General features: G+C 37.6%; 1 protein-coding gene across 1 annotated transcript; it reads right to left on the bottom strand.

Moving 5' to 3' along the window:
• Positions 1–24,801: 24,801 nt before the first annotated feature.
• Agtr2 (angiotensin II receptor type 2) lies at positions 24,802–29,242 on the bottom strand. The gene is made up of 3 exons (XM_028855993.2): positions 28,926–29,242; positions 28,711–28,770; positions 24,802–27,526 (listed from the first exon to the last, which is right to left on the bottom strand). Exon 3 carries the CDS (start codon positions 27,487–27,489, stop codon positions 26,398–26,400), a length of 1,092 nt encoding a protein of 363 aa, XP_028711826.1. The 5' UTR covers positions 27,490–27,526; positions 28,711–28,770; positions 28,926–29,242; the 3' UTR covers positions 24,802–26,397.
• Positions 29,243–72,089: the final 42,847 nt, after the last annotated feature.

Raw genomic sequence — 72,089 nt, 5'->3', positions numbered from 1 at the left:
TCCTCAGACTGGAAGCCTCTGAGTCCTCATCCAGAATGAATCTCAGCTGAACTGTGTTCAAAAGCCTAAAAGCTCAACCAGCCTACTTCCTGGTTTTCACGCCTTATATACCTTTCTGCTTTCTGCCCTCACTTCCTGGGATCAAAGGCTCACTTCTTGGGATTAAAGGTATGAGTCACCATGCCTGGCTGTTTCCAGTGTAGCTTTAAACTCACAGAGATCCAGATGGATCTCTGCCTCCCAAGTGATAGGATTAAAGGCGTGTGTGCCACCATTTTCTGGCCTCTATATCTAGTGGCTGTTCTGTTCTCTGCCCCCAGATAAGTTTATTAGGGTGCACAATATTTTGGGTAACACAATACCACCACAAAAGAAAGTTGAGAAGATGAGCACCAAGAAAAAAATCAGTTTAAAAACAGGCAAAAGAACTAAAAAGACACAACTTAAAGTCTACAAATGGCAAACAAAACAAACAAACAAACAAACATTGATTTCTCTATTATTGGGGAAATGTAAATAAAAATCACAATTACCAGAAGTAAAAATTATGGCAAGGATACAGAAATTGTGTGTGCTTGTGCATGTGCAAGAGAAAGTGTGTCTGGGTGTACATGTTTACAAGCATGAAAGTTCAATAGAATTCAGATGTACATGTAGTGCATCAGCTTATATGTCCGAGTACATACAGAAATCAGAGAAAAAAAACTCAGTTGGCATTTCACCAGCACCATCCAGCCTGGTTGGCCAACAGTCCCCAGGGGTCTGCTTGTAACTTCCCCCCAACTCTATGATTACATTCACACACTACTACATTAGGCTTTTTTCACATGGGTTCTGGGACTTGAACGGGTCTTCATGCTGACAAGACAACTAGTTTAGCAACTGAAAAACATTAACTTTTGTGTACTTCTCCTGATAAGATAAATTAGTACCACTATTATGAAAAATGATATAGAGATTTCTCAGAAATTTTAAGAAAGAATTGCTATATGATCCAGTAATTACACTACTGGGTATTTACCCAAAGGAGATGGAATCTTTATACCCAAGTTCAATGCAACACTCTTCACAACAGTGATTTGAACCAGATTTCCTTCAGCTAAATAATAACTAAAGAAAATGTGATGTATTTCTACAATGAAATGCTATTCAGTCATTTAAAAGATGAAAATCTGTCATTTTCAGCAACGTGGATGAAAATATTGTAAGTAAACAAAGCCAGAGACAAGAAGACAAATGTTACATATTCATTCATGAAAACCAATGATTCAATAATGTAGAAATAGTGGCTAGTAGAGATGGGAAAGGGTGAGAAGAAAAAAATAAAGAAATTAGGAAGAACTGGAACAGATGCTGTGGAGAGGAGATACAGAGGAAGAGAGTTGAGGATAGATAGGTTTATAATATTTTCAAATTAAAATTATTTTCCTTTTATTATAATAAACTCTTACTCCACATCCTCTCTAACATAAGCCATCTTCAGTGTTTTTGATCTTAGCCATTCTAACAGATGTAAGATGATATCTCGAAGTCATTTTGATTTGCATTTCCCTGTTGGCTAAGGACATTGAGCTATTCCTCAAATGTCTTTTGGCCATTTGAAATTCTTCTGTTGAGAATTTTCTGTTTATATATGTACCCCAATTTTTAATTGGATTATTTGGTGTTTTGATGTCTAGTTTCTTGAGTTCTTTATATAGTTTGGAAATCAGCCCTCTGTCAGATGTGGGGTTGGTGAAGATCTTTTCCCATTCTGTAGCCTGCTATTTTGTCTTAATGACCATGTCCTTCTCCTCACAGAAGCTTCTCAGTTTCAGGAGGTCCCATTTATTGAATGTTGCTCTTAGTGTCTGTGCTACTGGTGTTATATTTAGGAAGTGATCTCCTGTGCCAATGCATTCAAGGCTACTTCACACTTTCTCTTCTGTCAAGTTCCGTGTAACACACCTCCACTGCTGGTGGGAGTGCAATCTTGTACAACCACTCTGGAAATCAGTATGGCGGTTTATCAGAAAGTTGGGAATCAACTTACCTCGAGACCCAGCAATATCACTTTATACCCAAAAGATACTCAGTCATACCAGAGGGACACTTACTCAACTACATTCATAGCAGCATTATTTGTAATAGCCATAACCTGGAAACAACCTAAATGCCTTTCAACTGAAGAATGGATAAAGAAAATGTGGTACATTTACACAATGGAGTATTATGCAGCGGCAGAAAAAATGACATTATGAAATTTGTATACAAGTGGATGGAACTAGAAAAACAGCATCCTGAGTGAGATAACCCAGACCCAGAAAGACAAATATGGTATTTACTCACTCATAGTGAGTATTAGATGTAAAGCAAAGGATAACCAGTATGCAATCCATAGCCCCAGAGAATCTAGGTAAAGAGGAGGACACTAAGAGTGACATGAATGGAGAGCCCCAGGAAGGGGAAATAGTTAATCTCCTGAGTAAACTGGGTGAAGGGTTAGAAGGGAGGGGGTGGGGGAGGGGAACATGAAAAATCAAGATGGGCCAGTTGGGGGAAGGAAGGAAAAGGAAAGCAATGAAAGAGATATCTTGATAGAGGGAGCCACTATGGTGTTAAGGGAAACCTGGTGCTAGAGAAATTCCAAGAACCCACAAGGATGACCCCAGCTAAGACTTCTAGGAACAGTGGAGAGGGTACCTGAACTGACCTTCCCTGTAATCAGATTAGTGACTATCCTAATTGTCATCATAGAGCCTACATCCAGTAACTGATGGAAGCAGATGCAGAGATCCACAGCCAAGCGCTGGGCTGAGCTCCTGAAGTCTAGTTGAAGACAGGAAGGAGAGATTATATGAGGGGAAAAACCACAGAGACAGCTGACCTGAGCTAGTGGGACCTCAGAGACCCTGGACTGACAGCTGGGGAACCTGTGTGGGACCAAACTAGGCCTGCTGAATGTTAGTGACAGTTGTGTGGCTTCATCTGTTTGTGGGGCTCCTGGCAGTGGGACCAGGACTTATCCCAGCTGCATAAACTGACTTTTTGGAGCCCATTACCTATGGTGGAATACCTTGGTCAGCCTTGATGCAGGGGGCAGGGACTAGGCCCTTCCTCAGCTTGGTATGCCAGACTTAGTTGACTATTCAAGGGAGACCTTACTCCCTCCCTCTGAGGAGGGGATGGGGAGGTGGGATGGGGAGGAAGTGGGGAGATAGGGGAAGAGGAGAGAAGGGGAATTGGGGTTGGTATGTAAAATGAAAAAAATAATTAAAATATAAAAAATAAAAGATTCTTTTCTCAAATAATATATCCTAATTACAGCTTTCCTCCCTATACTGCTCCCAGTTTCTCTCCATCTCCTCTCTTATCAAGATCCACTCCCTTTTTGTCTTTCGTTGGAAAGAACAGACTTCTAAGGGATAATATTAAATATAATAAGATAAAAACCATCACATCAAAGTTGGATAAGACAAACAAATAGAAGGAAAAGAGCCCAAGAGAAGGCACAAGAATCAGAGAACATAGGCTGGGCATGGTGGCACATAACATTATTCCCAGAATTTAGGATGCAGGAGTAGGCAGATCTCTGAGTTCTAGGCCAGTCTGGTCTATAGAGTGAGTTCCAGGACACCCATAGCTACACAGAAGAAGAAAAAAAAGAATCAGAGACCCACTCATTCACACAGTCATGAATCCCATAATAACAATGAACTAGAGACCATACATGGGGGACCAGATGAAGACTTGTGAAGACACTGTGCAAGCTGCTTCAGTCTCGGTGCGTTCATATGAGCTTTGCTCTTGTTGATTTAGAGGGCCTTGTTCTCCTGAAGTCCTCTATGCCTTCTGGTTCTTAAATTCTTTTCACCTCCTCTTTCATGGGGTTCCCTGAGCTCTGAGGGGAGGGATTTGATTTAGGGAGATATTTGATTTAGGGCTGAGTATTCTAAGGTGTCTTACTCTCTGTATAATGTCTGACTTTGTTCCCTTCTGCTATAGGAGGAAGTTTCTCTCACGATGGCTGAACAAGACACTTATCTATAAGTATAGCAGAACATCATTAGCAGTCATTTTATCACTACATAGTTTTTAGACCAGTCGATTTTGCTTTTACCCTAAGTCCCTGAGCTATCTAGTCTCTGATTCTTGGTCCCCTAAGCAGTGTTGGGTATAGGTTTCATCTTGTAGAGTGGGCCCTTAGGTAAGATCAGTTATTGGTTGATTACTCTCACAAGCTTTGTGCTACCATTGCCCTAGTATAACTTGCAGGAAGGACACCATTGTAGATCAAAGGGTTTGTGGCTTGGTTGGTGATACAGTTCTATTTTGCTAATATGCAGAGTACCTTCCTCTACCAAAGATAGAGGAACATAGGAATGGAGGCTGTGTATAGGCACAAGCTTGACATCTCTGTGTTCAGTGAGTTGTGTAGGTTTTGCCTTCAGCAAGATGGCCTTACTGTCAGTTTATGGAGAGCAAACTATTGCCTTGGCAACAGCATGTGTTATTTGGGAATTCCTATGGGACTCCTTTGACCAACAACTCAATTAGATGTAACCTTATCTGGATACTAGAAGGTGCTTTAGGTGACAATAGCTGGCCAGTTGGGACTTAGCTGCACCCACTATTTGACAATTTCATTTAGGTTACCTTCATAGACATATATATAATGAAATTTCTGCTTTATTGTTTCCATGCTATCTCTCAAATTCCCTTTCATTTTACCAGTTTGCCTTATATTTTCTCCCTAAACAACCTCTCCCTTCACAGTCCCCACTTGATCCTCCCATTCTAGAACCCCCCCCATCTATCCATAATTATTGATTCTTGTAGCAGGAATCTTAAAAGTTCTTATTAATAAAATCAAACCCGAGGCGAGTTATTGGTGTCCATGCTGGTAGATCAGAGAGACAGAACAAGCCACAACTATCTCACCTTGCCAATTCCTCAGCTGGTCTTGTTTCCTCAGACTGGAAGCTTCTGTGTCCTCATCCCAATGGCTCTCAGCTGAACTGCTGCTTAAAAGCCTGAATGCTTAACCAGCCAAATACTTTACCAGCCAAAATGCTTCTAGTTTCTCATCCTCACGCCTTATATATCTTTCTGCTTTCTACCACCACTCTCTGGGATTAAAGGCATGAGTCACCATGCCTGGCTGTTTACAATGTGGCCTTGAACTCAAAGAGATCCAGAGGGATTTCTATCTCTGGAATGCTAGGATTAAAGGTGTGAGTGCCACCATTTTCTTGCCTTTGTACCTAGTGGCTGTCTGTTCTCTGACCACAGAAATATTTATTAGGGTACACAATATTTTGGGGAACACAATACCACCACAGATTCTATTGCTCTTTCCTAAAAAATCTGCCTGTACTCTCTAGTCCCTCATTCTATATCCACACACTGTGGTTATCATTGACATTACAGCTAATACCCACATATAAGTGAACACATAGCATATTTGTCTTTCTGAGTCTGGGATACCTCACTCAAAATGTTTTGTTTTTTTCTGATCATCCATTTACCTGCAAATCTCATGATGTCATTTTTAACTGCTGATTAATAATACTCCATTGTGTGAGTACCACATTTTCTTTATCAATTCTTCTGTGGAGGGACATCTAGACTGTTTACAATTTCTGTTAATTATGAATAGAGCAGCAATGAAAATGGTGGAGCAAGTGTCTTTGTGGCAGAACAGAGCATCCTTTGGGTATATGCCCAAGAGTTGTATAGCTGTATCTTGGGGTGGATTAATTCTCATTTTCCTGATGAACTGCCACACTGATTTCCCTAGTGGCTATTCAAGTTTGTACTATCATTAGCATGAGCTGTCACTTTCTTTATTGATTTTAGCCTTTCTGAAAAGTGTAAGATGAAGCCTCAAAGTAGTTTGAATTCAAATCCCCAAATAACTAATGATTGCTGAACATTTCTTCGTTTCACAGTCATTTGAGTTTCTTCTACTGAGAATTCTGTTTAGATCTGTACCCATTTTAATTGGATTATTTGTTTTCTTGAAATCCAGTTTTTTGAGTTATCTATTTTGGATATTAGCCTTCTATCAGATGTATAGTAGGAAAAAATCTTTTCTCATTTCATAGGCTGCTGCTTTGTCCTTTTGATGGTGTCCTTTACTGTGCAGAAGCTTTCAGTTCCATGAGGTTCCATTTATTAATAGTCAATCTTAGAGCCTTCACTATTAGTGTTCTGTTCAAGAAGCTTTCTCCTGTGCCAGTGTGTTCAAGGCTATTCCCCACTTTCTATTCTATCAAGTTCAGTGTATCTGATTTTATGTTGAGATCTTTGATCAACTTGAGTTTTGTACAGGGTGATAGATATGGGTCTATTTGCATTCGTCTGCATGCCAAATCCAGTTAGAACAGCACCATTTGTTGAAGATGTTTTCTTTTTAGCATTGTATATTTCTGGGTTCTTTGTCAAAAATCAGGTGTCCATAGGTGTGTGAATTTAAGTCTGTATCTTTGATTTGACTCCCTTGATCAAACTGTCTATTTTTGTGCCAATACCTTGTGGTCATTATTACTATAGCTTTATAGTACAACTTGAAATCAGATAACGTTAGAAGTTTTTTTTATTGCTCAGGATTGTTTCCATATGAAGCTGAGGATTATCCTTTCAAAATCTGTGAAGAATTGTGCTGGAATTTTGATGGGGATTACACTGAATCTGTAGATTGTTTTGATTTAATAGCTATTTTTATTGTTAATCCTATGAATTTATGAACATGGGAGATCTTTCCGTCTTCTGTTATCTTCTTCAATTTTTTCTTCAGTGTCTTACGGCTTTTATCATACAAGTCTCTTACTTGTTTACTTAGAGTTACCCCAAGATATTCTCTATTATTTCAGGCTATTGTAAAAGGTGTTGTTTCCCTGATTTCTTTCTCAGTCCATTTGTCATTTGTTGATTGGTAGGCTAGTGATTTTGTAAGTTAATATTCTATTCAGCTACTTTTTAAAAATGTTTGTCAGCTGTAGGAGTTTTTAAGTTCACTTATGTATACTATCATATTGGTGGAATTTTTAAGGTCACTTATATATACTATCATATTGTCTGTAACGAAAGATAGTTTGACTTCTTCCTTTCTATTTTGTAGTTACTTGATATCCTTCAGTTATCTTATTGCTCTAACTAGGACTTCAAGTACAATACAAAACAGGTATGGAGAGAGTGGACAACCTTATCTAGTTCCTGATTTTAGTGAAATTGCTTTGAGTTTCTCTCTATTTAAGTTGATGTTGTCTATAGGCCTGCTGTAAACTGCCTTTATCATTTTTAGATATATTTCTTGTATCTCTAATCTCCCCAGGACTTTTATCATGAAAGGGTGTTGGATTTTTTCAAAAGCTTTTTCAGCATCCAATAAGATGATCATGTGGTTTTTGTCTTTTAGTTTTTTATATGGTTGATTACATTTATCTGTTTATGTATGTTGAACCATCCCTCCATCTCTGGGATGAAGCCTACTTGATCATGGTGGATGACCTTGATGTATTCTTGGATTCTGTTTGCAAGTATTTTATTGAGTATTTTTGCATCTGTGTTCATAAGGGAAGTTGGTTTGTAATTCTCTTTCTCTGTTGGATCTCTAGGTGGTTTGGGTATCAGGGTAACTGGCCTTGTAAAACAAATTGAGCAATGTTCCTTCCATTTCTATTTTGTGTAATAATTTGAGTAGTATGGCATTAACTCTTCTTTGAAAGTTAGAATTCTGCACTAAAATCATGCTGCCCTGGGCTTTAAAACGAGAATTTTTAAATGAAGAGGCAAGTAGAAGATGACCAATAAGAGTTGTGTATGTGCCCTTGAGCTCAATGACATTTCTATTTATAATGAACTTTTACCTAAAATATTAACACATCAAATAAATAAATTGAATTTGTTGTTAATATATTCAAATGATGTGTTAATAGTCTCCTCATAAGCCTGGCAGTGGTGGTGCATGCCTTTAATCCCAGCACTCGGGAGGCAGAGGCAGGCGGATCTCTGTGAGTTCGAGGCCAGCCTGGTCTCCAAAGTGAGTTCCAGGCAAGGTACAAAGCTACACAGAGAAACCCTGTCTGGAAAAAAAGAAAAAAAAATAGTCTACTCATCAAATACAGAACATACATGTATATGAAAATATCACAGTGAATCCACTTAATTTGTACATTTAATAGGATATCTTAATATTACCACAAAAGAGATCATGAGAGAGGGCTAGAGTTCTTCACAAATAAGAGCTGTATTCACACCCTTGAGTTCCATAAGATTACTATTCATAACAAATTCACAAATTTTCCCTCCCCCCATTTTTAACCTAATTTTGTTTTCTATTTTTCTCCAACTGAACAAACTTTTTCCAATGACTTCACCCTTCTACCCGTAAACTTGCAAAATGGCTTCACCCTACCTTCATCCTTATAAATGTCTGTACCATGAGCAAGTCTTCCTGCACCCTTCAAGTTCCAAGGTTCTGAGCATGCAGATTTTGAGAGTACTCTTCCATGGCATTTTCTTTGACTGCCATAGATCCAGAAACTAAAAGATGAAATGAAGAAGGGATCAATGTGTGTGCTCCAGACTCTGAGAAACAAATAGTTGTATCAAAGGAATAGACCTTGCCAGAAAGAAAGTATGATCTCCAAGGAAGTACAATGACTGCTGTATGGTAGAATCAAGCTGTTGACAAAGTGAGGGATTAGGTAAAAAAGCTTCTTGACAAATGTACACAGTATAACCTCAGAGATAACACAGCATTCAGAGAATCCAAGTTGGCAGGCAGCACAAGGAAAAGTGTGGTAGCTAATAAGTCTTCAGTAATAGGAATGTAGCTCAAGATTAGAACAGGTAAGAATAATACAGGGTGGTTATTCCCTCTGATGCTTTAACCTATCAGTACAGAGTAGGTTTAGGGACAATTTAAAGACCTAGTGAGCATAGTAATAAGAAGGAAGGGAAAAAAACTAGAATCAAGTATCCTTTTCATTAAACCCCTGTATCTCGTGTTTCAGTGCCGCTCACTTGTCCTAAATCAGAAGAAATGTGTGAGACTTCAGTTGACAGAGGGTGGAAAGCAAAGATTTCAAATATGAAATTACCCATGGATCTCATACTTGATGCAGAGGGGGTTTTAAAGCACTGAATCATTGATTAATCTCTCTCTTCGACTACTTCTCTCCTTGGAAAAGGTCAGACATTTTAGTTGTAGGCCTATTCTTGAACAACTCAAGTGAGACCAGAAAATGACTTCTCAGAGGCACTAAACACTTCCCATTTGATAATGTCTTTGGTCTCCAGTCATGGAAACTAATGCCTCCATAGAAAAGCAAGAAAAAGGCATGTGTGCACAGGGATTCAAGCAGGTCACTGAACACATTGCTGGCCAAACTGCTAACTGCATAATAAAATAGTTCAGAGTAACATCACTGATAAATTGCATTTTTATGTTTTTATCTTCCCCAACTAAAGAGACTATGGGTATACTAAAACCAATATATAGCCTCAAACTAAAAGCAAAGGCAGATGTTAGCTTTCAAAGACCCAAATTAATGTTTATATTTACCTCCTCTCAAAGTTCTATTGCTTCAGCCAAGCAAGGAAAGCTTGTCCTAGTATTAGTGGAGCTTTACAGTTTAAGATTAGAGGACAAATGTGTGTTTAAAATGCATGAGTCACTGAGTTTTGGGACCAAGGGAAATCATTCTGCTTTTAGGAGAATAGAATGCTTCCCTTGATCTTTGTGGGAAAGACCAAAATTTACAGTAAAATGTTGATATTTTTATTACACCTAATCCAAAAATCACTAAAATATGAGAGAGAGAGAGAGAGAGAGAGAGAGAGAGAGAGAGAGAGAGAGAGAGAGAGAGAGAGAATGCATACATCATTGACATCCTCCATTTGGAGACATTTGTCACAGAGACAATGAAAGCACAAAAGTAGGCTTAAAAAGCTGAATGGTAAATGTTTGCTACATGATTGCTGCAGAAATTTGAAAACTCTTTCTTTTGATCCTAGGGTCAATGATTTCAAAAATTCATGCTTACTAGCTCTTCCATTGAAAAGGCTCATTAAGCACATAAAGGCTGCTTTCTTGATTTCAGTAATGTAATTCTTTCACACTTGTTCTGAAAACACCAGTAATGGGTAAATTGATGCTGAATTCTTCTAGACAGATGACACATAGCAATGTAAATTCATTCCAATCCACACTCATGAACATTGTTAGGAGATCCTATTACCTGCTCCAATTTCTATTTCCCTGAGGCATTATTCCAAACCTTACCTGCTCTCCTCAGAACACCTAATCATGGCCAACTACATTGCAGGGCCCAGTATAAAATCTGAATGCAGGGACCACTCATTTTTAAAGGGAGAAGTATTGTCTCTCTTCCCAGTCTCTGACTCAACTTATCACAATGCTCTTTTCAATTTTTCATCTGTATTTATTCTAGTTGGCAAATAAAAATGGTATATTTTCATGGCATATAACATTATATTTTTCTATATCTATACACTGCAAAATGGCTAAGTCAAGATCATTAATACAGTCAAGGGTTCATATGTTTATTATATGGTTAGAACAGTTAGCAATAATCAAGTATATTTCAATAAGTAGAGTGACCATGTGGTATTATAGATCTCTTGAATTTATTCCTCATGTTTAAATATCTTATTTGACAAACATCTCACTAAACCTCAGCACATCTGGCTCCTGTAAGCCATCATTCTACTTTCTATTTCTTTTTAAAATTCCACATACAAAAGAGATCAGGCTACATTTCTCTTTCCATGCCTGCCTTATTTCACTATGCGTAATGTCCTCCAGCATAATCCACATTGTTGCAAATTAAAGGATTATTCATTTTAATCCTAGATAATAATACACTGTATAAATATACACATTTTACTCATCCATGAAACCATTGATAGGCACTGATTTTTGCCATTTTAATTGAGTTACTCCTTTCCTTGCTTCTCTATTGAATTTCTTAAATGTTGTCAATTTTAATACTGCATTATGTATATGCTTTGCAAACATTTCTCCCACTGAGTACTTATCTCTCTGAGACTCTGAAGATGCTCTCCTTTGTTTGAAGTTTGATACCATCTCCATTGTCAGAGGAAAATACGCAGGCATCATTTCTCCCCATCAACCATGTGAGCTCTATGGACATAACAAGTGAAAAACAAAAACGCAGCTCTCATTTTAAAATGAATAAGAGAGAGCCTATTCTGGAACCAAATTTGAGTAACCACATTCCAGGAACATACATTTAAGTTACCAAAAATTCTGTCGAACAACGTGGAAGCAGTTTCATGAAGTTTTTGTAGTTTGACAGAACAAAGAAAGTCATAAATCATGACAAGTTTAAAATACATGGGTGAGTATCTCAGAGAGGAGGGTACAGCAAAAAATGGGAAGCTCTTCTATAGGCCTCAGGTATTAGCTGATGACATTCTTAGCTTTGGAGTTGGTAGGAGCTTGTGGTCTACTAAGTTAGTAGATGTTAGTTCTGATACAGAGATGGGCAATGGATGGCTATTCAGGAGGCTAAGGTTAGCTCAGATGAGGTAATTAGCCTCAACAACTGCAACATTCCAACCTTTCCACATCACTGCAGTTCTAATCAACCAGTCTCTGCAGGAATTCTCAATGACAAGTACAAGGATCAGTCAGACTTCAGGGCAGGGTCATTCTTATCAGCCTTTAACTAATTTTATATAGTGTAAAAAAAGTGCAATTCAATATTTTGCTTATATGTATACATGCATATCCTCTGCACTGTTGGTTGAAGAGTGTTCTGCTTCCCTGTGACATGTATTTGGGATCCTTGTTGAAGATAAGTTGTTATGTGTGGATTTATTTTTAGGTGTTTATTCTATTACATTGTTCTCTTTTACGCCAGCATCATACTGCTTTGAGTACTATAAATTTGTAATAGGTTTTGGGATAAAGAAATGTGTTCCCTTTACCTTGGTTCTTGTCTTCTCAGATTCCTTTGGCTATTTAGGGCTATTTGAGATTATATATTATGGTCATTTGAAAGAGAATGGCCCTTGTATCTCATGTGTTTTAATACTTCATCTCCAATTGGTGGAACTGTTTGGGAAAGATTAATTGGAGGAAGTGTGTGGCGGGGCGGGGGGGGGGTTCAAAAGATTTGTGTCATACCCAGTATTTTCTTTCTGGCTTCTAGTCATGGATCAAGATGTGAGCTTTCAGCTGTTCCTATTGCCATGCCTTTGCTCCACCATAATGAACTTTAAACCTCTGAAACCATAAGTATAATTAAATACTTTCTTTTATAAGTGGCCTTGGTCATGGTCTTTATAGAGAGAGAAATAACCAATAGAAAAGTAACCGAGAGACATTAATTTTAGGATTTTTTTCTACTTCTGAAAAATCAGCAATAAGAGTTTATGGGGAGAGCATTGAATTTAATGATTGTGTTGGGCAATATGAATAGAAACTTTAACAATATTAAGAAATCCAATTTATGACAAGATGTATTTCCATTTTGTGTATAAATATTCATCTTTATTAAATTCCTTCAGCTAGTTGTTAGTGTGCTAATGTTCTTGCTTATTTGGTTCATTTTATTCCTAGGGATTGTCTGTCTTTGTAATGATCTTATAAAAGTTGTTTTCTACATTTCCTGTTTAGATTTATTCTTATTAGCCTCAAGTAACACTACTCATTTTCAATGTTGATTTTAGATCCTCTAAGTTTGAGGGATCTGTTTATTAGTAATAATGTTTTTATGAAGTCTTTAGAGAACCAGATAATTTATTCCTTACTTTCCAATTTGTACAGCTTTTATTTCTATTTCTTTGTTGTGTAATTATGCTGATTATTATTATTTACATCAATATATTGAATGTACACAAAAAAGTATCAGTGTGTGGTACATGATCTTTGAAGAAAATTTTTCATTTTTCAGCTATATAAGTTTTAATATGAGTTTCTATGTTTATGTATTTCTTCTGGTGAAGCAGTGTTAAGTTTTGTCAAATGTTTTTTCTGCCACCCTTGAGATGTTCATATATTTTCCCTCTATTTTGGTAGTTACTCTGCTACATTGATTTATATCCATGGGCTACAAATCATTGCAATGCTGGATAAAGTCTAATCACATGCTATATTCCTTTTAATGTGCTAGTTACTAGCAGTTAATACAATAAGATTGCTAGTCTTAGGCTGAGGACTTTTGGATCAATACTCACCAGGTATATGAATTACTTCTATAGTATCTTTGTCTGGCTTTGATATCAGGGTTATGGTGGCTTTGTATAATCAGATTGCAAATATTCTCTCCATTTCCATTGTGGTGGTTTGAATGAGAATGGCCCCCATAGACTCATATATTTGAATACTTGGTCCTCATGTACGGAACTGTTTGGGAAAGAGGTGTGGCCTTATTGGAGGAGGTGTGTCACTGGGAGTGGGTTTTGAGGTTTCAGAAGCTCACATCAGACTAGTTCTCTCTTCCTGCTGCCTGAAGATCCAGATGTAAAGCTCTTAGCCTCATGCCTGCCTGACACCGTACTTCCTGCTAAGATGGTCATGGACTAATCTTCTGAAACTGTAAACAAGTCCCCAAATAAATGTTTTCTTTGATAAGAGTGGACTTAGTCATGGTATTTCCTTACAGCAATACAACAGTATCTAAGAACACTATAGTTTATAAGAATTTTGTAGGAGGGGCTAGAGAGATGTCTCAGTAATTAAGAGCACATACTCTCTTGCAGAGGATCTGAGATTGAATCCCAGCCCCACAACCACATGTAACTCCAGCTCTAGAGGGATTCAACACCTTCTTCTGGACTCTTTCACAATCATGCCCTTAGGCCAACCTAAACTAGGTCATCCTTTCCTGAAACTCACTTCCAAGTTATTCTATAACATATCAAGTTGATAATCAAAATTAACCATCAGAATTTGGTTATTCTATAATAGCCTTGTACCAGTGGGTATAACTTGCTTGACCAACATGTAGTGTAACCCACAGAGTCTACAGTTGAGACCATGCTTTCCCAGCATAGAACCTTCAAGCACTACAAGGGCTAGTCATCAAGAAGACCAGAGCATATGATAGCTTCAGCAGTAGTCTTACCATGTAATTCTCGTGAGCAACTAACACCTTAGACAATTGCTTGTATTGTTTTGGGAGCATTATAGAATTCCCTGACCAACAACACTAAGAGAGAGAGTAAACTTGTAGAACTGGGATTTTCATGTAATAACCTATAGCGTCTGGAAGCAGCTTTAATTTCGATTTTTTTTTCCTATCTGAGGCCTTCTCTTTCATTTGATACTCAAACATTACCTACACTAACATTTCTCTGAAATCACTATGAATTCTTAAACATTTTCATTCTTATGCTTTGTTAAAGTATATAAATGTGACATTGACATCTAGGGAAATTTCTGAATAATTTTCTTCTAAGAACAGGGATTTGCAAGGAAATCTACTCTAAAATTAAATGATTGGCCAATTATTTATAAACTATTTTCCCTAATTCCTTTTGATCTCAGATTTGTTTGGAGTTCTGGAGATAAATATCTCTTGTAGGTACATCTGCCCACTTCTTGGGAATCACTTGATGTACCTTGCCAATGTAATTACATCATTCATCACTTTGGACCTACATTATACCGTCCATCTACTCTTCACTATTCTTTTCTACCAATGTCATGACTCCTTGATTTCCAGATTACATTGATTTTATGTTCTTGTTCCGTTCTTTGGTTTTAGTGGAATGTTAGAAACGTCTAGTAATAGGTATATTCAAGAAATCATCTAGAACTAAAAATTTTTGTTGTCTGCCCCATTGAATTGCTCTTATAGTGTAATTTTTCTTTTTTTTTAGTCATGACATACTGAAAGAAGTTACATCTTAAACTAATTTCTTTTTTAATTTTTTTGGTTACTTAATTTTTTTAATTTTTATTGAGACACGGCTTTTGATTACTTGGGGTGGCCTTGAACTTTCTATGTAACTAAAGCAGGCCTTGAACTTTCAATACTACACCCAACCTCCCCAGTGCTATGTATTATAGGCATGCACCACTATACCCAAATCTATCCTAATTTTTTAGTATCATGTATGATATATTTATATATGATGTAATTTTCAGTTCTGTACATGGCAGCCAATGTTTTAGTTGAATAGAATTGAATTAAAAATCATATTGTATACCATGTAATGATATTAATTTTCTTAAAACTCATTTCCCATAACTATGTGAGTGAGGTTTGTCCATCTGTCTCTGTACTATGTGTGTGTGTTATGCCATATGAAAATATCCCATGCTGAATCCCTGGCAGCATAATTTTTAAAACATTGGCTTATTGTGGATTTATATCTAAATAGAAATATTTACAAAATCTTTACAAAATACCAAAATATAACTTAATCAGCAAAAATGTGAAAATGAAGTTTATTTTTCATTGTAGAAATCAGCAACAGCTGGGTGAAGAATATCTGTTAAAAAGCATTGTCTAGGGCTGGTGAGGTGGCTTAGTATGTAAAGGTACTTGCCACCAAGCCTGTACAATCTCAGGACCCACATGGCAGAAGGAAATAACCAATTTTTGAGGACTGGAAAAGCACATACATTTAGAATATAGAATAAACTAAAGCCTGGATTATAGGTATTTGATTTAAAAGCTTTCAATTTGTATGTTTTTAGCAACATGTTGCTTCCTAATTTTTTTTTCTAAATGAACATTCATATATCCTTTCCAGTAGACATTATAGCAACTCAAAAAAGAAGTCCTTTTTGCTTGGCAATTTTATATTGCAATAAAGAATGGATGGCAGTTCATTTTGTTCCACATTCTTGCCAGTACCTAATGTTGTTGTTGTTTTGGATTTTTCTGTTCTAGTCTGTGTGAAGCAGTCCTTCACTTAATTGAGCACTTTTATGTGCTCTCTGTCTTTTCGGGTGATGGGTGCAGAACTTTAGCCCATTTTTTTTTTTTTTTGTAATTTTCACATTAGAAGTGGCTTTAAGTGTTTGAGAAGTGTTTATTTATATTATTTGTTCAGTTGTTAGTGAGATTACTTAGAGTTTTTGTTATAATATTAGTGTGTGTGTGTGTGTGTGTGTGTGTAATGAAGGATGCATGTGCCGCAGACCCATGTATTGAGGTTAGAGGACAACTTTCTGGTGTCAATTCTCTTCTTTCACCTTTGCTTGGGTTTGGAGATTAAAGTCATATCAGTAGGCTTAGGCTACAAGCACCTTTACCTAATGAGCCATCTTAACAACCCAGTTAAGTGTTTTGAATTGTGCACATATTTTGACTAGTCACCACCTGTTAGATAACTAGCTGCCAAGTACTTTCTCTTATTTTGTAGTTTGTCTCATTATTTTGTTGAGTGTTTCCATTGTTGTACAGAAGCATTTTAGTTTGAAGTAATCCTATATTTCAATTTTTGGCTTAATCAATAAAACTTTTATTTCTTACAGAAGTACAAGGTCAAGCTATCAGCAGATTCTGTTTGGTGGCAGCTCACTGGCTGGTTAATAGATACTTTCTTGTTTTTGCAATTTTTTAAAAGCAAAATATAATTATATCATCTTGTCCCTCCAACTCTTCCCATGTTACCCCTCTCTCCCTCTCAAATTCATGGCCTTTATGTCTTTAATTATTATTATGTGTGTAAGATCACACACACACACACACAAACACACATATATATATCCTGGTGAATCTCTCTGGTGATGGTTTTATACTTGTATATATGTTTCCCTGGCTGCTTACTGATATTGGACAACCAGTTAGAGTGCTAGTACCCGGGAAAGACTAATTCTTTCTCTCTTTGAAGTCATCGTTTGCTTGTAGTTCTTTGTCTGTCAAGGGGTCCTTATGAGATTTCTCCTTTCTTCATTACCTTGTCCATTGGTGTGTTCAGGTCTTATTTAGGCAACCATATTGTTAGAGAAATTTTTAAAACTAAACTTTTGGAGAAATATTCAGAAATGCCTTGTCTATGCCAACATCTTGAAGTATTTCCTATATGTTTTCCTTTTGTGTTTTCAGAGTTGTGGGTGTTATATTAAGGCCTTTGAGCCATTTTCAGTTGGCTTTTACACAATGAAAGGTGAGTTCAAATTTCAGTCTCCTATATGTGCCTATTATGTTTTCCCAGCATCATTTAAATCTGTCCTTGCTCTGGTATATGATTTGACACCTCTGTTGATACTCTACTGACTCTAGATGTGTGGGTTTACTTCTGCCTTAATCTCAGTTTTGTACTGGGAACTAGACCTCAGTCAGTGGATTTTTCATTTCCTTAGTGTTGACTTTTAGGTACATTTTATCAAAAAATATGTTTTGCCAGGATTTTCTTTATGTCTGTAGCTTTTCTCACTGTCTTGGCAGCATATTCTAGAGGATACTTGTTTTTAAAGCAAAATCAGGACACATCTCTAAGACAAAATATAATACTAAAATAGAAGATGGGCAGTGATGTGTATTCACAGTGTATTGAGTGAAGCATACAGGTACGATGTACATGTGTGTGTTTATTATATCAATGAACAGATGAACAGAGAGAGAACAGTGAAAGTATATTGCTGACCTTTCCAACTAAAAGCAAATTGCTTCTGGTGAGGCTTACTTACAGTGATAGAGGAAAACATTTGCAAAATCATTATCTTTATATCACACACCAAATGATGTGCTTAATTTTCTCAAACAATGAAACCACATCTGGTATAGTAACACACTTAGAGTAACCATGTGGCTAAACTTATAATAACCTACTCTTATTGTCCAATATCCATCTGTCTTTGGTACATACACTGAAATAAAACAGTTATGCTGGAATGTGGCAAGAATCAGCACCCTTTCAAACTTCATATTCTTCATTTTGGCGATAATCTCTGCGATCATCATAGGAATGCAGTGGCTCCCATGGTCTTTACATCATAACAGCCTTTTTTTCATGGATCAGAGAGCCAGTGAAAAGATTCTGCCAGCAGCTGAGTTTATCTTCTCTAATGATGCATTCTGTATCCATAACCACAGCATGAGTGCAGGGACTCACCAGTCCACTGTGAGAACTTGACCTCCATAAACTTTAATTTGAATGGTAGATTACATTGAGACTTAAGGGCTTATGAAATTTGTTTCAGTTCAGAGGCAGCATCCAATAGTTTCCAAATGATCTGGTTATTTCCCTTTCCTCGATGCAGTTGCCCTAATAAAAAGTCACAGGTTGCTTCAGAGAAGGATGGAGGAAAGACTAAAAGTTGTCAGTCTACTGAGATCCTTCCTGGAAGAGACCTATCCTTTCATTCAAGTACTACAACTAAAATGGTTCCATTCTAGGTTGATTGAGTGTTTTTAATGCTTCCAGTAAAGCAAGAATTTGGTAAGATCAGCATAATCATTGCTGTTGATTACCTGAATCCAGTTACTTTGATTGTTGCTTTGACTCTGTTCTCCACTCTAAGTAATCACGCGTGTTCACCTTACTTTTGGCACATGTGTGCTGCCATTAGGTCAGTTTTTCTAGGATATAACTGTTTCCATTGAATTTGGACTAATTGGATCAGTGACTTCAATCTCTATTACAAGGACTAGACTGCTCAGAATAGTGATTACAGGGCTCTACAAACACAGCATTTCATGGCCTTTTTCCCATCATAAAACTCTTACATTCTTTCTGGTTCCTCTTTCACAATGTTCCCTGAGTCTTTGATGGGTAATAGATTTGTCCTATTGAGAGCCAAGCACTCAATAGTCATTATTAGGACACTGACAATCAGTGAGTCTCTATGCAAAACAACACTCACTGCAATATGAAGCTTCTTGGACAAAAGCTGAAAGCAGCATCAGTAGGTGGGCATAGACATGAGTAGAAGCAGTTTGACTACATATCCTTTTAGCAAAATGATAGCAGTCAGTCCACCCCTCAAGTTATGAACTCCATAACAATACACTCTTGTCTAGGTTTACATAACCAACCATGAGTTCCCTCATGTAAAGGAGGCCTCAAATCTAACTAGAAAGTGATTGGTTATCTCCATAATAGTCATGCCACTATTTCAAGAGAGGGCACATAGAATTCCTGGCTGGGTCAGATTGTTGATGACTTGTCTCCTCCAACAGCCCTTTGGCACTATGAAAGCTAGCCAAAGGAGGAAACATCCAGCTCAGTTCCAATTTGATTTCTTCACACCCTGTGATCAAAGTATGTGGGGTCTTTAGCAATACAATATTGAAATCAAGTTATGGTGGACAAGCAAGCACAATGGCAATAACCTGTACTGTTTGAGGAAGCCTCTGTGACCTTCTTTATTAACAGTTCCCAGGGAGATTTCCCACACTTAATACTGGGATTCTCAAATAGTAACTTACTGCTTCTGGGATCCATCTATACAGGGCACCTCTGTTCAAACTCTTTTTTAGTCATTTTTAATTACTTTATCAAGTATTTGGTTTCTGCATGGTGTCTTCACGCCTTTAGTTTTGATTATGACTTACCTTTTACTCCCTCCTCACCCCAGTCCCTGACCTGCTTTTCCATCTTACTTACTGTGGGCTACCTTTCAGCCCACTAACATAACAAACTACTCAATTTTGCTCCTGGATAGATCAAATCGAATATGAAAAATAAAATTTAAAGTTTTTCAAATGAAAATAAACTCCCCAATCTGCAGCAATTAATAAAGGGTTTCTGGTTAGTGAGCCACATCACTAGATTTAGCCTAATCCAGTTATATATTCCTTCTACCATTATCCCACACCTTTAATCTCCATTCCCAGATGTTTCTAGATTTCTGCTTTTAGAAATCACAAAACTCAAGTTATGTAGTTGTCTTGAGGGGGAAGTGCCCCTTCTCAGGAATTACAATTTGTACCTAGCCTTAAGGTGAGACTTATGCCTGGTTATATATAGGTCTAGAAACAAACAGGAAAGGGGGTGGCATCTGCTGGCAAAGGGTTTTTGCAATGTCCTTAATCTGTGCAAGGTATGTTTTCTAAAAGATGAGCAGAAAGACGGTATACCATGAGGAATGAGGAATTTGCTATGGCTTGGGGGCTTTCCACCAGAAAAGAAGACTCTTTAGAATTCCAGTGCCTTATACCCACAGCTTCTTTATGGTCTTCCCACATATCTCTATTCCAACTGATGAGATTCCATTGTGTCCCAAGTAGGGTTCTCCCTCTAGTAGCAGTTACATTACTTGGATGGTAGTTCAACTTGAATTGTCATCTGCAATGTCATGACATGAGATGCTGAGTGAGAATTTTGGCAGTCTTACCCCTTAAGCTATAGGAAATTAGAAACTCTTTCAGGCTGCATAGAGATATTTCCAGGCATTTGGCCTTGGAATATAAATCACTCAACTAATTCATTTTTACCTTTTTTTTTGTCCACACACATTAGAAGCAACCATCCAAACTCATTATATTCACCATGCTCATTAGTCCACCAACAATGTTCAAAATACACATAGTCACTGAGCTCCTTACCTTACAATTTTTGAACATGATTATCCAAAGAATATCATGGACTACTAAACATCTCTTTATTTCTGGAAATTGCCATTAGTATCTTTAAATGTAATCAGGTCAGGAGGCCAGATTTATAAATCACTGAACCAATCAGAAAACTCATTCTTTAAATTCTCTTCCTCCAGTATTACTCTCAGTAACAAAATATGTATTAGATGGCTTTAATAACCATAATAAAATAACATAGATAAAACAACTTAAACAACAGAAAATTATTTTCTCACCATTTTGAAGGCTGGAATCCCAAGGGCTGTGTGCCAGCAGGATGAAGTTCTGGTGAAGATTCTCTTCCCGCTTTCAGACTAGATTGTGGGTGTCTCGCTATTTCCTTACATGACCTTCTCTTGGTGTAAGTGGTGTAGTGGTGTGGAGGAGGTAAATTTTCTCTTGTAAGGCTATCAAACTTAGAAGTTTGGGACCACAAATTATGATTTATTTTATCCTTAGTTACTTTCAGATATCTAAGTACTGAAACTAAGTACTAAGTATTGAATGCTAGTTATTCAGCATGAATTTGGGTTGGGGGACTACATAATAGCGTATCCCCAAAGAAGAGAAAAAATATCACTTCAAAGCTGTTATTTACAAACCATTTCAAGCTCTTATGACATCAAAAATTATCATTGTCAAAGTTTTCCTAGTGGGAATTATCACTCCAGTGTTTTAAGGGAAAGAATCTTGGCTTCAAGGAAGGCTTAGAACTAATCTTATGGTTTCGATCTTTTCAGAAAAGGGAAACTGCATACATAATTTCCTCTATGCATTAAAATGTTGGACTTGGGTTCAGGGGAGTGTGGGGCTCCTGAACGGAAGGGAATTGAGAACTAGACCTTCTTCTAAGAAGCGCCAAGCTCTTATTGTGTAGCTTCTGTATTAAGATGGCCCCTATTCCTATCATCAAAAAGACACATCACAGAGCTACAGAGATGGATCAACAGGAAAGAATACTGGCTACTCTTCCAGGGCACTGGAGTTTGAAATTTAGCACTCTCATGGTGGCTCCAAACTGCCTGGAGTTTCAGTCTCATGGGATCCAACATCTTCTGTCCCCTGTGGGGACCCGACATGCAAGTGGTGCACAGGTATCATGAAGACAGAACACCAAAAATGTTTTTAAAGGGCAACATTAGCCACATTACCGTTAATCTGGGATACTTCTTTGTATTGAGAATAAGTTTAAAATGTAACTCTGGTTGCTTAGAGAGGTTTCTTAAAAGGAGAAAACTGGTACTTGGTATGGTATGTCCCTCCTGCTGGAGTTCAGCTATTTGTTACTGGCTACATGGATGTGCTTAAAGAAATAAATGTTTTAGTCCACATCAATTATGGCATACATCAGTTGTAAATAAGTCCTTATGTTAGAAGAGAAAGAAAAGGAAGGCCTTTTCTTTTTCTTACATTCTTTTCAGGTGTCTCATACATATATCACTTCCAAGCTGCTTAAGTGGAGAAGAGAAGTAGTCTGTACCAAAATACAGAGCCATCTAATCCCATGTGGACCTATTGCAAAAGAATGTAGCAGCAGCAACACATTAATAAAATTATTCATATTTATCAATATACAAAATGATATAAATTTATATTACGTAATATATTTATATTATATATATAAAATATACAAATATGTATATATAATATATAAATATTATATAATGCATAAAATTTCATAATAACAGCCAACCAATAAAATTATATTTCCCAACACTTTCCTTCATTGAGCAACTGTAATCAGGTATGGTCTCATGGATTTCTTAAAGCCCTGATGCTTTAGGACCTTATAAAGGAGAAGAACTAAATGGGGGAAGAAAACTGTCTAGTAAAACAGATGGAAGTACAGGGTCAAAATATTTAAAATATTAAATCACTATTACATAGTGTGATGAATGACATTGGTCTGTATTGGTACAGAATACACTAAAAGAAAAAATGTGTATGTGTGCAATATTTTATCTACAATAATCTTCATCATGTTGTTAGTGGTGATTATCTATGTGACTAATTTTAAATAGTTAAAATGTTCAAAAAGTACTGACTTTATAATAAGGAACGCATGCCAATTAGTTCTCATTTTAGAAAGAATTTTCTCATCCCGAGGGGAAAAAAGAAAAATGTTTCTTTTCAAAGAGGCTAAGCTTTTATATGTCTGTATACACAAGTGAGCTTGTCAGTTCAGCTCTGAGGCACTGCTAAGGTTTCAGAGGCAACTTAATGAATTTCTGTTGGATGTATAAATTATCAGTGCTAATACAGTTTACCTGAAAATCAGCAAAATAACTAAATATATTTTACTCGTTGTTCCAGTCCTTCTTTATTCCAGTGCCCCTGTGCATTCATTTATCATGTCAAGTTTGTTGCTCTCCTTTGTTGAGAAGTGAGGCCACCAGATCTGATCCCTATGACAAAAAGAGTCAGACTGGAATAGGCTTACCTTCACATTTGGAAGCAGGATTCAAACAGATGAGAACATTTTTTTAAGGATGCTATTTAGTTGATTTGATTTAGGCCAACACTATGTGGAATTTGTATTTCTCTTTCATAATAAAAATGTATTTTCTGTAAGTTGCAAGAAACATCTCTGATAACCCCAGGTAATCTCATATCAGAGATAAACTTCAGATCAACATATTTGTTCCTTAAAAGAAATGTTTAAGAATCCGGCCTTGCTTTATGTATAACATACTGCTTACTCCATGTGTATCTGTGAGGCCTATGGCACAAGATGGAAGCACTAAAGAACAAGGGAGAGAGTCTTATCTAGCTACCTCCTCAATTTTCTTCTTTTTTATTTTATAATTAATTTAATTTTACATATCAGCCATGGATTCCCCTGTCCTCCATCCTCCCACCCCCAGCCTTCACCCCCAACCGTCCCCCCATTCCCACCTCCTCCAGGGCAAGGTCTCCCCTGGGGATTCAGCTCGGCCTAGTAGATTCAGTTGAAGCAGTTCCATTCCTCTCCTCCCTTCACTCAGGCTGAGCCAAGTGTCCCAAGTGTCCCTGCATAGGCCTCAGGTTCCAAAAAGCCAGCTCATACACTAAGGACAGGTCCCAGTCCCACTGCCTGGGGGCCTCCCAAACAGTTCAAGCTAATCAACTGTCTCACTTATCCAGAGGGCCTCAATTTTCTTCTTAAGTGCAAATACATCACCTGCCTAGAAACTCTTGAATCAGTTAAGTTTGGGACAAAGGTTGAAAGACTACATATGAGTGTCTCTGAAATACTTGTTTGATAGCTTGGGACTGATATTGAAGACACAAAATACTTCTCTGGGGTTGCCCACTTGTTCTGTTTTAGATAGCAGTTAGGGCTGACCTACATCTCCGTTTCTTATTTGTAACATGAGAATGCCTGAATCATGAGGACAAAATGGGATAATGCATACAAAACAACACCGGCCAAACAAAGTTCACTTCATAAGTAAAATCTTGATAAAGGGCCAAATGGGAAGAATACATTTTTCATATGGTCTCAAAAGGTTACCTGACATTTACATTTTCAAAGAGGAGAGGGGATGTTTGCACCCATAAACATACCTTCTGTCAGAATTCACATATTCTTGCATTATCTCTTCAGCTGACATTTCTTATTCTCAGAAAAATGAGGAAAATGCACCTTGGGCTTTACTACTGGCCTCCTATGGAAGCAGAAGCCAGGTTTTTGTTGTTGTTGTTGTTGCTGTTGTTACTATTATTTTATTTCATTCGTATAAGTGTTCTGCCTGCAAGTGTGTCTGTGCACCATGTGCGTGACTGGTGCCCGTGGAGGCCAGAAGAGAGTACCAGATCCCCTGGAACCGGAGTTACAGACCCTTGTGAGCTCCCATGTGAGTGCTGATGATTGAACCTGGATCCTTGGGAAGAGAAGCCAGTGCTCTTAACATCTGAGCCATCTCCTCAGCCCCAGAAACCAGTCTTTAAAAATCCCAAAAAGGATTAAGGGAAGTACCGATGGGGGGAGGATATGTAATAGGATTGTAGTAGAGAAAATAACATGGGCTGAATGTTGACAAGAAATAGTCTATATGCTAAAGCCCACATTGCCCTGCTGGGCCTGACAGCTTGCTTGGTTGACACCACATTTGTCATTGGAACTCCCAGGAGGTATCAGAATTCATTTCCGACATCCCCTTTCCATATGCCTGTCTGGTGTTGACCTGAATGAGTAATGATGAAAGCTGAAACTAAGAAGTATGAATGGGCATTTGCTGGAGGATACTAAGAGAAAGTAATAGTCTACACCTGGAGACAGTTAAAAAATAAATAAGCACACATGGTCTCCCAGTAATGATTTTATTTTTATAGGATGTTGTGTAAAATTACTTAAAACACAAAGTCATAACTGATTATACATTGAGCTATTTGGTTTTTTTCGGAAGGAATATGATTACATGAAATCAGGGTTTTTCCAGGAAGGGGTGTGAGAGGATTCTTCAACCTAAAAGCCTTGAATCCGACAGAAATGTGAAGTGCCCGTAACTTTAAATCTACCTCATAGGCCAGCATTAGTCAGGTAACATGAAATGATATCAGGCAGCCAGAGAATGAAATTTGAAACTTCTGAATTAATATTCATTCTCAAATTTGAGTAAACTTCAGATAACTCAGTTTCAGGTAATAAATTCCTATAATGTAAGACATGTACTCATGTTGAGAATGAGCTCTGTGGATCTGTGCTTGATTTCAATTGCCTTCACAGACTATTATACATCTGGAACTATGCCCAGAGATGCAGGTTCAAACTACTCCATGGGAAGCGCGGGGGGCTTTGTTCTGACAAGTTCCTTGTAGGACACCAAACTTAGCATGTGCTGGGTCTCTTTGTCCCCAAGAAGGCATCAAAATTCCATTCTGACATAACCTTTTCCCATGCCAGGTTTCAATTTATTATAAAGTTAAAGAATTAAAGAATCCTCTCATTTTCAGGGTCAAAGAGATATTTTGGGACGCAGCCCAGAACAAAAGCATGAATAATTAAACTCAAGTCACCATTGAATATATCAAAGCACCACAATTCAAAAGGTTAAAAATGTAAAAAGTGACCTTTACATAGTGTAACAATACGCAGTGTTTTGTTGAATTCAAAAACCATCAGAAGAGAATAGGACGCCTTAAACAATAGTCAAAATGGATTAAAAGTTTTCAAAGGATATATTCAGTTTAGTAAGTAATAAGTATTTTTTCATTGCAGTTGTTTTACTAAGTGGTGTACTTTCTAAAACTGCAAGAATAAGCTAAACCACATACATGCAATTGAATCTACGTTCTTAGAACTACTCAGTATGTAGCTGTATAGTAAGTACAAAGCTATACTCAAGTGAAATGGAAAAGAAACACAACGTACAGTTTTTTTTAAAGGGGAAACCATACAATGAGAGACTGAATAAACCACTACCAACCTAAGGAATATATAGAAAAGTATATCATGCTAAACTTAGTGCTCACCTCTCATGCTATATTGTATGGTGAACAATGTAAGAAGTTAAAACTGGCCCTTGTTCAAGGAGAAAGAAAAAATCTGATGAAAATGGACATAAAACTCCACTAAGAAATGCCAGCATTTTCCAGGGAGAAATCTGAAACTCCAAATCACCACTCATATTTTGTTATTGATTATAGTTGAGATAGCTCCCCCAATTACTTCTAGATTATAGATATAGCTCACCCATGATAATCTTGTGCCAAAGGACCAGAAAAATAAGGCACAATCACTGAAAGTTGGTGGAGTATAAAAACTTACAATTATACTTGATCTCCTGTTCTGGGGAAGTAAGTAAAGATTAGATAAGGCAAAGAAATTGATGCCACTTAAAGATGATTTGTGTGGGCCTCCAAACGAATAGCTAAGCTAATTACATGCATCCCATTAGCCGATTTAAGACACAAAAGTGTCCATTTCTCTAAGAGAACTGCTTTTACGGCAAGACATAGTCTCTCTCTTGCCCTGGAGCCAAGTAATGGGAACCCTGAACACACTGCGCAGCTTCTGTTGGAAGCGGTTTCCAACAAAACAATACAGAAAGGGATTAACACAGCTGTTGGTGAATCCCAGGAGGATGGCAAAAGGAAGTGCCAGGTCAATGACTGCTATAACTCCACAGCTATTAATGATACCCATCCAGGCCAGAGCATCCAGGAAGGTCAGAACATGGAAGGGAAGCCAGCAAATGATGAACGCCAACACAACAGCAGCTGCCATCTTCAAGACTTGGTCACGGGTTATTCTGTTCTTCCCATAGCTGTTAGTCTTCAGCAGGTGTTTTCTGATTCCAAAGTAACACGTTGCTATGAATATTAGAGGAATAATAAAACCAAGAATATTTTTCATTAAGGCAATCCCTGCAGACCACTGAGCATATTTCTCAGGTGGGAAAGCCATAACGCAAGCATTCACGCCTAAGTATTCAATGGTTCTGACATCTCGGAAATAAAATGTTGGCAATGAGGACAGACAGGCCATACACCACACAAGGGGAACTACGTAAGATGCTTGCCAGGGATTCCTTCTTTGAGACAGAAAAGGGTAGATAACCGATTGGTACCTGTCAACACTCATGCAGGTAATGAAAAAAATGCTGGCAAACATGTTCAGGGTCAGAAAAGAACCAAACACTTTGCACATTACAGGTCCAAAGAGCCAGTCATATCTATAAGAGTAATAAGATGCCCAGAGAGGAAGGGTAGCCAAAAGAAGTAAGTCAGCCACAGCCAGATTGAAGATGTAAATGCTGGAAACCTTTTTAGGGCCCTTTTGACAACAAAACAGTGAGACTACAACAATATTAACAGCAAACCCAATGACAAAAATAAGATAGTAGAGAACAGGAATTGCTTCCAAATGCTTATCTGACGGTTTGTGCGAGCAGTTAGAGGCGGACTCATTGGTGCCAGATATGTTGAGACTATCAAAAGGAAGGCTGCTGGTGATGTTTCTGCTGGTGGAGGCAAAACTGAAGTTGTCCTTCATATTGAATTGTCAGCGACTCCTAATTCTTATGCTTTATCTGGAGGAGAAAAATAGAACACTTAATGCACATCCAAAGCCTGAGGGATATTTGAATCATAAGCATTATGAAAATTTGTCAAAGGCCAAATAATGTAAGTAGTTGTAGAAAACATCATAAAATAGCACCATGCCTGACAAATAGGAATGACTACTACCTCTTGGGAGAAAAAAAAAAATTTCCTCAGTAGTATTAGGCTGAAAATTCTGAACAAAACTTTTTGTCTTTCTCTCCTCTCATGCCTTTGAAAAGTTGAGAGACAAATTAACAGCTTAAAAGTTAGTCAGGGTAGGAGTTGTATGAGACAAATAAGAAGAAGCCCAAAGACAACAAAAAAGGAGGCATATTTCTCCATTGGTGTGCTTTCTAGAAATCTCACTACTATTGCCCGCTGCTTAATGCTTTAGTGAAGTAACTTATTATATACAAATTGTTACAGCTATGGGAAATATGGTAACACAAGTCATAGGAAAAAATAGGTTAAGTGTACAGAAAACTGAAAGAATATACAGAAAAAGTATGTTGGGATAGAGGGTCAGGGTCAATGTTTGCTAATTGAAAAGCCTCTATTTATTTACTTTCCCCTTGCTTTCACGATAACAAGAAGAACTCATGGATATGGATGCATTTCTTAAAGCCTTTACCTCAAAATTTTAATAGTGAATGCTGGGTTTCAATATGGATATTTGAATCTGATCTATTTCATAAGAAACAAATCCATTTTCACTTTAATAAGAAGATAAATAAAACAAAACAACCAAACCTGATTCAGGGTCAAATAGATATGGTTTTGGTTGCTCAGTTAAATCAGAATTGAGCATCATTGACTAATTATAATATAGTCTTACCATTTTTTCTTTGCCATCTTTTCAGTTAACAGAACAAAATAATCATTACTTTTCAGCATTAACGATAGTGTTCCGGTATGAGGGGTGGTTTTTTTTCCTCTTTTAACTAGCCATATTACTTTGAAACAAAAGAAAACTAAATATAAATAAACAAAGAGAAAAATTATTACAGCAGATAATTTCAAAGTACATACAAGCAAATACTCAACTGAGAATGTAACCACTAGAGAACGTCCTAAGAACCCGCAAACTGGCATTTTTGTCAAACACCCGTTCTTTTGTATGACCTTCCAAATTAACATGAAAGAATCAAAAAGAAATCCACTAAACACTTACTAGTTGCCAGTGTTTAAAGCACTTATCATAAATCAGTTTCCTTAGCTCCCACACGCACTCCTGTAAGAGAAATAGCAGTTAAAGAATTAAGGCATTCTGCAAACTGCAGTGTTAAAATACAGGAAAAAGAAAACGTTTGTCCACACACACCAACAGTTTTTAATGCTGTATGTTCTCCTTCCCAACTCAAGCAAGTATAAATTGTTCTGACTTACCTTAAAAATGCAGGCTGAAGAAAGCTTTCAGTTCTGCACTCCTTCCATCCCCAGCCTCTGAGATGCAACTGCACCAGACCTCTGCTTTCTCTCTTATATATTCGCTCTGTCCACTGGGGAGCCTTCAACCTACATAATTCTGAGGCTGACTTACGAACACTTGCCAGCTTTCCAGAGGGTTTTTTTTTTTTCTGGCTGCAAAACATTAATCTGAAATTCTCATGTCTCCAATCATAACAGCTCATTCAAATAAATCTCAAACAAAAAAAAATGAAGTTTCCACAAATGTGTTAGAGAATTTTAAACTCAGTGGCTCACTTTTAGAGAAGAATAAAATTTTTAGCAAAATTTTCTTTTTCTATTTTCGTGATCATAGCATTCTAAAACAAGTTAAGGAGTAGGGAGACTAGAGAGTTTATTCTAACAGGAGTCTTTGTTCACAACCATCTTTTACAGCCTTCAGTACATTTTGAAATTTTTTACCCCTGTTTATTAAAGAATGGTAGCAATTTTACTAGAGGTCTACAACTTTTAAGTTTTCTACCTTGCTTTGAAACACTTTGGTTGCCCTGCTGCTGGAAGGTTAGGGTTAGGAAAGATAAAATTTTCTTGTGACAATAAAAGGTTTTGACATTTAGTGCCTGCTTTCACGTGACTCGGTCACAACCATAGCTCAAATATACAGCAATAAGGTAAAGAATGATTAGCTGCTGTTGTAGGCTGCAGCAGCTGCTGCTGTTGCTGCTGCTGCCGCCGCCGCCGCCGCCGCCGCTGCTGCCGCTGCCGCCGCTGCTGTTCTGATTGTTTCTCAGTTTTGTGGAAGGATGATCACCTTCACACAATCCAGCAGCAGTTAAGAGTGAGAAAATGAATACAGTCCAGAAGAATAATGCCAGATGACAGTAAAGCCGTTGTGCCTAACACTGTGCTATATACTTTGTGCTCAATAGTTCAACAAAGAGGTGCCATAGCACACTGTAAGGAATGGCCTCTGAGGTCCAACCACTGGGCTTCATAAGCCAAGTTCTATCACATCTTAATTCCTTTCCTTCTTCATTTAGAGTACTTAAAATGATGCCCAACACCCAGCAGATGCCCTTATACAGTATGAATGTTATTGCCTCTTTACAAATCAGGAAACACAAGGTGACAGAGTTTAAATAAATTCTCTGACATCCCATGACTATTATGAGGACATGTGAATTTCCACAAAAGCAAACTCATGTCAGAGGTCATATTTTTTAATTTCTATACACTGCTAGCTGCTCCTTTCATCTCACCTTTCACTGAGCAAAGAAGATACATACAGCACTTATTTACAATCTGGTTGCTGACAGCTAAAAAGCTATGACAAAAGCACCAAAAAGGAAGAAAGTTTGAAGGATTGCTATGCAAGGGAAAGTGTTCTTCTTAAATGTATTAGCAAAATGGAGACCAGGGAAGAGAAATGCGTAATCAGGAAATTTTCTGTAGTTAGTGCAGATAATTGGGTAACCCACGACACTACAAATGGCTGTGCAATTCCAATGATCCTATGGGTCCTATTCTTCAAAGAAGCAGGGAGTGGTATATTGGTAGTACAGTAGTGAGCATTATTGCCTCTCAAGTTTTGAGCAGAGAAATATCCTTGTCCATAGTACACTGCATATAGGTATGGAGTTCAATAGAACAAGGAAAGAGAAGTGATTGTAGGTAACAGGTGACAAAATTACAAATGTCACAAGAAGCAGCAGACAGCTTGTGACATCTGTCTCTCCATTGGTAATAAAGGAAATCCTACAACACATTATCATATAGAACCGGTAAGAGTCGCTTAGCATAGCTGAAAAAATACAATAAGTTCCAAAGGCTTGAAGGCATTGGCACAGACACACACACACACACACACACACACACACACACACACACCAATTTGTTAAATCTCAAAATATGTCTGACTTATGTTCTGGACAGATTCAGGTAGACATTCTGTTCAAATAATGGAAACCTGATGTCTGGGAACAAAAGACTAGGCACATATGTTTATCGGCAGGAGAGTTGAAAGGAGAATGAGTTTCATTCTTTGTTTAAGCCTGGTTTCTGCCTTCATTTCAAATGTTTGTTTTTGCCACATACAGGGAATTTTCCAGGCCAGAGCCTCTGAGTGGTCACAATGGGTCAGATTCCCACCCTGCTTCAGTTAGAGCCCCCTCCCACCCTCATGCTGCCTTGCAAAGAAATGAACAGGCAGTGAGCAATAAACTTTAGAGAAAGGGAAAAAATCTGCAGGCTGGCCTCCTGGAGACCTAACCTTGAACACTCCCTAGAAGCTGGGGACCTTGTCTAGAGCTTTCATTCTTCATTATAGTAAGTTATGACGTAAATAAACTTTAAAGAGTCCTACACTTCCCAGAAGATTCAAAGCACCTTTGCTTTCTTTCTTCATAATTTTAGAGGAAAAATTCCCACAAGCCAAAGAAAAAATTGTAACTGCAAGGAATTAAGGGGGTAGAAAAAAAGGAATAGCAATAATATTGACACCACTCAAAGAAAAAAATACAGCACATTATTGATTCAGCAATGAACTCCCAGTTAAGCCAACAATGTAAATACACTTGAGAGTCAAATAAATGTCAGTCATGGTAAGCAATACAACACAAGAAAAAAGAAAACACACTCTTCCAGGGACTAGATAATTTTTTTCACTTGAAGATTGACTTTAAAAGCTTTGGGTCATTTGAATAAATTATGCAGCTCTTAAGAACAAATGAGTTGGGGTTAGCAGATTTAACAATTGTAAATCACATTTTTTCCTGAGAACCTTTTCTTTCCTGTAAGATTACTTAACCATAATTTTTAAAGAACTCAAGGTTTTTGTCTTAAGATTTGTTTATTTATTTTTACCTTACATGTGTGAGTGTTTTGCCTGCATGTATGTAAGTGCACCATGTGCCTGCAGTGCCTGCAGAGGCCAGAAGAGGGCATCAGATCCAGTAGAACCAGAGTTACAGATGCTTATGAGCTGCAATGTGCATAATGGGAACCAAACCTGGATCCTCTGCAAGAGTATCAATCAAGTGCTCTTAATCGTTGAGCCAGTATCAGTGTGTGTGTGTGTGTGTGTGTGTGTGTGTGTGTGTGTGTGTGTGTGTGTGTGTGTGTGTGTGTGTGTGTGTGCTTTTGAGAGTTTTTCTCCAATGATGAAGGATACAAAGTTCATGAAAACAAATCAGTTTCCCCTCTCTACACTTCTCCCCACACAGAGCATGCTTCCAAAGAGACAATGAACATACAAATGTAAAATTGTGCTGGGATATGTGCTCAGATTAGAGATACTGTTTTGTATTTCAGAGCTATTTCCGCTATCCCAGGCATCTCTGAGTTCCTATCCAGACTAATGTCCCTTCTACTTCTCCTAAATTTACCATACACTCTCACTCATACACAAACACCCAGAAACACACTTCACACCAGTCTTCCTTCAACTTGTTTATCCATAGGCAAGCTCTTCTCTAAGTGCCACTTTTCCAGATCTGAGGGTCCCTGAAGGCAAGGAGTTAACATAGTGCCTGTAATCAATATGTCCTTCCCCATGTATTATCTTTATGCTTCTATTTGGTTTCCAATACAAAGAGAAAAGGGATGCTAGAATGAAACAGAAGATCCTCTACTCAAAGTTAGTAGTTAAATTGACCATTTTGTAAAAAGCAGCCTAAAAATAAGAGTAAAGTGACCAACATGAGTTATTTATTATTTGTTCTGAATTGACTATCTGCCCAGGCCTCATACAAGGATTGACTGAAGGGGTATTAAAGCACTTAATAAGGTAGAGTCTACGTGGTGAGCTGAATGAATGACTGACTTAATATATCCCTGAGACCAGTTGTTTTCAGCTGAATCTGGTGTCAAAATCAGGAGAAGGAAAAACTCTATTCATCTTCTCCTAAAAGGCACCTGCAGGCCTAAGCGTTAGGTTGCAATTAGGGTCTCACAAAAGCTACCCACTTCCATCAAATGACACTTCAGATGCTATATAATTGTACTGGGGACAAAGTAAACTAATTAAAACTGTCTATCTTCTTTGCTTACATTAGCAGAGTTGACGTTTTCCATAATCCATTTTAGGATGGGACTAAATTGATTAGCTTGACTACAGTACCCAAAATGGCCAGTTGATTAAGTTAGCCAAACCAACCCGTTGTTTTGACAATATTTAGACAGAACTGTTAAGTAATGGGGAGGATTAAATTTTGTCAGATATGATCTCTCAAAGTGTAGTGGATCAACGAATCATTACACTTAATTTGGTGCTTGGGATTGAGGTCCAGAAACTAACTTTCTCAATGTACTGAGACCCTTGGTTTGTCCAATAGCAATAAAAAGTCTCACAAAACTGATGTTCTACTTTACAGCTAATTTATTATTTTACAACTGAGATATCCCACTGTCCAGTGACCCTAAGGTCAGTCTGCCAGCCAAGAATAAGCAAATGAATCATACATCATTTCCAAACGTGTCTCATTTTTAGAACCAGCATGTGCTTTATTGAATCCAAGAGTTTAACATAATAGTTTGCATATTTAGCACTGAGATTATGCAGTCTGAGCAAGCTAGCTACAGATATAGGCATTCTGTGATGACTAGAGTCATACTTCATCCCCTCCCCCCCACACACACCCCTAAATGAAACTGCTAGACATGCTAACACAAACATATAATCCCAGCATGCAGGAGGCCAAAGCAGGAGGATCTCAAATTCAAAGCCTATCTGAGCTACAGTAAAGGACTCTGAAGCTCCCTTTCCATCTCTTTCTTGATATCAAGAAGTGAGGGAAATCTTATGTCCGATTTGCTTTCTGATGCTGTGATAAATACTATGACCAAAACCAACTTGTAGATAAAAAGCTTTATTTCATCTTACACTTTGCAATTCCTCATCAACAGAAGCCAAGGCAGGAACTTGGAGAGAGGAACCAAAGCAGGGACCATGGAGGAATGCTGCTTACTGCCTTACTTCCTGTGTTTTGTTTTGTTTTTTCAGTCACTTTTCTTATAGAGCCCAGGCCGAACTGCCCAGGGATGGCATCATCTACAGTGGACCAGACCCTCTCACATAAATTAGCAATTGAATAAGGAATGCCCCACAGTTATGCCCACAGACAATCTGATCTGGTCAATACTTCAGACTGAGGTTCTCTCTTGCAGATGAGTCTAGGTTTCAGTCAAGTTACAGCTGAAGCTAACTTGAAAATCTGGTTTGATGACTATAAAATCATTCCAGTAAATCTGATAACCTGGAGCAAATCTCATGAGAGATCTGGGAAATTTCATATCAAACATCATCCCATGACTAACAATGATGAGCACCTAACAATGAATTTTCTCAACCAGTTTGCCTCTTTCAACTCTGTTTGGCAGCCATCTCGTTACATTCATACATTACTTTACATAGTATTGTTATTTATTGATAAAGTCTATGGATACAGGCAAGTTCGTGCTCTAAGCTAGCTACAAATCATTCAAGTTCTACTTTGATGAAGTAGACAAATCTGAAGAAGAGATAGGAGAGAGCAATCCCTCACCAAAGAGAGAGGAAAAGTAGTAAAATAACTCTCTCTCTCTCTCTCTCTCTCTCTCTCTCTCTCTCTCTCTCTCTCTCTCTCTCTCTCTCTCTGATAGGCCAGCAAGTCACATAAAATATTTCCTAAACAACCAAGGATGGTTACTGGCTTTAAGGAGTTTGTTTGATCCCACCTCTCCTTTAGACCATTCAAGAGATTACTTTGAAAGTGTTTTCTTTAGGAGAACACATGATAATTTAGAATTAGATGGCAAACCAAGCTGAGAAATGTTTCTAGGTGGGTCCTAGGATTTTTACTTCAAGGAAGTGAGGATAGGAGGCTTATCACTGGGAATTGTATTTATGTGAGATAAATATGGACTCAGTAAAATTTGTCAAATCTATAACCAAAAGCAGAATTTATATTACATATAATATGCAACCTATCCACAGATAAAATAGCCTGTTTTGGATATCTACAAATCCATGGTATTACTTACAATGATCTTGTTACATGTTGCTACATATTAAAAACCCCTATTTTATGCTGCTTTTATTGTATACTGACTATGTAATTTAAATTATTCTCTTCACCTTTTATTTATTTTTTAACTTGAAGCATGATTCACATTTTGTATCTTCACCTTTTAAAAATTTCTAACTCACAGGGACTAGCAATCCGACTCAGTGGATGAAGGCACTTGCTTCTAAGCCTGATGACCTGAGTTTGATCCTCAGAATCCATGCAGTGGAAGGAAGGAATTGACTCAATAATTCTTTAACCTCTGCATGTTCTCTAATCTTCACATGTGTGTATCTCCTTACCTCCCCCCAACACACACACACACACACACACACACACACACACACACACACACAAAAAAAAAAAAAAAAAAACAAAGAAAGAAAGGTAATAAAAATTCAATGTAAAGGTATAATTCAGAGTTCCACCTTTCTGTGGAATCTGTATCCTCACTCTGCTCACAGGCGCATAAGCGAAAGAACTCCTTGGGGTTCAGGTACAGAATCACCAGCTATGGGATGGGTGATAAAGAAGAAAGCCACTACATCTTACAGCTCAAGGAAATCTGAGACACCATGAGGAGTGGTGGTCTGGACCTAAAGGAACTAATCTCCAATAAGCTTCTTCCAGAAAAGCAGTTGCTGCTGCTCCTAGAGACTATTTGTTTTGTTTTTTTTTTAATTAAGAAAAATTTTTTATTCATTTTACACACCAAAGATCCCTCTTCCCTCCTCCTGCCTCTCCAGCCTCCGCCTCCCAACCCACCTGCATTCCCTCCTACAAGAAGGTAAGGCCTCCCATGGGGAGGTACACTTAGTAGAGGCAGGTCCAAGCCCATTCCCTCTCAAGGCTGTGTGAGGTGTCTCATCATAGAAGTGGGCTCAAAAGGGCCTACTCATGCACCAGGGATGGATTCTGATCCTCCTGCCAGGGGGCCCCTTAAGAAGATTAAGCTACACAACTATCTCCTGTAATCAGAGGGCCTAGTCCAGTCCCATGCAGGCTCCACAGCTGTTGGTCTAAAGTTCATGAGTTCCCACTAATTTGGTTTGGTTGTCTCTGTAAGTTTCTCCATAATGATCTAGATGCAACTCGCTCATAGAATCCCTCTTTTCTGTCTTCAACTGGACTCCTGGAGCTCAGCTTTGTGTTTGGCTATGGATCTCTGCACCTGGAGACTATTTGTAATGATCACTTCATGAGGGCTAATTGTGAGGAATATAGGGAGAATACTATGGCTGTGTTGTCATCCTGGATTAGAGCTGTCTCCTCAAGGTAAAGGGTTACTTTCAAACTAGCTGATTCCAATGTTGTCTTGCCAGTGTGAGTGACTCTGGGCAGGAAAGCCATAAGAGTGGATCTAGACTTTATGACTCTGTCACTGCAAACAAAATAAAAAATGTGCCAGAGCATCAAGTCAATGGCAGACTAAAGCAACTAATCCAGTATTGTGTCTCTCCAGAAAGTTCAGAGAGCCTCAAGATAGATGAAGAAGTCAAGACTACTAAAGAACTTCCTAATGAATTATTTGAAGCACAAGGATAGCTGTGGTTCTGGTAGCTTTGGGATAAAACAAAATCAAACAAATTGGAGTAGAAAAAAAACAGAAGGAAAAGAGCCCATGAAAAGGCTCAAAAACAGACATAGATCCAGAGACACACTCATTCTCACATTCAGGAATCCTGTAAAACACAAAACTGGAAGCATTAATATGTACTCAAAACCTGTGGGGTAAAAATATAAATATACATTGTATTATACATTATACATAATAAAAATAAGCCTTGACATGACATTATGAGACCGGGACCCTTCAAAGATGCCATTGAGTCCATTTTCTGCTGGACATCTACTCCTGGGCATATAGCCTACCCTTAAAAGTAGTTTGTTTCCCCGATGAGACTCCCTTAGAGAAAACTAAATTTTCATTTGCAAATGGTTATCAATCAGAGATTGTTTCTGGGTTAGGAAAGGAGGCATGTGTCTACTTCTCCTTTCAGCTCTAGGAGTCCATCTGGTGAAGACATATGCAGGCCATGTGCTTGCTGCCTCAGTCTCTATGAGTTCGTATGTGCTTTACTCAAGTTGATTTAGAGGGCTTGTTTCCTTGTCCTCCATTCCATATGACTCTTACAGTGTTGGCACCTCTTCTTCAGAAGGCTTCTCTGAGCCCTTGAGTGGGGTGGGGGGATACATCCATTTAGGACTGAGTGTTCAAGGTCTACCTCACTCTGCATGATGACTAGCTGTGGGTCTCTGTATTGTTTCCCATGTGTTGCAGAAGGAAGCTTTTTTTTCTTTCTTTTTTCTTTGAGGGAGGGAGAGAGAGAGAACATGAAGTTGGATGGTAGGAAAGTGGGGAGGATCTGGGAGGAGTTGGGAGATGGGAAAGAACATGATAAAAATATATTGTATGAAAAAAACACATCACCAGAAACTGAACTACCACAAATGGCAAACTAGTGTAGAGGCAGGACCAAACAAGACAGGGACTAGAGGAAATTCCACTTCAGAGTGCAGGAGGCACAGCCATCCTGTCTCTTTGCTCCAGGTTCTTTATTTCTTTTCCACAAGTTGTTCTGGGACCAAGTGAAAGTCATCCATCTTGACAAAGACAGTTCATTTGAGTTAGTGAGATTCTTGCAAAGAATCTTACAAAGGCTAAGATGTTAGTACCAGGAATGAGAGGGGAAAAAAAGGTTACTTAAAAATCTAAGAGAGGAAATTAGAATGCACAATTTGGTGGGCTTTAGTATTCACAGACTTGTACAGTATAATACCAGAACATTTTCATCACTTCTAAAAGAAAGTTGATACCCATTCACAGTCATTCTTATTTCTCCCTCCCTGAGTTCTATTCTCCTTCTGTTTTAAGCTTTAAGTAGTTAGCTATAACTTGTAAATTCCAAAGGCATTACCTAATGGAGAAGAAAATAAATTGATACAAATGAATGATCTTTAAGACACAATGTGGTGTTACTGTTTTCAACGTGGCTTTATCTATTTTCAGTGCCATGAGTCTGTGACCCCACAAATTGCACTAAACTAAGCTACTAATTCAGTTAATATTTGCTACTATTAGCATGAATACTACTCCCCCTAATGGTATGTATTTCTGTTATTTAGTAAACTCCCAGTCAGGTTTCTTTGGCATGAATGCAAAAAGTAAATATCATGTAAATTATCTCTAGAGTTGGTTGCATCTGAAGATTCCCCAGAGTTTTGTAAAGAGATGCCACTTCTCATTTCCATAAACATGAAATCCTCAGGGAAATTTTCAGGGTTTGCTGATGCTGAAGAATGTGAACAAAATATAGAAGAGGACATTAAGCACCAAGTTGAGAACTTGACAGATTTCATGGCTACTTTGCAGCAATCCTAAGAGATATCTGTCATCTCTATCTTCTGGTGAGGAGAAATGAAATGATTGAAACAGAAGGAGGTTTTTTTAAAGTTTCTCAGGGCTAGAGAGATGGCCCAGTGGTTAAGAGCACTGGCTGCCCTTTCAGAGGACCTGGGTTCAATTCCCAGCACCCTCATGGCAGTTCACAACCATCTGTAACTCCAGTCCCAGGATGCCATCTTCTGGCCTCTGTGGGCACTTCATACACATGGTACACAGACAATTCAGGCAAACACTCACACATATGAAATATAAATAAATAAATAAATAAATAAATAAATAAATAAATAAATAAAATAGAATAAATAAATAAATAAATATCTCAAAAAAAAGTTACTCAAGGGTGCTTAATGCAGAAACCTGTAGCTGGCCAAAATGCCAAGAATATATGTTGGTAAAGTGCTCAGCCTCAAATGGGACAGTTGTATCACACCTCCCAAATTGAGCGTTGTAGAAGGAAAAACAGAATGAATCAGAGGATGGTTGTAAGATGAATTGCTAAATGGTCTTATTAATTAAAAAAAAACCAGAGCCAGATATTGTGGTGAAAACTGAGAGATCAGAGGAATAGAACAAGCCACAGCCAACCTCATCTTACCAACTCCTCAGCCTCCAGAGACAGTTACTTTCTGTATACTCACACCTATTTACCATTCTGTGCCCTGCCATCTTACTTCCTTTCTCTGCCCAGCTTCATCACTTCCTCTTTCCACCCAGCTCTATCACTTTCTGTCTGTCTGTCCAGACCTCTAGACCTCTATGGTTAACTGGCACTGGGATTAAAGGCATGTGCCACCACATATGGCTCTGTTCCCAGTATGGCCTTGAACTCACAGAGATCCGGATGGATCTCTGCCTCATGAATGCTAGGATTAAAGACAATCCCAGTGACTGACCTCTATGTTTAATATAGTGGTTTGCTTTTTCTTCTGATCCCCAGATAAGCTTTATTGGGGTGCACAAATAAAATATCACCACAGGATGAGGACATCTTCAGCCAAAAGAGAACTTCTGGACATGATACAGTTGTTAAACTCGTGAACTCACCGAAGCTGTGGTTATCTGCACAGCACACACAATATTGGGCCTGTCAACATTTCATCACAGAGAGTGGATAGTTAATATAGTGGAGAGTGGTAGTTAATAGTTGATGGGAAATGGGGGTGACATTTTCTTAAGTTGTTCTTACTCCAACAAATAACTTCTAACCAAGTTAGGAGAAGAAACTCTGAACTCAGTAAGTCACACACACAAAGGATATGTGCATGTAGGAGGTGAACTTACTGGGAAGAAGGGGGCCAGCCGGAGAGGGGATAAGAGAGGGGAGATGGTGGAGATGGAAAAGTGGCTAAAACTTATTGCATACAGGTATGAAACTGCCAAGAGGCCAGTAAATTCTAGAAAGGAGGCTCAAACCCTCTTGTAATTTACAAGGCACTGAGAAGAATTGATTACCCTGATTGATGCAAGAGGTATTTCTAAGCATTCTGGGACTCTCGGGGTAAAAAAAAAAAAAAAAAAAAAAAAAAAAAAAATCAATCAAACAATGTTGTAAAATATGAGCAGATTATCTCAGCAAAGGGGAGTAATTTGTAAATGCAGTATATTAAAAGCAAATGTCAGCCAGGCATGGTGGCGCAAGCCTTTGATCCCAGCACTTGGAAGGCAGAGACGGGTGGATCTCTGTGAATTGATATAATTAATACATGCATACACGCTTATGTCATATTCCAAATCTTTCTTTAAAAAATATGGGACTGAAGATATGGTTCAGCAGTTAAGAATGCTTGCTGGTACTGCAGAGGACGGTGCTTCAGTTCCCAGAACCTATAATGGTAGCCCAGGACCATCTGTAATTTCTGTTTCAGGGAATCTGATGCCCTCTTCTGGCTTCTGCAAGCACCAGCCACATAAGCAGTTTACCAAGATCCCACACATATAGTTTTTTTAAATCTATGTATATATCCGTATATGTATTGTGTGAGTATAACTATAAACAACGGAAGAAAATGAACCAAAAGAATAAGCGTCTATCCCTGAATAAGTTCATTATTTTAGAGTTTCATTTTCCTTTTTTCCCTTCTAAAAAGATTCTTTGGCAATTTCACATATGTATTTAATGCAGTTTGCTCATTTGCAACCCCCAATACCCTCTCTCCTTTCCTTCCCACTCCTGATGAACTCGTTCTTATAAAGTAAATCTTGTGACTAGCTAATTGCTTGGTCAATAAATTAGCTATCACTATTCTGAGTTGTGAGTTTGTGTTCATGTTCAAGCATGGGAAATGGAGGTGAAAATGGTCTCTCTCTCTCTCTCTCTCTCTCTCTCTCTCTCTCTCTCTCTCTCTCTCTCTCTCTCTCTGTCTCAGAAGCATGCTTTATTAAGAGAAACATTCAGCTTCATGAAAGAAAAGCATGGAGACCAAAACATTGAAGGAATTACCCACATCGCCAGCTAACTGAGCCAAATACAGTCATTACTGGAAAAGCCTTCATCGTGCCCATGTGGGATACTGTTGACATTATCCACATCTTTGAAGCCTGAGGTTTGTTCAAGCATGTGTTCTTTCAACAATCATATTCTCAAGACCTACCACGTACTAGGTCTTGAATCAAGTGCTGACAAAGTAGAGATAAAATTTTTCCTTTAATATCCATGAGCATAGAGAGTAAATTTATTTCAAAGAAAAAAATTTTCCTAACAATTTCCTTCACATTTTAGATTAATAAATACGAGAAAGTCTTAGGAGTGTTATTAGGACAAGGAAGCTAATGGACAGGAAACAATACAAGGTTCTAGAGAGTTTTCTACTAGTAAAGGAGACTGAAAGCAGAGTTCTTCTGAATTGACAGCAGACTGTGGGCTATAGAGAGGCTTGTGCTAGGAAAATATTACACTTTATCACTGCATAGTTCTCTCTCTCTCAACCTCCCTCTTTATCTCCCACTCTCCCTCTCTCCCACATGCCTATTGTTGCCCTTCCTCTCCTGCTCTCTGTTTTATCTTTCAACAAGCCATTTTTACATTTGTCCTTGTTACTGTTTTTGTAGATCGTATGAGATGGATTAAACTATCAAATGCATTTTCCACATAAGACATATTCAAAGTGCTGGTATACCATGGTCATCATAGGTCTCAAGGACCAAGGACCAGACAGCTCAAATGATTAGATAAAGAGTACATGGATCATGTGGATAGATCAAGGTAATAATGTGGCCAGTTGTTGTAAAGATAGCCTAGAGGGAAGAGTGAGGAATACAAGGGTATTATGGTTTATAGAAACTTAAAGTTTATTACTATTATAAATGGACTTATGAAGCCAACTGCTTATGTGTTTACAAATTAAAAATAAAATGAATAAAGTGTGTTTTGAAATATACCAAAGTCATCTTAAAAGATCTTGAATGCATCTGTTTTCACCCACATTATTTAGTTATACACCATAGTGATTTAAAACATAGTCCTTATCTAACTTATAGTTAATATTGCTGTGATGACATGTTGTGACCAAAAGCAATTTGAGCAGGGAACTGTTTATTTGGCTCACATATCCCGAATCACTGAGGGAAGCCATGGCAGGAACTCAAACTGGAGAGGAACCTGGGGGCAGGAACTGAAGCAGGGGACACAGAGAAACATTGGTTACTGGCTTGTTCATCATGACTTGCTCACCCCTCGATCACTAAGTAAGAACAAGCCCTACAGGCTTGCCAATGGAACACAAAACAGACAACAGGAGAAAAACCCAAGTATCAACAACCAACTGATTTGTCAACAAAGGTGTTAAGAACATACATTGGAAAGAGAAAAAAAACACACATTGGAGAAAGAATTGACTAGACATCTGGAAAATGGATAGCTACACTCCAAAGAATAAAGTTAGATCCCAATTTGTCACCAAACACAAATTAAAGTTGAAATAAACACCTAAATGCAAGAACTTAAATCATGAAACTACTATATGCTTCAGGACATTTGTATAGTCAAAACAGCTCTGAAAAAGACCCCCAAAGCATAGTCAACAACAGCAGAAATGGACAAATAGATTACATAAGACAAAAAGGCTTTTGAACTGCAAAGGAAACAACTGAGTAGACAACACACAGAATTAGAGAAAATATTTGCAAATTATACATCTGACAAGGTACATATGTCCAGAGTACATAAGGAAGTCTCAGATTTCCATATTAAAAAAAAATCAAAATGGACAATAGCCCAAAATAGACATTATTCAAAAGAAAACTTGGACAAATGGCCAACAGACATATTAAAAAATACCACCATCATTCATCAGGAAAAGAGAACTTAAAAACAAGATGAGAGTACATCACCACCTTGGTAAGAATGGTCATTAGAAAACAGAAAAAAAGGTTAAGTGTTAACAAGGATGTGGAATCCTCACACACTGTTGGTAGGAACATAATTTTGTACAAGCTATTGTGGAAAACTATGGATGATCCTTTAAAACTTAGTAAATAGAACTACCACATCTAGTAATTTCATTACTGGGTATATATCTAAAGTAAGTAAAATCAGAATGTTAAAGAGACCTCTGCACTGGAGTATTCATTCAGCACTATCCACAATAATTAAGAAATGGAAACAAAGTAAGTACCCATCGACTGATAAATGGATACATAAAATGTGCTACATATATACCATGAAACACTTTTTCAGTCAGAAAAAGGATTTAATGTCTCATTTGCAATTACACTGGTGAACTGGAGATAATTATATTAAATGAAATAAACCAGATGCAGAAGGACAAGGATCACATGGCCTCATTAATGTGAGAATTTAAAAAGGTTGATTTCACAGATGTTCAGAGTAGAATGATAGATACCAGAATCTCGGGAGAGTGAGAACGTGAGGAAAGACTGATAAGTGGATACTAAGCTACAAATAGATTTGTAGTAAGTTCTGATTTGCTATTACACTATGGGGTAACCGTAGATAACAATAATTACTGTGCACTTTAAAAACCTGCAAAAGAAAGACTTTGAACATTTTCATTATAAAGAAATGATAAATGTTTGAGAAGATGGTTATATGTTCTACCTGATTTAAACATGACACAATGTATATAGGTCATCCGGCTGATTATACCACACACACACACACACACACACACACACACAATGTTTGCATGTATCACTTAAGATAAAAATTTTAAAGTCCTTGGAGATGCTACTGTGTCGTGTAGCCATTCCCTGCAAGCTATGGCTAACTGTACCATGCTTTTTGACATGCTGCCAGTATGGAACTTTAGGTTGCATCTCCTTTAAGCTATTTGCAGGCACAGTTCCAAAGACAACAGAAAGTTTTGTGCTCTGAGCTCTAGGGAGAGAGGATTTGGTTACAGGCTTCTTCCTTTCACAGAATTGTTTTGGGATTCTTGTGTGAGTGTGATGACCTCACACTCCACAAAGGCACTGGTGGCGAGTCCATCTGCAGGGAAATAAAATAAAATAAAATAAAATATTTTCTGGGGACCAAGTGGTCCATGATCTAACTCCTACTAAGTTAAAATAATAAGAATAACAGTGTCCCCTCACTGGTCATTGTAAGTATCTTGTAAAAAGGCATGCATAAAGTACTGAGAGCTGGCACTGAGTAGATGGTGGCATTGATGCACACTGCTGCTATTATGGATGCCATTGTAGTTCTTATCTGAAAGAGCCTAAGCTGTCATTCTGATCAAATTCTGTGGGAACAAAGACAAGAGCTAAACTGTGGCTCAGAGGACCAAAATTCAAACTTGAAATCCTTGCAGCATATCTCTCCAGGGTGTATGTTGGAATATATGGGCATTTTTGCAGCACTCGATTTTCTCTTTCTTTCCAAACATGTTACACCCCAAAAGCCATCCAAGGGAACTTGAGCCATACTTTCATTAGTGTTGTCACCTGAACAAGCTCATGTGGCCACATCATCAATGCCCCAGAGCCTCAGTCCTCCACAGGAAGATGACCAAGTTCAGACTTCTCCTGAAAGGTGGAATCAAACCTTCAGCACTGCTTCTTCCAGTGAAAACATCTGGTGTGGGCTGTCGCCCCCATTCCACTTTTCTCAAGGGACAAAGGAACCGAATTATTCAGGAAATAAGAAAATAGCACATGTGCTAACAAACAAAACAAAGTAAAACAACACGTGGCCAAATAAAAACCTTTGAGTGATTTGGAATGAAAGACACAGACAGACCACACATATATACAGTATACACACAATATACAACATAAATAAATACATAAAGTGAGATCTTGGCAATCTCGTGTCTATAAGCTCCTGGTGTGTGCTCCTTTCTTAGCACAGCTTACAAAATCCTACATTATATCAATAATCTGAGAACCACTGTCACCGCTGGCCAAACCCCATACATACCAATTTAACCACCTCTTTCTTGAATATTTAGTAATACTTTGGTATACATTCAACTTGCCCAGCACCTTCTGCCCTCAAGACTTTTATAAATGCTCTCCCTAGTATATGGAAAATTCTTTCTTCAAACAACTACGAATTACCCCTCACTTCTTTTAGATATCTACTCAAATTTCATCTTATTAAAGAGGAATTCTCATGAATCCCTAACTGAAATATCGCTAATATTCTACTTTTTCTTTCTCCATAGCCTTATGACTACTTGAGGTATGTAGATAGATAGATAGATATAATGTGAGTATATATAAATAAACTAAAACATGTATAATTGTAGCTAGAGTTTTCCTGCCATGCCCATAGTCAGGACAAATCTTTGTCACCCACTAGTCCCACAGCCGCTCAGACCCAACCAAGTAAACACAGAGACTTATATTGCATACAAACTGTATGGCCATGGCAGGCTTCTTGCTAACTGTTCTTATAGCTTAAATTAATCCATTTCCATAAATCTATACCTTGCCACGTGGCTCATGGCTTACCAGCATCTTCACATGCTGCTTGTTCTGGCGGTGGCTGGCAGTGACTCCTTCTGCCTTCCTGTTCTTTCTTTTCTCCTCTCTGTTAGTCCCACCTATACTTCCTGCCTAGCCACTGGCCAATCAGTGTTTTATTTATTGACAAATCAGAGCAACACATTTGCCATACAGAACTTCCCACAGTATATAATCATGTTTTAGTTACTGATTTTCATACAATAGAATAAACTCTACTAATTCTTATTCTTTAGTATGTGGATTCATCATAGATCTAGAGCCAAATCTAATATAAAAGAAAAGGGCAATAGATATCTGCTAAATGAGTATCATTTTAAAAATTGGTTCACATATATATAAGAAAAGCTAAATGGACTTAGTGGGTTATATATGTTTCTGTGCATATATAATACGTATGTGTGTATACAACTGTAGCAATAATGAAGAGATTGTGAATTTTGGGGTGCCTTAGTTAGAGTTTTGTTTGTGAAGAGACACCATGACCACAGCAACTCTTATAAGCTAAAACATGTAATTGGGGCTGGCTTACAGTTCAGAGGTTTAGTCCATTATCATGGTGGGGAGCATGGCAGCGTGCAGGCAGACGTGGTGCTAGAGAAGGAGCTGAGAGTTCTACATCTTGACCCTTAGGCAGCAGGAAGAAAGAGTCACTGGGCCTGGTTTGAGCATATGAGACCTTAAAGTCCATCCCCAATGACAAACTTCCTCCAGCAAAGTCACACCTACTCCACCAAGGCCACACCTCTTAATAGTTTCACTCCCTATGCACCTACAGGGGCCATTTTCATCCTTACCACCACAGAGGGGGGTTAACATCAAGGAGTTGGAATGGGAGTGAGGGACAAGAGTATTGTAGATCCAATACCCATATAAGAAGTTCTCAAAAAATAAAATTATTAAGCAAAAAATATTTGGTCCTTTAAATTGGGAGTGCCCTCAAAACAAAGAACAAAATTGAAGATTCCAATTTATACCTCAGTGTTTGACAACTCACCATTCAAATGCACAATTCTTGAATATTCATACTGAAAAAAATTATTAAATGTTCTGCAAGACATGATCTATGCAAATAATCTTTTTTTTTGGTTTTTCGAGACAGGGTTTCTCTGTGTAGCTTTGCGCCTTTCCTGGAACTCACTTGGTAGCCCAGGCTGGCCTCGAACTCACAGAGATCCGCCTGGCTCTGCCTCCCGAGTGCTGGGATTAAAGGTGTGTGCCACCACCGCCCGGCGCAAATAATCTTTTAAGACAGAATCTCTTATATCCCAGGTTGGCTTTGAATTCACTATACAGTTAAGAATGACATTGAACTTTAGAGGAGTGCATATTTTTTTTGTAAAATTGCTGTGGATATCGTTCTATATAAATAAAACATTGATGGCCAGTGACCAGACAGGAAGTATAGGCAGGACAAAGAGAGAGGAGAATTGGGGAAACAGGACAAAGGAGGGAGAGACACTGTAGCCACCGCCAGGACAAGCAACATGTAAAGACGCCGGTAAGCCACGAGCCACGTGGCAAGGTATAGATTTATAGAAATGGGTTAATTTAAGATAAAAGAACAGTTAGCAAGAAGCCTGACATGGCCATACAGTTTATAAGTGATATAAGTGTCTGAGTGATTGTTTTATATGTGGATTGTGGGACTGCGGGGCTTGGTGGAACCTGGAGAGAAGCCCTCCAGCAACATAAAATGAAGAAGTAATGGGAGAAGGGAGAAAGGTGAGAAATAATATGGATGAAAAAGAAGGTATAATTTAGAGGTATGAGAGGCAGTTTGGAGATTATTAATAGAAATGTGGAATGAAAGATTTTTGGAAAAATGAAGAAGTCATAAAAGTCTATTCTAATGAGATAGATGTTAAAATCCAGTGGTTTAACAATAAATGTACAAAATTACAAGTAGCTATCTTTTAAAAATAACAGAGATACCTTGATAGAACAAGACATTGTAGGGAGAAACCTGGTGGTAGGGAAATTCCCAAGAATCCACAAGGATGACCCCAGCTTAGTCTACTAGCAATAGCAGAGAGATTGCCTGAGCTGGCCTACCCTGGTAATCAGATTAGTGAATACCCTAACTGTCATCATAGAGCCTTCATCCAGTAACTGATGAAAGTAGATGCAGAGATCCACAACCACACACCAGGCCAAGCTCCAAGAGTCCAGTCAAAGAGGGGGAAGAGGGGTTATATCAGCAAGGAGAGGGGGGTCAAGATCATGATGGGGAAATCTACAGACATAACTGAACCAAGCTCATAGGCACTCATGAACTCTAGACCAACAGCTGTGGAATCTGCGTGGGACTGGACTAGACCCTCTGCATATGGGAGACAGTTGTGTAGTTGTGTCTGTTTGAGGGGCCCCTGGCAGTGTGAGCAGGATCTATCCCTGGTGCACGAGCTGGCTTTCTGGAACCCATTATCTATGGTCGGACACCTTGCTCACCCTTGAGGCAGGGGAGAGGGGCTGGTCCTGCTTCAACTGAATGTACCAGGCTTTGCTGTACCCCCATGGGAGAACTTACCCTTTTGGAGGAGGGAATGAAGGGTGGGTCAGGGGAGAGGGGTTAGGCTGGGGGGGATGAGAGGGGGATCTGTGGTTGGTATATAAAATGAATTAAAAAATTAAATTAATAATAAAAAGAAGAAGAAATAGAAACTAAAAAAATGGGGAAAGAACAAACACAATGATACAATGTTAAATGAAACAGAACCAAGGCATACATACCAACCAACATACAAACAAAGACAATAACCCTGTTTCTGTCTGCACTCTATGTTTGGTTTTAAGTAGTTGAAGGATCTCTCCAAGATTCCAGGAGATGCACCTAAGTCAGGTTCAGTCATAGAGAGTGTTGCTGCTGATTTTCCTGTGAGGTGGTTGAGTTCAACCTAGTCTTATTGATAGCAGGGTGAGGAGTAGGTTGAGCTTCCCAAGCCCTTATCTCACAGGGCAAGAGGCCAGGCTAGAGCCTCCCACACTGAACTCATGAGGTGAGGGGGGAGGACTGGAGATTCCCATATGTTGATCTCACCAGGTGGCATGTTAGTGTTCAATTTTTTTAATTCATTCTTCTCTCATGTATTACATCCTGACCACAGTTTCCCCTTCCTCCTCTCCTCCAAGTTCTTCCCCTTCCCTCCTCTCTCCTCGAGATCCACTCCTCCTTCATTTTCCTTAAGAAAAAAGCAGCCCCCCCAGGAATATCAATTGAACACTGTATAAAAAGTTACAGTAAGACAAAGCACAAACCCTCATAACAAGGCTGAGTGAAGCAACCCAGAAGGAGGAAAAGGGTCCCAAGAGTAAGCAAAATAGTGAGAGACAGGCCCTACTCTCACTGTTGGGAGCCCCATAAGAACACCAATACAACAATTAGATATATGCAAAGGATGTTGCATGGACCCATACAGCATCTATAATTGTTGCTTCAGTCTGTGTGAGCCTCTATGATCCCTGTTTAGTTGATTCTAAGGGCTGTACTCCTGTGGTGTCCTCAACTCCTCTGGCTCCTACAATATTTCCTCCCCCTCTTGAGGGGGGGCAGGTCCTTGTACACCACCTAATGTTTGGCCATGGGTCTCTGCATCTACTTCCATCAGTTGCTGGATAAACCCTCTCTGATGACAACTGGGATAGGCACCGATCTGTGAGTACAGCAGAATATTATTAGGAATCATTTCACTTCACTGCCTATTTTTTGAGCCATGTTTAGTTCTGCCTGGGGTCTCTAGGGTGTCCTGCCTCTGCTTCCTGGCCATTTAGGCAGTGATATCAGGCATGAGTGTTCACTCGTGGCATGGGTCTAAAGCTGAACCAGTCATTGGTTGCCCACTCCTACAAGTTCTGTGCCACCATTACCCTAGCACATCTCCAGGCACGACAAATTGTAGGTCAGGTTTTGTACCTGGGTTCCTATCACAATCACACCACAGGAAGCTTTGCTGGTTACAGAAGGTGGCAGGTTCAGACTCTGTATCCCCCATTGCTGGAAGACTTCACTAAGGTCACTCACGTAGATTCCAGGGGATTTCCATTGCACTAGGTTTCCACATCACCCCCAATGCCCCCAATTCCAGTCGTGTCTCCCAGTACTCTCTCCTATCCCTCCCCCATCCCTCCTGTAAGAAACCATTATAGCTACTTTATCATATACACAAATTCAATTGTGTTACTTGAGATATTAGTAACACTAACAATTATTGTGTTGATAAGAGAAATGATTTCATGGATGCATCCTATTAGAGATCAAAAGCCATGGCATAGGCATCATTTTGTATCACTTAAGCTTTATAACACATTTTTGAGATGAAAACTTTTAGGAGTATCACTTTGTAGAAAATTGGGGCAATTTGACCAATATCACTCAATCAATCAATGACAGAGACAGGATTATGATTCTCATTTGCTAATCTCAAGGAGCGACATTCTTAGTGTCCATTCTTCACCATCTTGGATCAGTTTAACTGTATTCATGCTCCTTCATGGATATGTTGCTGTGATAATTATTCATTACCATGTGCTTTCCATTTCTTTGTTTTAAGACATCAAAGGCTCCTGTGATCTTGACTTGCAAAGATCCCAGAATTATGGATTTCTCTTCAGACTGCTTTGGCCCATTATGTTATTTTCCATAAATACAGACAAACTTTCATTTCCTGTGTCTTAAAATGTATTTGTGTATGGGTTATTTCTCGAGAAATACTCTATGGCAAAATTATAAACCTGTTTCCCTCCTCTTTGACAATCAGAGAGTTCTCTAAGGAAACCACAGTGAACACTGACAGTGTTTCAGAATTCAGAACATTAAGGAAAGGGACAGAAGGCTTATAGATGAGCACCTTGTTATATTGGTTCTAAGGATTCACTTCCTTTCATCATAACAGCAACAACACAAATACTTTATATTAATGTTTTTCAAATGCTATCACATTTTATTCCCTAATCCTTACAGAAACAATGTAGAGTGCACAGAAATGTCTTGATTTTTATGTGGAAACTGAAACTCAAAAATTATTGAGTGAGTTGGTCATGATCTTGTGCCTAGTACACATCATGCTTATGTGGCAAGCATTTTACACCCTGAGCCATCTCTTCTGCCCCTCTTCCCCCAACCTTAAGTCAGACGTTTTGCACACCACTTGTAGAATCATCTAAGCAAATTTACACAGCAGGCATTATTATGCACATTTTTTTCAACTGAAAGACCAAGGTAGAATAGATAATGAATAGTAGACCTAGAATTTAAAGCCATATTTGTTGGGTCATAAAATTCTTGGTCTTTTCAATAAGTGAAAGGGGTAAATTAACATAGAAATATCATAGATTATAATAGTCAAATAACTATCCATTGTAGCAAGATTTCTTTTCTAGTTTTCAGATTCATAGTTCAAAAGTTACACACCAAACTGATGGTGTTTTTAAGCAATGATGGGATTAAGAACTGCTACACCTTTGAAAAGCAGTGTGACCCTGCTTAACAAAACTCACTCTACTAGTAATACTGTAATGATAATTCAACAGAAAAAAGAAAACACATGAGGAAAGCCAATATAGCATAATACATAATAGTAAAAACTGGAAAAATCTGGGCCTAGAGAGATGCCTTGGCAGTTAAGAATGCTGGCTGCTCTTGCACAGAAGCCAAGTTTGGTTCCAAGTGCCACAACCAGCTGTAACTCTAGTTCTAGGAGAATCTGATGCTCTCTTCTTCATTCTGTGGTGCACATGCATGCAGATAAAACACACTGATATGTATAAAATATATATTTAAAAAATAACCAGAAAATGAACAGTTTTTAATGTGACATTGCAAATTCAACAAAATGGGACTCCTGAAAATCTAAGAATTGGTAGAAATGTTTCGATATTTCATTAAAATAGCATAAACAAAAATTGAGCCTACTAAGTAACCAAAAATAATAGTAAACCAAATTGACAACTAATTTAAAAATTTTAAGAAAAGACATCCTAGATAAATCAAAACTAGAATATTAATAAGAAAATATTAAGCAAATACCTTCCTAAGTATAAAGGTAAAAAATTTTATTAATCAAAAAATCTTAAAAGTTTTTTTTAAAATTCTGCATGGCAATAAAATACTGTTAATAAGTCAAAGGAAAATAACAGACTGGCTAATCATGGTGGAGCAGGCTTTTAATCCCAGCACTCAGGAGACATAGGCAGGTGGATCACTGTTTGAGATACAGAGTGAGTTCCAGGAAAGCCAGGGCTACATAGAGAGTTCCTGTCATAAGGAGAGTGAAAGTGAGAGTGAGTGTGAGAGAGAGAGAGAGAGAGAGAGAGAGAGAGAGAGAGAGAGAGAGAGAGAGAGAGAGAATAAAAGCTTGGGAAAATGAATGTAGGTAATGCATATGACAAAATTTATTTTCTCCTAGAACAATTATGGATGAGAATGCTACAATGAAATCCACTGCTTTGTAAACATGTTTTAAAACCTAGTAAATAATTTGAAAATACAATTAGTAAAAATAAGTTCTTAATACAAAAAGCTTCTAAAATCAATAATAACAATAATAAATATGGAGGAAATGTTAACAGTGTTAAAACAAAAATGTGGTGATATGATAAGAAAAATCAAAGAAAAGGAAAATTTTAAGTGTCAATAAATATAAAACAATCAGATTCACTATTTATTGGCAAACATGTCAAAACTATAATGAGATACCATTTGTCAGTCACCACACTGATAAAGATTTTTTTAATGTTTAATAATATAGTTCATTGGTAAGACTATTTGGAAATGGACATTCAAAGACATTGGTGAAAAGGTAAATTGAGGAAAATCAGTTTTATTAAGGAAGCTTTGCTGGGTGGTGATGGTGTGTGCCTTTAACCCCAGCATTCGGGAGGCAGAGGCAGGTGGATCTCGGTGAGTTTGAGGTCAACCTGGTCTATAAAGTGAGTTCTAGGACATGCAAGGCTACACAAGGAAACGCTGTCTCAAAAAACCACTCTAATTTACAATAAAAGAAGCTTTAGCAATGATTTCTACACTTTGCCCCAATCATTATCTGCCAATGTCCCTCAACAAATATTTAAATATGCACTTTACTTTTGGAAGAGAAAGAAGGAAAGAAATCATATTGAAACACAGCACAAAATTCTGTTCTTATGAAAAACCATATTTTCATACCCTAACCTAGGGTTTTATCACACAGCCTAACAGACTTAGAAAGGACCATAGAAACAACAGCACCCCTATCATTATCCAGCCCCATTATCAAAAGATGGACAAAATTGAGAAATGCTTATGTAGGTTACAAAGGGGCAGATGCTCCATAAAATATTAAGACCTGATTATAGAACTACATCATATTTCAGCAACTCCACATTTTGTCAGCATCTTGTTCAAAGTCTATTAGCACAGTTCCTTTTCTGCACTATATTATGCCTACCTTTCACAACCAAAAGGTGTGACAAACAGTAGAAAATTAATTGAACAGTGATGTAAGTATCAGAAATAAATTCAGGTATGGCGGTCAGGTTGGTATGATCTGACTCAGAATTTGTACAGTGGTTAATATGGTAAGGACTTGGGACACAGGCAGCATGCATCAGATGGTCAAGGTAAACATAACAGAATTTCTGAGAATCAAAAAAGTTAGAGAGACAAAAATCATCATAATAGGTAGAAAGACAGAGAGAAGAAAGGGAGAGGAGAGAGAGATAGAGACAGAGACAGAAAGGAGAGTCAGAGTCTTTTATGGGTTTATTAGAAGACTGGACATAGCTGAGGAAAGACTCTCTGAGTTTGAGGGTACCATCAGAGGAACTTCAAAGATGGAGAAATATGACAAACAGTCCAGGAGCAAAAGAGCAAACACCAAAAAGGGAAAAGGAAAGAGAGGGGCTGGAGAGATGAGATGGCTCAGCAGTTAAGAGCATTTGCTGCTATTACTAAGGACCCAAGTTTGGCTACCAGCACCCACATTAGTTATCTCACAACCACCTGTAGCTCCAGATTCAGGAAAAGCCAATCTCCTCTTCTGGCTTCCATGCTCACTGTATGCCATGTGGCATCCTTGCATGGACACACAAACATACATATAAATAAATAACAAAATAAGTATTTTTAAGAGAAAGAAACAGAAGAAATACAGAAAACAACAAGGCACAAGAATTTCCCTAAATTAATGTCAGATCCACAAGGCTCGTAGAACATTAAATAGGATACTGTCTCCAAACAGTACCACGACTACATTGCCCAAACTTCAAAACATAAAATGACACAAAAGGCAAAATCTTGGAAGGTACAGTAGAAACAAGATCAGTATGCCTATGGAGGAGTTAAGATGAGAATTCTCTCATTTAATCCCAGGAATGAAGAAGCAGAAGCAGGAGGGCTGTGGCTCTCATGGCAGTCTGTGCTCCATAGTGAGACCCTGTCTCAAAAAAAAAAAAAAAAAAAAAAAAAAAAAAAAAAAAAAACAGCGAACAAAAAGCAGTTTTATAAACAGCTCAGAAAACATGTAACAATACAAAAGTTGCTGAAGAATGGAGACAAAAAAAAGTTAGTCTACTATTCTGTACCATGCAAAACCATCTTGAAAAACAAATGAGGAGCTGAGGAAATGGCTCAGTTGGTAAAGTGCTTGTTACACAAGCAACCTGAGTGTGGAACCCCAGGATCCACATAAAAACTGGAGATGTAGGCACACTTGCTTATAATCCCAGCACTGGGGAGGCAGAGGCAAGAGTATCCCTAAGGTTTGCTGTCAAGCCTGTCTAGCCAATCGGCAAGCTCCAGGTTCAGTAAAGTGTGCTGTCTCAGATACTAAAGTGGAGAACAATTAAGGGAGACACCCAACATTAATCTCCACCTTCCACATGCACATCCATCCACACACTTGCACCTCCACACACTCTCAAAAGCAAAGGCAATATAAAGATTCCTTCATATGTACAAAAGAGGAAGGAATTTTCTGGCACAAGGTCTATATGCAAGAAATGTTGGAGTGTTTCAGACAAAAGGGAAATGATGCTTATAACTACAGAAAGGAAGTACAGGCTTTAAGAAAGGACTAAATGAAGGTGAAATGATTACTTTTTTATGATGAACAGATTCAAGATTTTGTAAAATAATAAAACCTATTTGATTATGTTTGTTTAGATGTTAAGTGAAATGAATAAAAATAGTGATGGGAGAGGAATTCTGAATGTTTTGTTATTACAGGAATCCTGCATTACTCAAAAGTGGTACAGTGTTCCATATGACTGGACCTCGATAGCCAAAAATAATGATGTGTGATTGTAATTCCAGCATTTGGGAGTCTGAAGTGGGTGGATCATGAATTTAAGACCAATCTGGACTATATAGCAAGACCCTGTCTCAAAATAAAAGTTGTACTCATATCTTGCTAATTCTGGAGAAATTTCTAAAAAAAAAAAAAAAAACATTTTCTAGCTTTTTATTTGTTTTAAGAAGCAATGACTAATGTGCTAAGAAAGGTGAGCAAATGACAATTATATAAAATAGCTAAAACCACAAAGTCAGGAAAGAGTAGAAGATAAATAGGAACAAATAGGGAAAGAGGGCAAAGAATATCTTTAAGTAGCAATTTGGTCGTTATTCATCCAACTTATCTGTATTCATGTATCATAACACACTCATTTAAGTGCATAATTCAATAGTTTAGATATATCACATTAATTTATATTTTATTTTGTATATTTGTTTGTTATTATGGTGTGTGTGTGTGTGTGTGTGTGTGTGTGTGTGTGTGTGTGTGTGTTGCACAATGGGCATATGTGGCTGCCATACATGCCACAGGATGTGACAGAATAACTTTGTGAAGTGTTTTTTCTTCTTCTGTCTTGACATGGGAATCAAAAGCGGGTCATCATCAGGTCCTATCAGGACACAGCTAACTTTACCTGCTGAGACATCTCATAGGCCTCACATTAATTTTTAAATTGTTATAAAATACACATAAAATAAACTTTACTGTTTAAAGTAATGCATCATGCTAAAAAAAATCCATGTATTATGCTGCAAAGTCTTCATACAGAAATGCCTCCCAAAGAATTAGTACCTCTCTGAAAAAAACTTGCAGCAATAACAAACTCTAAGGAGTAGCAGCCTGGGATAGAAGAAAAATGCAAAAGAAGATAAGTTTTTAAAGATTGTTTTTCAGGATCATTGTAATGATTTATCATGTTGAAACGTAAGACACTGCATGAAAATGGAAATAATTAGTTTTTAGTCATGTTTAAGACATGGCATTCTTTATCGTTCCCTCCTTTTAACATTAATACCCGGAATCACTGGTGTCAGGATACTCATTCTGATGAAACCATCAAAATCCTCAAGATTGCACTCCAGTGTGACTACTAATCCCCAGTAACTCCCAATGGACACGGTAATTGCAATTATGTAAAGAGTTCCACGTAGAGAAAATGCATTACAATTAGGGAACTGTCTGTATGCAAGATTTTCCAGACAACTTGGCCAGTACGTTAAACAATGTACCTTTTAAATGGCACTTTCCCAGGAAAGAAAATTAAAACAAAGATGAACAAAAATGTGAGCTCTGCACTATGTTACTGTAATTTTTGATTGTGTGTTTAGAATATACACACATCCCTGACAGATTAAGGGCAAGAAAAACATCATTGAAAGACTTACATACTTACCCATATGTGGAATATTCCAAACTATGTAACATTTCAACATATTCTGGCAGGTTATCTAACAAGACTGCAACGTTTTTAAAGCAGTCAGACTGCCAGGTCTCACAGTGTGGGATCCAGATGTGGAAGGTATTTGGAAGCATCTGTTTTCTTCCAGGCAAATCCAGGATATGTCCATATAAAAAAATTCCAGCTTCCCAGATCCTAAAGTATACATTAGTAACTGTGACAGTTATGTATTGTTGGTGGCTCTGGAGCAAGAACAATCCTATCTCCCACTTGACATGGGCCAAAATTTTCTCAGCAGAAAATAATTTTTAAATATAAGTCAAAAGGCCATGGAATTTCTTTATAAAAACTAGTGGTGATTAAACTTTTGCAGTCTCCAAAATGCACACTACACACACACACACACACAGAGAGAGAGAGAGAGAGAGAGAGACAGAGAGAGAGAGAGAGAGAGAGAGAGAGAGAGAGAGAGAGAGAGACTATTGATTCCTCTAACCTCGTTTTCTCCTTAGCAGAAGGAGAGAGTGAATACTCAGATTTCATGGCTACAAGTAAAAATTTTCTGAAAATGCTTTTACTCTAAGCTCCTGATGTTATACTGCAAGGAAACACCCGAAGAGATAAGTCGACAAAAAGTATGAGCTAACACAGTTTATTCTCTTACTTTGGGCTTCAATTTCTTCATGAGTAAAATGAAATAAATTCAGCGGGCAACTTCTTGGATCCTATCTCCTTATTTGAGCATGGTTAAATAAGAAGAATCATAGAAACAAAAGGGACAGAGATACTGAAGGCCCATTAACAACTAATGTGCCTTAAAGACTTCGTTGCAAAGGCTTCTTGGACCCTCTTGCATTTGTTAAGGTTTCTTTCAGCCCTGAGATTCTCTTGGAAGTCTATGCATTGGTTTGGTAAACTAACAAATACATCAGGGATTTTTTATAACACAGAGAAAGAGCATCTCAGTGTGGTGGTATTGTGTTCCCCAAAATATTGTGTACTCTAATAAATTTATCTGGGGTCAGAGAACAGAAAAGCCATTAGATACAAAGGCTAGAAAATGGTGGCACTCACACCTTTAATCCTAGCATTCCAGAGATAGAAATCCCTCTGGATCTCTGTGAGTTCAAGGCCACATTGGAAACAGCCAAGCATGGTGACACACACCTTTAATCCCAGAAAGCCAGCCTTTAATCCCAGGGAGTGGTGGTAGGAAGCAAAAAGATATATAAGGCGTGAGGATCAGAAACTAGAAGCATTCGGCTGGTTAAGCATTTGGCTGGTTAAGATTTTGGCTGGTTAAGCATTCAGGCTTTTGAGCAGTAATTCAGCTGTGACCCATTCCGGGTGAGGACTCAGAGGCCTCCAGTCTGAGGAGACAAGACCAGCTGAGGAATTGGCAAGGTGAGATAGCTGTGGCTTGTTCTGTCTCTCTGATCTACCAGCATTGACCCCAATAACTGGCCTCAGGTTTGATTTTATTAATAAGAACTTTTAAGATTCATGCTACATCTCAGTGAGTAAACATTTCGGTCCTTCCATTATGCTACAAAATTTGAAAGGAAAACTAGGACATTTAGATTTACAGTCAGTGCTAGGCACTGAAACCATCTGCTAACAGGAATGTCTCTGCACATTCCTAAGAAATAGAGCTTTAGTGTGAGGAGAGCCTAAAATTTCTAGCTCTGCCTTATGTGAATCAAATATGACTTAATTCCTTTGCCATCCTTTAGAATGGATCAATTCCTCCTGAACAAGTTACACCTATACCAGGAAAATAATATAAAGCAAGATATATAACACATTGTTAGAAAGCATCAAAATTTACAAATCACACTCACTATGATAAGCAATAAAAAGGACTTAAAGGAAGAAAGATGAGGCTCAGATTTCACATCTATCATTTATTAGTTGTATTATTTTGAATCAGGTGTCTGACCCATTTGTTTCAAGTTTTTCCTTAAATCACTCAAGATAATGGTATCTCATTCTTAATGCTAAGGTTTCTAGAATGCTGAAAGTAGTCAAGATAAAGTAGCCATTGTAAGAATTAGTTTTTATCTGTCATTTTTGAGATTTTGAAATCTAGTCTGCTGGGGGATGTTTTGTGTATCTCTTCTGATTAACTATAGCCCAAAGTCTAATCCCTTCTGGGCAGTACACGGCCCAGATTGACACGCATGGAGAAATTCACAAATGTCCATTACACCACTTCTCCCATCTGAGAGGAATGTATGCTGTTTTATTTGCAATCAAAATGATGATTCTTGGCCTGAAAGCAATGTAAAATCTCATCGTTCCGAACACAAACAATTATGAAAGAAACCCAAGAATGGACATGGCATTGATCCTAATGACTCAAGAGATCAGCTGTGCCAATAGAAACCAGATCTGATGCCTAGAACCAAAATTAAAATTTACAGACTGTGTGTGAGAGAACAGCTGCCTTCCCTTCAGTATCAACTTCTGTTGTGGCAAACGAGGTATTTATAGACATGAATGCTACAGTTTAATGTGGAACTATAGATCCATGTCTTTGGAAAGTTGAGAAAAGGTGAATGTGAATGCTGAGTGTCAGAAGTATACACTTTGTCCCACCTCAAAAATCTTTCCTATCTCAAAGACCCTCAGGACAACTTCTAAAACTCAATGGAAGAGGCTGAGGTTTATTTTAAGAAATAAGCCTAAAGATAATTACAGAATTTTGAAGTGAATGCAACATAGAAATTATTTGTGTATCTCTTCTGATACACAGCCTGCCTTTTCCCTTTGTGACACTTTCATTGCTTTATAAAGGGAATGCTGAAGGGCTGCAGGGGCCATGCTGGTTCACAGAGGGAAGGACGGGACCAGTTATATTACCTACAATCGAGAGCAGTGGGCTTGATTTGTCACTAGACATTTGTAAGTCATGAGGCCCTGAGTGATCAATAACTGTTACATACAGATTACAGTTGGAGAATTACTCGTATATGAGAATCTATTGGTTTCATGGTTGCACAAAACATTTCAATATATTACATAACATTTAGAAAGCTACTATGAAATAGGAAATAGTAAAAATGAGGTAGAATAAAATAATAGACTTAAAATTTCCAAATCTAGCTGACTGGTAATGCAAAATTATTCTTTCAGAGCCACTGGGCAACTGATTTTATGATCTTCTCTAAACAGACAAAATTCTTTTTTTCCCCTTGCTTGCTACCTCCTCCCCTTCCTCCTCCTCCTCTTCCTCTCTTTGAAACAGAATATCTTGTATATCCTCTATGATGGGGGTGGGATGGGGACAGGGTGGGGAGAGCGGGAGAAGGGGAGGGAGGAGGAACAGGGGTTGGTATGTAAAAGGAAAAAATTTTAAATAAAAAAATCTCGATGTGCTTTTGATTGTTATCTAGGTATGTTGACCATTTTTTCATATTTTTGAAATTTTGTACTTATTTTCGCTTGTATTTAACTTTATCATGTTATTGTTTCAATAGACATAGATGAGTTGTAATATATGTCATCTTCACAAATGTATAACATGTGCTTTGTTCAGATTCACACACCCTCATTACCCCCTCTTATTCATCTCTATCCCTCCAACTAGATTTCTAATGTTTTTCTTCTATTATTTTAATTTGTGATACTTCTATTGCTAGTATCTAGGGACTTTTTAATAAGAAGAGATAATGAACTTTTTATACAGCCTTTTCACTATCAAGAATGATTATACGATTCTACCCTTGATTATACTGGTGTGCTATATTATATTTACTGATTTCAGAATGTTGAAACATCCTTGAATCCCTGGAATAAGATCAACTTGATTGTGTTGTATGATCTTTTGAATGTTTATTGAATCATCAAGTAAATTGTAATGTTTGTTCTTCTCTAGGTCTGGCAGAATTCAGTAGTGAGTCTAGTCCCAGGCTTATCCTTTCTGGGATACTCATGATTACTGCTTCAGTCTAGTTCCTTATCCCTAAGTTGTTCAATTTTGGTAGATCACATGCATCTAGATATTTATTTTTTAAGATTTTGTTTGCTATATTGTAAAGTTTTAAAATATTTCCTAGTGATCCTCTAGATTTTATTAGAGCAGGTATCTGTTCTAATACCTCTGTAATCTCTAATTTTATTAATTTTGGTTTTTATTGTTTTTTTTCTTAGTTTAGCCAAGCATTTTTCTACCTTACTGTCTTTTCAAGGAACTGCTTCTTTCATTAATTTTTGTATTATTCTTTTAATTTCCAAGCATTTTTCTACCTTACTGTCTTTTCAAGGAACTGCTTCTTTCATTAATTTTTGTATTATTCTTTTAATTTCCAAGCATTTTTCTACCTTACTGTCTTTTCAAGGAACTGCTTCTTTCATTAATTTTTGTATTATTCTTTTAATTTCCATTTCATTGATTTCTACCCTGATTGTTATTATTTCTTCCTATTTGTTTGAAGTTTAACTTGTGTTCTAAGAAGTTGAATACATCATTGGATTATTTGAGATCGCTTTGATTTTTATATGGGTATTCAAATCTCTAAACTTATCTCTTAGAACTGCCTTAGCTGTGCCCAAAGGATTCCAGTAATCTGTAGTTTTGTTTGTTTTCATAGGTTTCTATAACTTTTTAATTTACTCCCTGATTGACTCAATTACTCACTGATCATTCAGAAGTATATATGTGAATCTTCATGTTTTTCTAGATTCTTCAGTTGTTCTTGAGATATATATATATATATATATATATATATATATATATATATATATATCTCAAGGTTTAGTTGATTATCATCTGATAATATACAAGAAATGATTTATATGTGCTTTCCTTTCCATAAAATTACGTAGTAACCCCCAACTCCAATCTGTGTCTCTTCAGCTCCGCTAGATGTCCTACACTGTTTCCATGTCTCTCTCTTTGTGAAGTACAAAAAGTACTTCCTGCATGTGTCTACACAGCTACTGTAAGTTTACATGAGTAGCAGCCCTGTCATGTATGGGAAATACTTTGTCACTGCAGACTTCCAATACCTCTGGCTCTTATAATCTTATTGCCACCTCTTCTTTGATGATCTTTGAATCTTGGCTTAGGGGGTGTATTATAGATGTCCCATTTAGGGCTGGGAATTCTGAACTTTCTGTATCTCCACCAGTTCTGGGTCTCCGTGTTAATTACTATATACCGCAGAAAGAAGTTTCTCTAATGAGGATTAAGAGATGTACCAATTTATAGGATTAAGGGCAATTTACTATGTCAAGTTAGCAAAATAATGGTACTGGTTTTTCACCTAGGACCTAACCAGTGACAGGTTTTTTGTTTTTGTTTTTTAGCTCTTTACCAAGAATGGGTTCAACTTTATGGAGTGGGTTTTAAATGCAATCAGAAAGTGGTTGATTACTCCAATAACTTTTGTGCCAATATTGACCAACAGATATATCTTTTGAGGCCAGTAATTATTGTAGTTCAAGTGTTCATAGCTAAGAAAGACTGTTAATGACTGTTCTCACCTAATAGAGTACATAGAACATACCAGCATTATGGTCAATATCAGTTTGATCTCTCCATGTCCTATGACTCAAGGCATATGGTATCTTCAGAAATAGGTCCCTGCTGTCAAGTCCTAGAGGGTAATCAAGAACAATGACAATAGCCTGTAATGTTTGAGGAGTTTGTGGAAAACCACTGACCAACAACTTGAAAAGTCGGACCTTAGATGGATTTGAGCTTTTTCTTTGATAGCCTATGGTGCCTGTGTGAGACATTGGCTCCATGTTATAAGGTGACTCCATTTAAATCTCTTTTATATATGTATGTGTATATACCTTAGGAAACTACTATAGTAGTATGTTCTATATAGCATTTTCAAAGGTCTATTATTCCCCTTATGTTTCCATTATTTTTAAATTTCAGAACCTAGTCATTTGTTTAGGCCACTCCATCTAGTACAAGGTTGTAGAAGTAACCATCTTATTAAATAAGAAACACAGAACCAATGCAAAGATGAAAGCCCAAGAGGTCAAAGCTAAGAGCCTTACCCTTCACTGCTGCAGCTATCCTCTTCAGCCAAGAGACCTACTTCCTGTGTGTTTGTCTTTATATAGACTTTCTGTTCTGCCTTCTCATTGGTTGTAAACCCAACTACATGACCGCCTTGTCACTGCCTGTCTGTACAGACCTCCAGGTCTTCTATGGTTGGTATTGAGATTAAAGGTATGTGTCTCCAATGCTGGCTGCATTCTTGAACACACAGAGATCCGCCTAGCTCTGCCTCCCAAGAGCTGGGATTAAAGGCGTGTACCACCACTGCCCAGATTCTGCATAGCTTGCTATTAGCTCTGACCCCCAGGCAACTTTATTTATTAACATACTAATAAAATCACATTTCAGTACAAATAAAATATCACCATACAAGGTAGAACAAACCAAATTTTGGAGACGTGTTCCTATTATTATTTTCAACATCAAATTGAGTCAATCTGTCATAATAAAAGGGGCATATAATGTGAGTTTTGGTCCCAGAATTACAAGCAGTTCTATGAGAAGTTATTAAACCTATTTGGATATGTTTTGTCATGTAATACCTAATTTTGTACATCAAATGACTTTAATGAAAATGTCTCCCATATCTCAGGCATATGAATGTTTGGTCCCAAGTTGTTAGTATTGTTGGGGAGGCTTAGTAGATGTGGCCTTGTTGGAGGAAATGTGTCATTGGAGTCAGGTTTTGAGCATTTAAACACACACTTAATTTCTAATTCACTCTCTTTGTTTTATGCTTGCAGTTCAAGATGTGAGCACTCAGTTTTTGTTCCAGCAACCATTACTGGTGCCTGATGCCTCTGCTCTACTATGCTGGACTCTAACCCTCTGGAACCATAAGCCAGCCCAGATGCACTCTTTATTATATAAGTTGACTTGGTCATGATGTTTTATCACAACAATAGAAATACAACTAATACACACTCCTGATAATTCAATGACTTACTTCCAATACATTGTTTTAACAAATATTGGCTTAATATGTTCTATCTCTGTGACAAAATACTGCATTCTACAATGAAGACTCTGATTGCCTGGATTCCAAGAAGTATAAGTGCAATACAGGAAACACAAGTTTATTTTCTGGCAGTGATCTAATGAGTAAAGTAATAGAGCAACTCAGGAAAGGCTTCACAAAGCACATGAGGCTTGTGTCTGAGTAATAACTGCATCTACAAGCCGGGCAATGGTGGCACAAGCCTTTAATCCCAGCACTTGGGAGGCAGATCCAGGCGGATCCCTGTGAGTTCAAGGCCAGCCTTGTCTACAGAGCAAGGTCCAGGAAAGGTGCCAAAACTACACAGAGAAACCCTATCTTGAAAAAATAACTTTATCTACAAGTCAGTGATATGAAAGGAATTCTAAGCAGTAGAAATAGTTCTGCAAATACATGCAGTACTAGTAAAAGATGACAAGAATCTTCAGTATGAAGAAATGTGGATTTTTTTTTTACTTTTCTTTCTTTTTGTTTTGTTTGTTTGGTGTAGTTGGATCAAGGATGCAGGACAATGTGGTGGTATTGTGTTCCCCAAAATATTGTGTACTCTAATAAATTTATCTGGGGTCAGAGAACAGACAGCCACTAAATACAAAGGCTAGAAAATGGTGGCACTCACACCTTTAATCCTAGCATTCCAGAGATAGAAATCCCTCTGGATCTCTGTGAGTTCAAGGCCACATTGGAAATAGCCAAGTATGGAGACACACACCTTTAATCCCAGAAAGCCAGCCTTTAATCCCAGAGAGTGGTGGTAGAAAGCAGAAAGATATATAAGGCGTAAGGACCAGAAACTAGAAGTTTTTTGGCTGGTTAAGATTTTGGCTGGTTAAGCATTCAGGCTTTTGAGCAGTAATTCAGCTGACACCCATTCCGGATGAGGACTCAGAGGCCTCCAGTCTGAGGAGACAAGACCAGCTGAGGATCCGGCGAGGTGAGATAGCTTGGCTTGTTCTGTCTCTCTGATCTACCAGCATGGACCCCAATAACTAGCCCCAGGTTTGATTTTATTAATAAGTACCTTTAAGAATCCTGCTACAGGACAATAAGTTTTTTTTTTAATTAAAAGGGTCTAACAATGTGTAAGGCAAAGTTCAAGTTGCCTCATACACCAAGCTATTTTGTATGTTAAGCAATACATGGAGCGTTCTTAAAATGTGTTTCAATTAGCACTAGCTTAAGTGGCTTTTAATAAGAATTCTGAAAAATTTAATTCCCAAAATAATAGCAAGTATAAGATTATGGTTCAAATGACAATGGTAGAATTCACAGTTTCAATTTAAGAATATGCCATATGATGCACAGAAAATGAGGGAACAAGCCATGCTCATGGCAAAGCATAAATAGAAATATGGATTAATTTAAATTAAGAGTTAGCTAGTAACAAGCCTCAGCTATTGGCTGAGCATTTATAAGTTAAAAAAATATATCATATGAAACTCATAGAAGAAAACATCATTCATAATTGACCTCAGAATTTTTATTTTAGATGGATTTTATAGTAGCACCTTTAAAGTACAATTGAGATTCTATGTAAAAGAATTGCACTGAAAAAAATATTTATTAGGTAACTATGATTACTATGCTTTGACTGACATATAGCAAAGAGAATCTGGTTTATACACACTGCAGAACTTTCTCTAAGGAATGCTATGATACTTTAATATGCATTTTATCTTGTTAGAGCCATATATAGAACCATGGTCACCATCTTGGAAGACATGCCTCACTAATGGAATTTACTTTGCCCTTCTAAGCATGGAGTTACTAGGAAATCAAATTACCTGTACTTGTTCAGATTAAAGAGGGTCACCACAACCTTGTACATATCAGACAAGAACTATACTACTGAGCTACACCATCGGCCCATTATTGTTTCTTTATGGTCAAAACATTAACAATGTTTTCTTCTTACCTTTCAAAATACAAGTCCAGGTATAGTTATGAGTTCTAAAGAGGGATCAAAACTGAACATTGTAATTTCTATTAACATTTAACATTTGTGCAAGCACTGTGTCATTTTCTCACGAGAAACATGAAAAGATGACAGTTTTATCCAATGCTTACCAATTATAAGACAGATAGTAAGGAGAACCAGGTGGCTAGGAGCAAATTTTTGAATGTCTCAATATAAGACCTGATGGGCCTTAGCCAACAACTAAAAGATCTTGATATAGGATGTGTAAAAAAAATAGCAGATCCATTACGAGATCCCAGGCTTTACTTCAGTTTATACCTCTTCAATATTTTAACATCTTTTCTGTTTTTATTGTTGTTGTTTGTGGTGGAAGTGGTTTGGTTTGGTCTGATGGTTCTGAAGTTATTTGGGTGTTTTCTCTTTCTGTCTCTTTTGGTATTTTCAACTCTGTGATATGCCAATACTTGTTCCATTAACATCCATTTTCTGTTTCAAGATCCAATCAAGTAGATATGCTTGCAGTCTATCAGTTTTTTTTTTAATTCTGTGTATATTAATGCACATAGTGATGGGTCTCATAAAGATATTTTCCTTAAACTATCTCATCATATTTATCATATTCAGTCTCCTATATCCTTCCAGATAATCTCTCCCCTTCTCACAGTCCCTTCCTTCTCGCCAGTCTTACATCTGATTTTTTATATTATATTTATAAAAATGGATTTATGTACCTATATAAAATTTAGGATCCACAAATAAGGGGAAAACATGCAATATTTGTCTTTCTGAGTCATGTTTACTTTGCTTAATATGATGATATCCTGCTGCATCCATTTTATACTAAACAAAATAATTTTTGCACTTTTATGGATGGGTGAATTGCATTGTAAATATACATCATAGTTTCTTTATCCAAAAGTTAGGTGGGTTTAGTTGTGTGGGTTTATTTCTGGGCCTTGTGTTTCCTTGATCTAATGTGTCTATTATTTCTGTCCCAGCCCTGTGCTGTTTTTGTTACTATATTTCAGGTATAACTGGAAATTGGGTAAGGTAATACCTTAAACATTGTTCATGTTGCTTAGAATTGCTCTGAGTGTCTGGGCTTTTCTTAGTAGCCATATGAATTACAGGGTTTTTTCTATTTCTATGAAGAATATCATAGGGATTTTTATGGGAATTGTATTGAATTTGTAAATCACTTTGAGGAATATAGACATTTTCACCATATTAATTCTGCTGATCCTTGAGTATTAAGGAGTCTCTCCATCTTCCAGGGACATCTATTTCTTTTTTATGTATTTTAACTTTTTCATTATCGAGGTGTTTCACTTCTTTTGTTGGGTTTGTTCCTAAGTATTTTTGAAGATATGTTTTCTAGATTTCATTCCCAGAATATTTGTTATTCATACCTAGAAAAGCTACTGGTGTTTGTATGTTCATTTTGTATACTGCTACTTTGCTGAAAGTTTTTGCCAGTTCTGAGAAGTTTTTTTTATGTACATACCATGTGCAAATAGGAATAATTTGACTTCTTTCTTTCTTACTTGAATCTCTTTTATTCAATTCATCTTATTGCTTTAGCTAAGAATTTAAGAACTGTATTGAATAGGGGTGGAGGTGGGTACACCTTTGTCTTATTCCTTGAGTTTTTTTTCCATTTAATATAATATTGGCTATGATATATATATATATATATATATATATATAGAGAGAGAGAGAGAGAGAGAGAGAGAGAGAGAGTCTTTATTATATTGGGACATGTTCTTTCTATTTCTAGTTTCTTCCAGGCTTTTACCATGAACAGACACCAGATTTTGTTTAAAGACTTTATGGCTTCTATTATGATAATCACGTATTTTTTGTTCTCAAGTCTATTAATGTACTATATTGCATTTAATGGCTTATGTACAATAAAACTTGCTTGCATACCTGAAATGAAGCTCACTTGGTCATTGTGGATGATCTTTTTGTCTTTATAGGCACTCCTAAACACAAAATAGGATTAACACCTGTTTGGGGAGGCGGGCAATGTCATGATTTGGTCCGTAAAAGCACTGCTGCCAAGCATGGGGACCTGAGTTTAATCCCTGCAATCCATATGGTGGAAGGATAGAATTGACCTGTTGTCTTCAGATGTCCACATGCACCATGAATCACATACACACACACACACACACACACACACACACACACACATTAAACTCCATTTGAGAAATCACATATAATTTCTCAGGGATGCACTGGACATTTACTTTCTTGATTATTTACTATTCTTGTCATTCCCTTTTATAAAGTTAAATCCTAAAAACAGTCATACTATACTTCAGCCTACCCTGAGGTGGATTTTCATTTGATTCATAATGGAGTGTCATCAGTATTACTACTACTACTACTACTACTACTACTACTACTACTACTACTACTACTACTATTAATTTCTCTGCATAATGTAGTACTTCAAGTGTTTCAAAGCCTCAGGAGCTGTATTTATGATGAGAAGAGGAGGGAACTGAGAGACACTTCTCCAACAGAGGCATTTCTACAACAGAGGCATAACCTGGGAGTAAAGTCTTCATTTGCAGCTAACAATGACTCCCTTGGAGTTATAAGCATTTCATACATAATGAATGCTTTCTACCATTGCTGAAATAAGCAGTGTACATTTCAAAGCCAACAACAGAATCCCCTAGCTATCACAATTAACTTTAAAGATACATTAATCAAGTGTGGACAATAGAAATAGAAATCCAGGGGAGTTGCTTTGTTTTTGTCTTTTAATAATTGTTTCCTTCTGGAGGCCATGTTGGTATCTGTAGTCTGTGCTGCTGCCTGACATTCATGGTCCATATTACTGCCAGAAGACATGTGGATTTCATGAGTCAATGTCGATGTCTGTTGTCCATGTTGCCACTAGAGGCCATGTTGATGTCCCTGGTCTGTGAGACCACTGGAGGCCATGTTGAGGTCCATGGTCCATGCTGCCCCTGGCTGATATGGACAAGGAAGCTTCTTTTGCAGACTCATAATTGAGAATAAGAGATGTTGAAAGACTCTGTGACAACCTGTACCCCAAAAAGAAAGAAACAGTCTAGACAGGAAGCCATTGAAGAGAGCTCTTTAAAATTGTAGAAGGGATACTGAAATGTAGCTCATCACAGTTGATGGCTTCTGTCAGTTTTGGAAGGAGGACTCAGTTGTCTTTAAGGGGCTGGCCAGTGGGATTTTGCCAATGCTTCAATAAGTATATGGGCAACACAAATGGGATGTATTGATGTATTTTTTTTTCCTTTTTGGGGCAAGTGGAAAAAGACTGGGAGGGTGAACCTGGGAGAAATGTGAAGCAAGTATGATTGGGGTGTATTGTATGAAATTCTCAAATAATCAATAAAAATATTCTGTTAGAAAAAAATTGCTTCTCTGACAATTGATAATTTTTGTGTCTTTGTGTTATCTCCTGTTTGCCTCTCACAGCATAAATAGGAAGAAAAGATAAAATTCTTGAGTTCAGTTATTAGTTGGTTTGAGGCCATGCCAAAAGCACATGCCCTAGTTATTAAAGGTGAACAGATGGGGTGTTTATGATCATCTAAGGGGAGCTCTGCATCCTCAATAGAGAGACATTAAAAATTACAGCAATATAACTAGAAGCTATCTTTGAAAGAACAAAATAGAACTAATTTTACACTGCTCTTAATTATTACTAGGATCCAAGAAACTGAAACAAAATATTATCTATGAACTAAGTACCTTTTAGGCACCTGTCTTATTTTCTAGAACCATAATTTCGAATGAGGGTCCTCTGTGCACCGTGAGATTTGGTTATTGGTATTCAAATGGGCTGCAACATTTGGCACTTACTATCCATTTCTAATAATATGGAACATATGTCAGGCATATGTCCATTTATATTTGCATCATTTATACTTGCAATGTGATGGCAACATATTGTGTGCCCCACACTATAGCTTCACTCTAATGCAACTTTATTAGTACTTACTTGTCAGTACTAATAAATCAGATGTGTCTAGTATCATATTCAATAAAGTCCCCTTAACATTGTCTTAAAATAGTATCTTCTCTGGAAGCCTGGTCCCTAAACATCTTCATAGAGAGAATTCATGCAACTCAAAAAAAAAAAAAATAGCTAGGTATTTGTGGAGGAAAATTGTGCAGTTATGAGTTCTGGAATCAGAAGAAGGTTATTCATATTTCTACTTCATCACTCATTCACTATGAAAAACCTTTAAAGGTTAGTTAATCTCTACAATGCTTAGCTACCTAATTAATTTTTTAAATTAATTTTTAAAAAAAGAACATATTGATATTATATAAGGCATCCTACAACAGATTTTTTTAAAGGTCTGTCCCTTCTTTTGTCCTGTGTTGAAAATGAAATCAAAACAATACTTGAATGTCAATGTCCTAGCTTAATGCACATGTACATTTCAACATGTATTAAGATAAGGCAAATTGTCTGCGTGTATCTCAAAATACAAATTTTGAGGACTATGAAAGATTATAAAATGAAATAACTGATCACATACATGTTTCTTATTAATCAGAAAGCTGACTATCAAACTTGTATCAGAGGAAGAATGAAATTTTTATAATTTCGTAGCTGAGTATGGTTAACTGTAGGCCATTGGCAACAAACCCACATTACTACCATATCTAAGATAGATTGCTGGTTTAGGTTTTAGCATTGGTATCCTTAAGCCTCAAACATGGTGGTCTCTTTTAGAAATCTCTTCAATAATGTTAGGTAAGGCTTATGAAATGGTTACAATAAGCCAAATATAATTCTCCATGTGGACTATTATAGCTTCTGCAACTGAAGAAAAAATGAAGACTGTATGGTTTTTATGTTTATCTGAGTTATCAAAGCCTATAAATTAAAATGAAGTAATTTTGACAGTTTTGGCTGTATTTCTCTGACATATATACTCACTTTTGCAGGAATCACATTCTTCCTCAAGATCATATCTCAGAGCTGGAGAGGGCTGAGTAGTTCAGAGCATTCGCTTACTGCTCTTGCAGAGGACCTAAGTTCACTTTCCAGCACTCATGACAGCTCACAAACAACTGCCTGTACCCCAGTTCCATATCAGACACCTTCTTCCTGCCTCCAAAGTCTCCTTCACACATGGTACACATAAACTCATACACACATGCACTCATACACATAAATAAGAAAGAAATAAACATATTAAAGATGGTAACAGTGATGTTATTTACTTTTCAAAACTCCAGTTTTTAATCATTATTTCTAAATACTTGATGTTTATTATGTGTTGGTGACTCTATCCAGCCTTTCTGTTCACTCTAGCTCATAATCATAGTTACTACCTTAGTAAATACATTTTCTTATCCTAGTTTGAAAGCTGAAGAAACTCTAACAACAGGCAAAGTAGTCACTTGTACCCAAATGTGCTTGGCCCCTGAAAGATTTGCTCCTGATCATCACACTTCTGTCTTTATAAATGTGCTTGTGTCAGAAGAAACATTAGAGGAGAAAAATAATGGAATCACATTGTTGACTGCCTGACTTAAAAAGGACTTGTAGAAAAGAAAGAATGATCATCATAGCCAAGGACAAAATCAAAAGAATGGCAGGAACATGCACACACAGTACCCATAAGACTAAATGTCTGTGTTAGCTGAGGCTTATCAACATGTTAAAGACTAAAAAGGATTTCTTTAGATTTTGGCTACACTTGGCACAAAAAGAATAAAAAATGGGCAAGGTGACTCTTTGAGTCAAATAATATCAGATGGCAGAAAAGTAAGCAAAATGACTCAACTCCTATTTTTCTCCTTCATTTTCCATCAAAGAGAATGGCCTTCAACTTGAAAGAGTAGGATAAATATGGCTTGAAAGGGCATTGTATGATAGATGAGTAGTTAGGAAGAGAGTTCTTTGGCACTTCAAATTAGATAATGTATAAAGGGCAGAAGAATTTCATCTCAATGTGAGAGAAAACTCTTAAAAGTATAAACACAGGACTATTCTGGAACTCTGAACTCAAGCAAGCATGTATGCACCAGGCTTGTTAACAGAAATGATACAGCAACAAGTGAAAGAGTTCCTTTTTTTAAGATTTTTTTTCTTCTTTGTTTTGTTTTGTGTGTGTGTGTGTGTGTGTGTGTGTGTGTGTGTGTGTGTGTGTGTGTGTGACAGGGTTCCGCTGTGTAGCTTTGACTGTCCTGGAACTCGCTCTGTAGACCAGGCTGGTCTCGAACTCATAGAGAACTCCCTGCCTCTGTCTCCCAAGTACTGGTATTAAAGGCATGTACCACCACTGCCTGGGCCAAAGTCCCTTTTCTCTAGGTGAAAACATTTGAAAAGTTAGACTATCATATAAAGCAATCTGTGATGCTCTTCAAAGTTAAACAATAAAACAACTAGTGATGCTTAGTAAGTAAAAATTGCTGGTTTGGAGTAGGAGAGGGAAAAATTTAGTTTTGAGTGTGAAATCTCAACAGGGTTTATAGGGAAAGTAATATTTAATCTCTACTGAAGATAGCCAGAATTTCAACCAGCAGAAATAAGATGAAGAATATCCTAAGGCAAATAGAATGCCAGGGTCATGTCATTTGAAGTTCTGGAGTGAAAGGGTAGGTACATAGTTCACTTGAGAAGTACAAATGGAGCCATTATTTTTAAGAAATCAATCCGGGGCTGGAGAGAGGTCCTAGGTTCGATTCCCAGCACCCAACATAGTGGATCACAACCATCTATCTGTAACTCCAATTCCAGAGATCCCATGCCCTCTTATGGCCTCCGTGTGCACCAGGCATGCATATGGTGCACAGATATACATGCAGTCAAAACTCCAATACACATAAAGTAATTTTAGAAAAATCTAAGAAACCAAGGTGAATGATAGTTTACACAAGTCACTAGATCATGAGGTAGGTGTTTCTGTCTGAGTGATTATCACCATATATACAGCATGGTGCTTGCCAAATATTAGTACCCAACAAATAAAATAAAGGACAGGAAAGAAGAATTTGATAACAGAAAATTGCTACCTCATTTTTTTATAACTGAAGACAAAGATAGATCTCTGAACACACTGCTTCTAAAGGGACCTTATAAGAGAAGTGCTCTCAGGGTGTGGAATACAGTTATCAGCAAAAATTCTGCTTCCTAGATTTTCCTCACTT

Source organism: Peromyscus leucopus, chromosome X (genome assembly GCF_004664715.2).
Source record: "Peromyscus leucopus breed LL Stock chromosome X, UCI_PerLeu_2.1, whole genome shotgun sequence".
Lineage (NCBI taxonomy): Eukaryota > Metazoa > Chordata > Mammalia > Rodentia > Cricetidae > Peromyscus > Peromyscus leucopus.
Note: the sequence above shows the minus strand (reverse complement) of the source record. Positions and strands in the feature narration are given on the sequence as shown.

Excerpts from the sequence above, each read along its gene's own strand:
- Agtr2 (XM_028855993.2), bottom strand. The coding sequence starts at position 27,489 with ATGAAGGACAACTTCAGTTTTGCCTCCACCAGCAGAAACATCACCAGC.